Source organism: Chrysochloris asiatica, unplaced genomic scaffold (genome assembly GCF_000296735.1).
Source record: "Chrysochloris asiatica unplaced genomic scaffold, ChrAsi1.0 scaffold00037, whole genome shotgun sequence".
NCBI lineage: Eukaryota > Metazoa > Chordata > Mammalia > Afrosoricida > Chrysochloridae > Chrysochloris > Chrysochloris asiatica.
This window is the reverse complement of record NW_006408555.1, coordinates 4,293,918-4,365,582: the sequence shown is the minus strand read 5'-3', so window position 1 is coordinate 4,365,582 and position 71,665 is coordinate 4,293,918. Positions and strand designations below refer to the sequence as shown.

The 71,665-nt window shown below is 47.5% G+C and overlaps 1 protein-coding gene across 1 annotated transcript; it reads left to right on the top strand.

Moving 5' to 3' along the window:
- The first annotated feature begins 15,315 nt into the window (after window positions 1–15,315).
- CRISPLD2 (cysteine-rich secretory protein LCCL domain containing 2) lies at window positions 15,316–64,729 on the top strand. Its single transcript, XM_006860284.1, has 14 exons — window positions 15,316–15,555; window positions 17,346–17,464; window positions 22,383–22,515; window positions 23,382–23,497; window positions 26,646–26,746; window positions 33,614–33,754; window positions 34,744–34,804; window positions 40,041–40,107; window positions 40,577–40,707; window positions 42,721–42,764; window positions 44,791–44,863; window positions 48,159–48,234; window positions 52,986–53,119; window positions 64,675–64,729. Exons 1-14 carry the CDS (start codon window positions 15,316–15,318, stop codon window positions 64,727–64,729), a joined length of 1,491 nt encoding a protein of 496 aa, XP_006860346.1.
- The last annotated feature ends 6,936 nt before the right edge of the window (window positions 64,730–71,665 follow it).

Genomic DNA, 71,665 nt, shown 5'->3' with positions numbered 1-71,665 from the left:
GGACTGCTAACCGCAAGGTCAGCAGTTCTAAACTACCAGCTGTTCTGCGGGAGAAAGATGAGGCGTTCTGTTCCCATAAAGATTTACAGTCTTGGAAACCCTGTACAGGGTCACTATGAGTCGGAATCGACTCTGTGGCACATAACAACAACAACATTAGTAATTACAAATCGGGCTGCTAACCTCAAGGTTGGCAGTTTGAAATTACCAGCCGTTCCATGGGAGAAAGGTGAGGCTTTCTGCTCCTGTAAAGATTTGCAGCCTCCGAAGCCCTGTGCAGGGTCACTATGAGTGGGAACTGACTCCATGGTACTTAACAACAACAATGGGTTAATTCAGAGTCCTGGTGTGGCGCTGTGGGTTAATGCACCAGACTGCAGAGTCATTTGAATCGCAAGGTTGGTGGTTCAAGCTCACCAGTCACTCCTTGGAAACCCTAACAACAACATTTGACAATTGTTTGGTTGGCGCTGGACCAGGCAGTGTTTTGTTCTGTTGTGCATAGAGTTGCTATGAGTCGGTATCAACTCGATGACACCTAACAACAACAACAACAACAACAACAACAACAACAACAATTTGTTAATTCAGAGTCCAGGTGTGGCGCTGTAGGTTAATGCGCCAGACTGCAAAGCTGTTTGAACTGCAAGGTCAGTGGTTCAAGCTCACCAGCTGCTCCTTGGAAACCCTATACAGGGTCGCTATGATTTGAAACCAACTTTGGCAGCACTTAACAACAACAAAAATGTGTAGATTCATCAGTTGTTGGCTGTTTGGATGGTTTCTAACTATTGTGACTATTCTAACAACAGTGAACGTTCGTGTTAGGGTATTGTTTAAAATATAGATCTATTGAGGGGTCAAATTGTAGCTCCATGTTTAACCTGTAAAGGAATTCATCTTGTCTTTTCTTAACTCTCTTCTTGAAAAAGCATCAACTCAAGTCATCTCACCCCAAAGCCTGTTGAGGCCCCTAACCTTAGGCACAGGGCAATCTTGACATCTGGGTGTTTTTTTGGAGGTGTTGAATTCCACCCTTGGCCACACCAGCAACTGGTGGATGGTCATGTCTGGGACCCTGACCTGGGGGAGCTCCCCTTTGTACCCCATGCTGTATGAACTTTACGATGGCGGTAGTCTTGGGCAGACACTCCCCTTTCAGAAGGCCACAGGGCCACGAGGACAGGCAGTTTCTTGAGGTCCAGGGGAGGTTTATCTTCTTTGTCCCGAGCATTGCATCAGCTTAAACAAAAACCCCGGATTGAGGCGGGGAAGACAGGAAGTCCTAATAAGTTAGCACGCAGCTTCTGGCCCATCATTTCAAAACATGACAAATTACGAAATCTCACATTTTCAATTCAAATTTCTGGAATGTGGCCCACATTGACTGCTGAATGACCCCATTTTGCCTGTAGTCCAGCGGTCCTGGAACTGCCCCCGCTCGGATTTCTCTTGGGTTAGACGCTGGGTTTATTTAACTTCCATCTTCTGTGATGGGCATAAGACCCTGATAGCTTTCCAGAAAGAAGAGGAAGCATGTTACTGGCAGGAAAGGTGAGCGTGGGTGGGTGGGGTGTGCCAAGGGAGGGACCACGTACTCGTCTGTGCAAAGACCGGGAACACTTGTTAGAATGGCAAGAAGTTTGGGGCACTGGAGCCTCCAGGTCCAGTGAGGGGACAGTGAGAGTCTTCCCTATCAGTGTGATGGTAGAGCTGGGTGCTAGCCTTCTCACTAAGGCCAGCAGCGTTCCCCAACTCTGGGAGGTACATCCTGGTGCCCCCAAAGTGACTCAGTGTACACCTGGCTGTGAACCCTCTGAGCCCTAGACTCACTCCTTCAGTGCTCTGTTGTCCGTTAATAACGCTTCACACTCCAACCCTTTGCATAGTAGTGACCAGGCCTCAACAGCATAGTCCACTCTGGACATCTCCTGCTGCTGGTGAAAGTGACCGCACCTGCCAAGAATGGCAGTGACATAAAGTTTCCTTTTTAAATTCCTTCAAGTCAAAAACTAAGCAAGCGCATTTAAATAAAAGTGTGAGCTATGTGATGGTGAATCTTTGTCTCTTGTACTTAGTACATAGTATCAGGAGGAACCAGTCAATGGAGGACATTATGCTTGGTAAAGTGGAAGGGCTAAAAAAGAGGAAGACTCTAATGAGATGGATTGATACAGTGGGAGCAGCAGTGGGCTCAAACACAGCCGCTGTCAGGTGGTGCAGGGTGGGGCATTGTCTCAGTCTATTGTACTTAGGGTCCTGTGAGTCAGCACCTAACAATAAACAACAGGTAGGGAGAAATGTAGGAAGGTTGTACGCAAGAGTTTAAAGTGTGGCAAACTGAATTAAAGTCGGGCCTGAAGGAGGCTTGGGTGCCCATATCAGCAGCATGTGCACCCCACTTCTCAGGTCAGGCCCCAGCCGTGCCTCGGGCACTCTGGGAGCTGGGTACTGCCCTCTTCATTTCCACTTTCTAATGCCCTCTCAGGTGTGAGACTTACTGCTCTAGAAAGCTGAGGAAGGCTTGCTCCCACGCGACACACAGATGAGGTGGAAGGGGTCACCTGGCAAAGAGGGTACATACAAGAGGCTTAGGTAAAGTGAGCACCTCCCTCCGTAATCGAGGGGCTGCTGAGAGCAAGTCGTTCGCACGAGTCTTTCTTCCGGAAGAATGCTCAACTTGCTGACAAGGGCTGTGGTTCCGTTACCCTAGGGCCAGAGCACTGGACACGTGTCTGGAAGATTCTAGCACCTTCCTTCAGAATATGTTCAGTGTTCCTGTGTGCCCAAGAGCCTAGCATCAATTTATAGCCCCTGCCAGTGCCCTTTCAAAGAATGGACTGTTGCCTCAACTGCATTTAAATATATACATGAGTCGATGCCACCTCTTGCCTTCTCTCTCGCCCGCCCAAACCCACGCACCCAACACAGCCGGTCTGTTCTCCTTGGGTGGAATCCTTGCACTGTTGAAAACACTGTTTATCCTCCCCAGACACCCCAAGGCCGGGCTTCCCCAGAATGGCGGTGGTATTTTCAGATGGGCCTGGCCCGCCAAACAAAGTACACTCTTAACTGTGGATGAACTGAGCCCTGTCTGACAACCAGGGCACTGCTGGCGGGCGGTGGGGGGTGGGGCATCCAGGAAGGAGGGTGCAATTGGCTGGCAGGACCCTATCTCAGCTCCAACACATTTAAGTTCAAGTTCCCTTTGAAGGGTGTCTGAGACTAGGCTCCCTGGATCTATTTCACCTTTAAGACTCTTGGAGGAAAAAAAAAACCCTTAGGGGTTTCTCTCACAAAACAAAAACAAAAACAAAAACTTCTAAGCCACCTTTCAAACAGAAGCTGGAGTGATTCTAAATGCTTTATTACTGTTCTAGTCTTTACTGAAATTGAGTATTCTAGTACACCGTCCATCCCTGTTAACGTACCGGCGATGGATTTTCACATGACAGCCCTCCCCAGTTGTCCTCTCCTCCCCCCAGAAGGTAACTATTTCCAGACTTCTAATGTCCCGCTTCAGCCTTGCCTGGTTTTGAACCGTAGGAGTTCATAAGACAATGGCTCTTTGAATTCAGTATTATGTCTGGGAGACTTGTTTGTGCTATTGTACGCTAAAAGGTGGTTGGCACATAAATCAGAACATCAGACCCTTCCAGCATCCTGTGTAACTTTTCAGACTCCCCTTAGAGTCAATAAAGACTCCTTGGAATGGCCTTTGAAACCCCTACCACCTGGCCCTGTCTTCCTCTGTGACTGCTCTGAGCCATTGTCATAGCTCTTCCTGCTGCCCATGTTTTTTCTGTTCTCCCTGGGACCTTCTAACTGAACCCTGATGGTGTTAACCGCAAGGTCGACGGTTCAAACCCACCGGCTGTTCCGAGGGAGAAACTGTAGGACTTACAGTTTGGCCGTGAGTCAGAATCCATGGCAGTGGATGTAAATGTCTGTGGAACCTTCTTGGTCCCACTCCAGCTCCTGCCCCACCACTCACTATCCCATCTTTCTAGGCTGTTGCCACCAAGCTGCCTCTGGTCTCTAAGATCTGTATTAGCTGCAGTGTCCATTTCTCCTTGCCCCTTATGTGTCCCGACAAGTCCGTACTCCCCTAGGTTTGACCCTGGGGATGCTCACCCGTGGGGCTGAGCCTCGAGCTGCCCTGCATCTCTGGACTATGAGTCTCTGTGCTCTGTTCTAAAGCAGTGGCCATGACTCAGCCTTGTGGATACCACTGCAGACCATGAGTCACCCTTGCTGCCAAGGAGGCCACCCCCAAGCCCAGGGCAGAAGTGACCTGAGCCTCCCCAATGCGCCTGGAACAAACTGTCATGTTCACAAAACTCCGCCCAGCTCTGCGTAAACACTATATTCTGTAGTTTTCATAGACTACAATTGCCCTAGGGTTTTCTGGGCTGGCATCTTTAACGGAAATGAGCTGCCACCTCTTTCTCCTGCCGGGCAGCTGGTGGGTTTAAACTGCTGATCTTTTGGTTAGAGCCAGAGGCTTGCCCGTATGCATCACCAGAACTTCTTCCTAAGCCCTTGGGGAAAACCCAGGTCCTCACCGTACAGGGGAGTGTGCTCCTGAGAGCCCAGAGCTTTATGGCATGGAGGCAGGATTCAAACTCGACTCTGATCCCAGCGTCCTCGATGTTTCCTCTCCACTGCCTTCTGTTGATTGTTTTCCCCTTGAGATGGAGGCTCCGGACGTTCACTAATGCTTTACTAGGAACACAATTTCCAGGGAAATGTTCCAACATCTGCAAGCAGGGAGTGGCCCCAGGAGCTTTGAGCTGGGTGTTTTCAGAGCAGATTAATTTATCGTCCGGTCACTTTAAAGTGGCTTTGCTTTTCCACCATCTCACTTGGTGTTGGACAGACCTGGGATTCAATTATTTTTTGCACAGAAAAAGGAGTGACTTAGTGTCTGTTGAATGATTTTTTCTTCTCTCTGTGTTCAGGATTTTGTATATTTGGGGCAGTGTTATAAAAGAAACCAAATGAGTCTTATATATTGTATGCAGTGAAGCACTTAGAAGTATTGTTTCATAAACCCCATTGAATGCGGCTGGAAGAAGATGCCCTGGGTCAGAGCTGGTGGACTTGGTACCCTGGGTGATGCAGAACCGGAAACAGGACAGGTCTGGGTCCTTGCATGCCCCAGCCCTAATCCTGTGGAAGTGAAGTGAGTGGATTCATTGGAGGAGGGGTGCTGGGGCCCCCGCCATCTGGGGCTGCTTCTCCTCCAGCCACGGCTTCATTCCTGGAATTCTGAGCGGTTTGTGGTACACCTCTCATCAGTCCCTGGCCTCTTGCTCAATTTCTGAGTTTTCCTTTGTCCTTCTGAGGAAGAGCAGAGCCCAGGGAAGCCCCATTCCTTTTATGGGAGTTATAGTCACATGGTCAGTGATCCGCAGCTGAACAGGCTGGACCTACAAGGGAAGGCAGATCAGCTTGGCCAGCAGTCCGTGGGTACTGTCCACAAGCGTTCTACACCATGGAGCACAAGCTGCTGAGATTGTTTGGGCCTCAGTTTGTTCATCCGTCAAATGGAGCTATAATCTCAGTAACCCAGACTTTTTTGTTGTTGTTTGTGGAGTATAAAGTGATGGTTGTTGTTGTTGTTAGGTGTCATCGAGTCGGTTCCAACTCACAGCGACCCTATGCACAACAGAACAAAACACTGCCCATTCCTGGGCCAACCTCACAATTGTTGCCACGCTTGAGCCCATTCATGGTGCCACTTTGCCAATCCATCGAATTGAGAGTCTTCCTCTTTGTCTCTGACCCTCCACCTTACCAAACATGATATCCTTATGTCCGAAGTATGAGAGACAAAGTTTGGCCATCCTGGCCTCCAAGGAGCACTCTGGCTGCTCTTCTTCCAACACAGATCTATTGGTTCTTTTGGCAGTCCATGGCACTTTCAGTATTCTCCTCCAACACCATAACTCAAAGGCATCAATTCTTCTATGGTCTTCCTTATTCACTGTCCAGCTTTCGCATCCATATGAGGTTATTGAAAATACCATGATTTGGGTCAGGCGCACCTTAGTCCTCGAGCTGACATCTTTGCTCTTCAACACTTTAAAGGCAAGGTGATGGTAGTGCTAACCCAAAGGTCGGCAGTTCAAATCCACTAATTGCTCTGTGGGAGAAAGATGAGGAGTCTGTTGGCTTCCTAGTTTGCAGCCTTGGAAACTCTATATGGATGTTTTATATGTTCTGCAGGGTCGCTATAAGTAGGAATGAACTCCACAGCAAAAGGTTTGGGAGTAGAGCATACTGCAGGGTACCTGCCTTACACACCCTTCATGTATCAAGTATTGGCTGGGTTACTGGCAGTAAGTGTTTGCTGAGCAACTATGACATGCTGGAGGGAAAAGCTAAGTAAGACTCAAGGCCTGAGCCCGCCCATGCTAGTTCATGAAAGCCAATAGTTAAATTTTCAGAAATGTTGTAAGTCAGTTAAATACAATCTCATTAAACACTAAATGATGCAAACTCTACTGAAAATAAAGGTAGTACTCAAAACTTACCAGTTAACCATTTGCTGAAGACTCGATCCATGCGTGTCAGAGTAAAACTGTGTTCCACAGGACTTTTGGTGGCTGTGAATTTTCTAAGTAGATTGCTTTCTTCCAAGGTGCCTCTGGGTGGACTTGAACCACCAACGTTTCAGTGAGCAGCTAAACGTGTTAGCCATCTACACTCGGCAAAGATGCCACTCAAAAATTAACACTTCCTAAAGATTTCAGTGCAGTTTACTATTATCCACGCTCTTGAGAGGTTATTTATGTGCGTATCTGTTGTTGTTTGCTGGAAATAATAAATAAATAATACTGTGCTTTTGTAGATTTCAGGAGCCCTGGTAGAGTAGTGGGCTGCTAACCTCAAGGTCAGCAGCCGCTCCACCAGAGAAAAATGAGACTTACTTCTTCCATGAAGATTTGTTGCTGTTGTGTAGTGCCGTCAAGTCAATTCTGACCCATAGTGACCCTGTATAGGGTTTCCAAGGAGCAGCTGGTGAGCTTGAACCGCCCACCTTGCAGTTCAAACGGCTTTGCAGTCTGGCGCATTAACCCCCAGTGCTACACCGAAGATTTACAGCCTCAGAAACTCTGAACAGGGCTGCCATGAGTCAGAACTGACTCGACAGCACTTAACAACTTTGTGGGGTGCATGTTCAAGAGTGTCAGGTATCTTAGAGCTAACTGTGGCAGGAGTATTTATACTATGGAGATTGCCAAACACTGCAATTCAGGGCTCTTGGTTTATTGTTGCTTGAAAACTGGTTGTTAAACATTTGTCAGTGTACCACTGGTCCCAGCCCACAAGAAGCTGGTGGTCTAGCAAAAGAGAGACTAAATATGAGCCAACACAACCAGGGTGATGAGTTCTGGGTGCTGAAGGACACCCGTGTGGTTGACAACTCAGCTAGGATTCAGCTCTGGGAGAGGACGGAGCTTCATGACAGAAACGGCATCTAAACTGGGCCGTTGCCATCCGTGTGAAATATCGAGTACATTCATGTGAAGGACTTTTGGACTGATGGTTGGCATCAGCCCTCCAGACCTGATTCATGGCATTTTTTTCCCCCAAACTTTTTATTGTGAATTATGTGATAGTTTACATGGGAGAACATTAGCTTTACATTCGTCATACTTTATTTCATTTCATTGCAATGATTACAATCCCCTGCATGCATGCATCATCAAACAGCCAAAGGGTACACCCCGCAAGCCTGCCCTGTCAACATGCAGACCCTCTCCCTCCTAGATTCCAGAGTCCCCAGCCTCTCCATTTCTGCACATAATCATTTCTGCCTCCATCTCTGGCATCACTGCTTCTCTGGATAGGGTCCCACACTCCTCCGCTCTTCTTCCTTGATGGTTCCAGGGTCCTCCTCTCCTGGACTGAAAGCTCAGCCACTCCCCTCCTTTTTTTTTTTTTTTTTTTTTTTAAGGTTTTTATTGTGGATTGAGTGAAAGTTTTCAGGGCACATCATCAGTTTCACATTCAAACATTCATATACCTTGTTTCATTACATTGATTATAATCCCCTCCACATACCATCAGTTAACAGAGTTTCTCTCTATCCTCTTTAGCTTTTTTGGGGGGGTGGGGGGAACTTTGCCTTTTTGGAATTTACAGTCTCGGCTTTTAGGGAAGGTTTTTACATTTATCTGTGGGTATCCAGGGTTCATGTATGGAATTACTAACTAGCATAACTGAATAATCAGATAAGGGACATTTTGCTATGTCTGCTAGGTGGCTAAAGTCTGATCCTCAGAGCCTATGGTTTGGACCACTCCCCTCCTTTTGTTACAAAAGTTCTACCTTTACATTTGCAACACTCAACAATCAGTCCTGATAGCAATTATTCACTATTGAACCACAAGGGTCTTATCCCCAACTCCTTTCACCAGCCCTGTCCAGACAGGTTGGAAACCACTCGGTGAAGATTCTACCTCCCCCCCCCCCCCCCCCCCAGCCTCTGAAACAAGGTTCCCACTTCATGCCTTTGTAGCCGCCCCCAGATTCATGACATCTTGAAATGACTTCTTCAGAAAGCTGGGGAGAAGTGGCCAAGGTCAAGGCTCGTACTGAGCTGAAGTGTGTTTCAAATTTGGCAGGAGGTTGATTTTTTTTTTTTCTTCCTTAAAGAATAGACATTTAAACGTGTATTTTTTAAAAATTGGATTTTGCCTCAAGACAAGAAGTGGGGTTTTGAAATAATACAATAAAGAGAGATTATCCTCCTCCCTTTTGTGATTCTACTTTTGAATCCCCACCTTCTAAAAGTACTGCCGCTTGTAGGTGTCACAGTGTTTGTGGCATGTTGTGTTCTTTGTTTTAATTCTTTCTGGAAGACACAAGTCCTGTAGTTCCCTTCCACTTTACAAATGCAAAAACGGGGGCTCAGAGAAGCTAAAAGTGGCGTCCAAATCTACACAATTGTTGAGGGGTAGTGTCAGGAATTGACCCCAGACCTTTCCTTCGCCTAGAGCCCATGCAGATGTCCATAGAGAGGAAACTGAGATCAGACATCGACCTTATATGGTGCTTGTGTGTTGGGAGGAGGAGGAGGAGAGCTAGACATTCATTCAGTATTTGTCAGCAGTGAACAAGACCAGCAGGTCTGCAGGTATGATTAAACTCAAGGAGACTTCCAGAAAGTGGTTATCCTTGAGCTGAGTCTTAACCGATGAGTAGGAATTAATCTGCCTGGTGAGCAGGAATTAATCTGTTGGGGGCGGGGGTGGGGGTCAGGGACACGGGATGAGCTGTAGGAACATCATGTGCAAAAGCTGAGTGCTTGACACATTCCCGGGCTGGCGGTTGACAGGCTGAGCCCTAAGATTCATCTTTCTGGCAGACTTTCCCAAACACAAGACAGATGCAGCCCAGGCAAGATGACGCAATGAACTTGAAGTTGAACCATGCTCCCTTGAATTTGGTGGCAGCATCATCCAGGAGATAACCATCTAGGACACCCCTTGCTAAGCTGGGGACACATCTGACTCCCTAAGTATTCACAGTGTCCCGGCCAAGGTGAGCAGCAGTGGTCAAATCGCTGATAGTACAGAGGGAGAATGTTGAAAGTTTCCCAGAGCTTTCAGAAAGTTTGATCTGAAATCCTGGGCCCACCTCAGACTAATGATGCCGCGTCAGAAATACCACCTGGCTGTCTGCCAGACTCAACTTGATTTCTTGTAAAATAGGGTCGAAAGCAGCTATCTCACTGACTGAATCAAAATGCATGTGAAAACTCCAGGCGATACCACAGAAACTCGGCTCCTGAGACTTCGGTCTGGCCATTGGCTTTGGCACGGTCGTGCTTTGCTGTTTCTCTCCCCACCTCCCTGGAGACCTACTGTCTGGTGTGTTCTCATGAGATCTGGAAACTCTTTTATCTTTTTTTGTGGCTTGGTTTTGCAACCCCAGTGGAGGAAAACAAGGTCTTCCAGAGCATTTCTGCTGTACTGTACAGATGACCACAGCGGGTGTGTCCAGTTACTGGAAAGAAGCCAGAGACAGCAGAAGGTCAGAAAGCTTCAATAGAAATGAAGCCGGCACATACACAGAGCTAGGGGGTCCCTGGAGGCCTCACTCTAGGACACTGAAATGCGTTGGGTTGACCCTTCTGAGATGTTGGTCCTAGTAGCTACAGACAGCACTGTCATGCTCGATTCCAGGTGCATCAGCAGATGGAGGCTGGGTGGGTGCCAAGTGTTGATGATGTGGGCATGTTTTGGTGGAATGACACTTCTTCCCCTGAGGGGCGAGGTGATGCATCTGTGTGTTTTCACTGACCAAGTTGGCTGCTGCCTCAGGAAGCTATTGCCTCAACTCCAGGCATAAAAGGATTTTGGTGTGAGGTTTGGTTGTTTGTCTGGTGGAGCCCTTCCTCTGCCAGGACAGTGTTAGCTCCTGGTGATTTTTAAGTCCTGGGGAAAGGCAGATTTCTGCTTGTCAGTCATATGATACATAGACAGGCTCCTAAAACTCTGTGTGAGCCTCAGTCACTTCATCTGAGAAATGGGAGGAATAAAACCCAAACTTACGGAAAATCAGAGGTGATGGGGGAAGTGGGTCTTCTTGGTGTCACTGTTTGCCCCTGGTCAGGGCATGGTTTGTGGTGGTCAGTCCCAGGCAGCCTGGGACAGGGTACTGGGTATCATTTTCGGAGAGAGGTTGTTTGGGTTGCAAACAGAAAAGGGGAAGATGTGCTCCAAGTTCTGAAAGTTTCTGTTGTGATTCAGTGCTGTTAAGTCAGTTTCAACTCATAGTGACCCTGTGTGGGATATCCAAGGAGTGGCTGGTGGGTTTGAACAGCCGAACCTGTGGTGAGCAGTCCAATGTATAGTCTACAGTACCATACTTACCAGGACACCTAGCAGTGGTAGAATGGTTCGCAAATGCCAGCGTGCTAGGTCTGACCCAGGGAAGTGGGTTCGGCCAGTTGGCTTGTCCCATGGTATAGCACTAACTATCTCTGTCTAACCACCGAGACCCGTGCCTGGCCTCCTTACATGCATCCTTCCATACGGGTAATCAGAAACACACTCCTGTTCATCCGTTTCCTTCCTGACCTGACACTACCTCTGGACCATGCACCGCACTGGGCTCCACAAGCAATAAACGGATTCTGTTGGCCTTATGTTTCTGATTGGAATCTCCAGGTTCAAACGTAGAGCCACCAAGATCAGGGCTCTGTCCCTTCTCCGGCTTTGTCCAGTCAGGCCCAGTAGTTCTTTGGACATACCCACCAGCTAAAGATCTTGATTGTCTCCACCAAGGCAGGTCTGGATGTCCCAGGCGTGTGGACAAACCACTCCTCTCCTTCACTCTTCTCATCCAATGTGGAGGTTGGACTAACCTCCATGGTTCTTCCACCCAAAGCTATACAAATACTTGATGGAACCTTCTAGAAATAGTCTAAAAGCTGAGGAATGGAGAAGTCCCGTTAACATTCAGAATAAAGGCGGTGTGTAATGTCTTTAAGTTCACCTTTCATACTTGGTATTTTGTTTATTAATTGTTGTTGGAAGTTGCTGTCCAGTCAGTGCCGTCTCATTGTGATCCTGTTTAGGGTTTCCAAGGCTGTTTTTGCAGGAGCAGAAAGTCTCATGTTTCTCCCACAGAGCAGCTGGTGGATTTGAACTACTGACCTTGTGGTTCACAGTCCAGTGTTTATCCTACAGAGCCACTGTGCTCCCTGATTTATTAATACTCGGGAAATCTGTTTTGTTTTAGAATAGACAAGTGCTAAGGATAATAAACACCCATCAGTTAAAGCGAAAAGACGTTGGCCTCTGTTCCTATAGCTCTGTCATAAATCAGTTCTGACGTTAAATCGAGTGCCTCTCTTGTTTTTTCGTATTTTCATTATTATTACCTTTTATTATCAGTATCCATACAAATCCTATTGCTTATTTTTGGTGATTGTAAACATTACATCTAAACTTACAAGCATGATGACATCAGCAAATTACACACTGCGACACTGTATGGAGCACATACTACTAACAATACGATTTATGTTGTTGTTGTTAAGTGCCGTCGAGTCAGTTCTGACTCATAGCAACCCTGTATAAGTGTTTACAAGGAGAAGCTAGTGAGCTTGAACTACCGACCTTGCAGTTCAAACCAACCTTGCAGTCCAGCGCATTTACCTACAGCACCACACCAGGACTCCTACAATAAGATGTATGTGTATATATATGTTGTTGTTGTTGTTGTCAAGTGCCACCAAGTCGCTTCCGACCTATGATGATCCTGTATAGGGTTTCCAAGGAGCAGCTGGTAAGCTTGAACCACCAACCTTGTGGTTCAAGCTGATTTTGCAGTCCAGCGCATCTGGTAGTGTAGTGGTTACGAACTGGGCTGCGAACCACAAGATCAGCAGTTCGAAAATATCAGCTGCTCCGTGGGAGAAAGATGAGGCGTTCTGCTCCCGTCAAGATTTACAGCCTCGGAAACCCTGTGCAGGGCCCCTATGAGTCAGAACTGACTCCATGGCATACAGCCATAATAGTGTAGTGGTTACGAATCGGGCTACAAACCTCAAGGTCAGCAGTTCAAAACTACCAGCTGTTCTGTGGGAGAAAGAGGAGGTTTTCTGCTCCCATAAAGATTTACAGCCTCAGAAACCCTGTACAGGGTCGCTATGAGTCAGAACTGACTCCATGGCATACCACCACCATATATATATATACACACACACATATATAAGGAGCTCTGGTAGCATGGTTGTTACGAGTTGGGCTGCTAACCTCAAGGTCAGCAGTTCAAAACTACCAGCCATTCCATGGTAGAAAGATGAGGCTTTCTGCTCCTGTAAAGATTTATAGCCTTGGAAATTCTATGCAGGGTCGTTATGAGTCAGACATGGCACATAACCACCACCCCAAATCCTTCCTGAAGTCCTCCAAATCTTTCTTTTCCCTACCCCAGAGTCAACGACACCCTGAAGTTAGTCTGTGTATGTACACTCTTGGTTTTTATCCTTTCATTATAAACAAAATCCAAACCCACTGCCACCAAGTTAGTTTCTACCTTGTGTAGGGTTTTGGAAACTGTAAATCTTTATAGAAGCCGAAATCCCCATCCGTCTTTCTCTGAGCAGCTGGTGGGTTTGAACTGCTGACCATTTGGTTAACAGTCCAGAGCTTGTTTTATAGATCCACCAGTAATCCTTTACTGTACAAGGGGGCTTCAGAAGGTATGTGGACAAAGGGAATGAAAAGATAATGGAATTTTTCCATGCATTTTTTTGAAGCCTTCTTATACCAATGCGTGTATCTGTATTGTATACATATCTAGCCATAAACTGCAGAGTATAGACTAGACAGTGTGAAATTTACATGAAATTTACATACATCAAGAATGGTTCCCAGGGGATGCAGCTGAGCATTTGCATACCAACCAAAGGTCTCCAGGGGAGGAAAACTTGGAGATCTGCTTCCATAAAAATGATGACCGGAAACCCTGAAGGACAGTCCTTCCCTGCCACAGGGGGTTGCTGTGAATTGAAAACAATCAACAGTAACAATCTTATTAGAATATATTCTAGGATTTGGTTTTTAAGCTCAAATTAAAGCTGTATTTGGGATCTGTTTATGCCCACATGTGTATCTGTTCATTCCTTTTGCCTGCTGTATGATAGTCCACCACAAACAATCCAGTTACCTTCCCCCACTCCATCTGATGACCTTGTGCCCATCAGCGATTTCACCCAACTTTCTCTCTAGGTGGACCCAGTAGAGTCGTCCAAGTAAGTCATGTTTCCTGCTGGTGGAGTGCGCTGCCCCCACACTGTGTAAGTGTAGAATGACGCAGGGTGGACCCCTGACTCACTTCATAGCGCAAATCGCAGTCCAGCGTCAGCATCTTTGGTCATCTCTGCTTTGATCTGGCCTTCACTGCTGAAATATTCTCAAATATGGTGGTGTGACAAACCCAGAACAGGAACTGAGGGCCCAGAGGAGTTCTGGTTGGATTCCCAGTGGGCCAGTGAGCTTACAGAAGGCCTGGCCCCGTGCCTGGGGGGCTCTGGTCCTAGGGGACCATCTTTAGAGGCCTCCAAGGCTGGTCTGCCAGAGAGAGCCACGCCTTCTCTCTGCTCTGGGCAGAGACTATTTTTATCTCAAAGGCAGTCTTGGTCAGGACACTGCACAGTTGCCAGGGGGGGTTGGAGATGAGAATGGGAGCTTTCCCAGAGCTTCCTGACTCCCTCCTCCACCACCCAGCCCAGTGCCAGCTTCTCTTCTGGCTGCCCGCCCCCCCACCTCTTCATATGTGAGAAGGGGGTATACAAGCCCTTGGTACTTTATCCCTCTAAACACTGCTGTTTTCTTTAAGGATCAAACCAGATAGTGAAGATTACCCCTCGGAACATAAGACTGGGTTTTGGGAAACAGGGTTGTTATTGGTAGCTGCCGTCGAGTCAGCGCCGATTCATGGTGAACCTGTACACAATGAAGCAAAACACTGCCTTGTGTTGCTGCACCATCCTTGTGATGAGTTGTGGATCGGACCTATGTGATCCATGTCTTTCACTGGCTGGTTTCATAAGTTGGTTGCCAGGTCTTTCTTCCTAGTCTTTCTTAGTCTGGAAGCTCCATTGAAGCCAGTTTGCTCCAGATCATAGTAACACATAAGCCTCCACTGACAGGAGGTGGTAGTTGTACATGAGGTGCATTGGCTGGGAATCTAACCCAAGTCTCCCACATGGAAAGCAGGAATTCTATCTCACAACTATGATGTAGTATATGACAAAGGTCCGGGATTGATGGAACCTTGTTTTGTTCAATGACAGAAGAGCTACCTATCAATCACTTTCAGTGGTTGAGTCTTTATTTGAAGGGACCGGAAAGTTTGCTGTTAATGTTGGTTCAGGGTGAACGCTTGTCTTTTGGGGGTATGAGACAGAACCGAGTTCCTGCCGTAGTCCCACCTGAGTCCTGAATGAGTAGGATTGCTGACACAGACTTAGCAAATATGGTCACAGGAGAACTTGAGTCTGCCCAGACGTCTGCTGTGGAGTCAGGTAGCTTGCCCTCTGGAAATTCTTGGTTTGTATCCTAGCTCTACCACTTCCTGCCTGTGCTGGGATGATACTTAGCTTCTGTGAGCCTCAGGTCCACATCGGAAAAATGGGGAGAATAATGCATGCTCCCTTTGCTTTTCCAGCAACACTGTAGTTTGTCTAATACTTACTCGCCTTCTTCCAATGCCCCCTTTCCCTTTCAGAGCTCTCAAGCGTCCAGATCTGCCCCGTCACCCAGTTGCTGCCATTGGTATTGAGCCATGAGTGGAGTCTGGCGAGGTATCATCCCTGTGGGACTGGTGTGGCTGGTGTGTGGAGCCCAAGGGTTCCTGCTGCCGAATGCCACCCAGCTTGAAAAACTGCTGAGCAAATACCAGCAGGATGGGTCTCATGCCCGCGCCCGGAGGGCCATTCCCAGGGCAGACAAGGAGGAGATCCTCATGCTACACAACAAACTGCGGGGCCAGGTGTACCCCACGGCCTCCAACATGGAGTACATGGTGAGCCCCAGCCTCAACTGGCCGCTGTGTTGCTGTGTCCATGGTCTGTGGGCGAGTGGCAAGAAAGGGTCCCCAGGCTCTGTTTTGGACACTCTGCCAAGACCACGCCGCTGCAGCTCTCCATCCCAAGACTGTCTCCCTGCCAACCTCTTCCTCCTGGTCTTTGTAGTTCAGCCCTGACACCCTGCTAACAGGGCCCCCTCAGGCAGATCAAGGCTTTGGAGAATGGAGTCCTGGCCTTGCCTCCCTCTAACTATGACTTCAGCATTTCCTTCACCATTTGAGAACCTCAGCCTAAACCTAGGTTCCTGGTGTGATGCTATAGAATAAACACTGGGCTGCTAATCACAAGGTCAGCAGTTCAAACCCATGAGCCGCTTCTCGGAAACCCTATACAGCAGGGTTGGGAAATGTCCAACCTGTAGGCCATATGAAGCCCACGAAATCATTTGATCTAGTCCTGCCAAGTCAACCACACTTCAAGCTATCACATTACAACAGGCTAATCTTTAAATTGATCATTTTGTATACCCTGCGGATGATGTTATAAATATCTAATGGTCCTTGGCAGAAAAAAAGTCCCCCACCCCTGCTGTACAGGGTTGCTATGAGTTGGAACTGACTCAACTGCTCTTAGCAACAACACCCAGACCTACGTGGGAATCCCGGAGTGGTGTAAATAGTGAAAACACTTTGCTGCCAACTGAAAGGTTGGAGGTTCAAGTCTAGCCAGAAGCACCTCGGAAGAAAGGCCTGGTGAGCTACTGTGAAAAATTCAGCCACTGAAAACCCTATGGAGCATACATATGCTCCATTCACGTGCAGTTTCTGTGAGTCAGAATGAACTCTGCACAAACTGGTTTTTTGTTGCCTTGTGTATTTTTTCCTTTGTTCAGGGCATGGTGCTAATGCTGCACTAATGATCCTTGAGCAGGGTGAGAGGTGGGGAGGTTCTGGGAGGCCCAGCCAAGCCCGGCCACTTCCTGCAGCCCGCAGGGCAAGGATTCCTGTGTGTTCAGTTGACAACCTGGCACCATGCAGTTCTGTGCCCACTTGGCCACTTCCCACTGGCTAACGTGGGACCTCACCCACAGTGTGCACAGGTAGAAACTGGAGACCTACCTACAGGTCTATCTGGGGCACATACGAGGAGGTGTTGCTATGATTTTGTTTTTCTGGCTCTGCCTCTGCTTCTACGTCCCTGGTTCTGACCCAGTGCCTCTTCCTCCCCCCACATCCCTGGTCCTGACACAGTACCTCCTCCCCCCACCCAATTCCTGGTCCTCACCTGGTACCTCCCCATTTAACATCTCTGGTCCTCACCTAGTGCCTCCTCCTCCCCCAGCATCCCTGGACCTGACCCAGTGCATCCTTCCACTACATCTGTGGTCCTGACCCCGTGTTTCTTCCTCCCACATCCCTGGTCCTGACCCAGTGCCTCCTTCTCTCCCAGCATTCCTGGTCCTCACCTGGTATCTCCCCCTCTAACATCCCTGGTCCTCACCCAGTGCCTCCTCCCCCCACATCCCTGGTCCTCACCTGGTGCCTTCTCCTCCTCAGCATCCCTGGTCCTGAGCCAGTGCCTCCTCCTCCCCCAGCATCCCTGGACCTAACCCAGCTCTTCCTCCTTCCCTAGCATCCCTCGTCCTCACCTGATGCATTCTCCTTCCCTCAATCCCTGGTCCTGGCTCGGTGCTCCCTCCTCCCCTTGCAGTTCTGGTCCTGATCTGGTATTTTCTTCTCCCCCCACATCCCTGGTCCTCATCTGATTCTTTCTACTTCCTCTGCAGACCTGGGATGAGGAGCTGGAGAAGTCAGCCACAGCCTGGGCCCAGGAGTGCATATGGGAGCACGGGCCCACCAGTCTGCTAGTGTCCATCGGCCAGAACCTGGCTGTCCACTGGGGCAGGTAAGACCACCTGCTGTGTGCCTGGCTCAGTGCTGCCCACCCACTAAAAGGGACACCACCCACCATAGTCCCCTGTGACACCATGACTAGTGGATGGCTCTAAGAACAGAATTCAGCGCTCTGAGGTTCTGGATACCAGACCCCAAATGTAGGGTATCAGCAGGACCACTTTTTCTCTGTGGGCTCTGTGGGAAGGTGCTTCCTGGCCTCGTTCTGCATCTGAAGACAGCCCCTCATTGTGTGTCTTCCATTTTTCTAAGACACCACTAAGAAAGAACCAAGACCATTCTGACTCCAGTATGATCCCCTTTGACCCAACTGATCACAAGGAGAGTGTTCGTTTCCTCTCACATTGTCACATTCACAGGTATAGGTGTCAGCACGTCACTTTCCAGGATAGCATTCAGCCTGTAATACCACCCATCCCATTGACACATGGGGAAACTGAGGCTCAGGGTCCCTTATGAGTCAATAGCAGAACTGGCATTTTAGCTTATAACTTAAAAATCCACTGCAGTGGAGTTGATTCTGACTCACAACACCTAATGGACAGAGAAGAACTGTCCTATAGAGTTTCAAAGGCTACCATCTTTACAGAAGCAGATTGCCATCTCTTTCTTCCTCGGTGCAACAGGTGGGTTTGAACTGCCAACTTTTTGGTTAGCAGTTGTACTTTTAGCCACTGTGCCACCAGGCCTCCTTCGGGGACTTATAGAACTTGAGTTTTCCATTTTGACTCCTGTAGAGAAAACGTTGAGTCCTAGTGGCTGCTGCCAGGAAGTATGTGGTTGGGTCGGCTGGAAAGATGAGAACATTTCCTCTTCTAGCTTTGAGTCACTAGGGACACATATGGGTCCCCTCAGCTTGCCTCCTTGCCCAGCCAGACGGACTGCACAACTCCTTTGAGCTTCTGAGTCTTCCAGAGTGGCAGCTGCTCTGCCTCTCACCCATGCTGTGAGCTGCTAAATGTTGCCACTGACTTCCTCGAGTAAACCTGCCCTTGTCTTCTGGATACAACCCTTGGGTGAATACAGTCAGGTTGGCAATTCAAGTTTCACTAGAAGTAGCACATAAGAAAGGGCTGGTGATCCGCTGATAAATCAGTTCTACTCTGCTGCTTTAGTCTTTTGTATGCAGCCTGGGGTCGGTTTCTTTTGGGGGATGTGAACAAGAGTCTTTGGACCACAGCTGAGAGAATGATTGATTGGCCAGTTAAGACTCAGTGACCAACCACCACAAGATTAAAGCCAATGTCCCTGAGAGCGCAGACCCAGGTTCCCAGATCCTCGGCTCTGCGGGTGTTCTACCCCAGGCAGCACAAAGCTGGACTGAATTTCACGTATCCGCTCAAGACCTAGGCGAGGGTTTGCTTTGAATTCAAGCCCAGATACTTCCTCGCCTTTGGACGTCCGGAGTTTTACTTGGCCACAAACAGCTATACCTTTGTTGCTTGTGGGTGCCGTTGAGTCGATTCTGACTCATAGAGACCCCATGTTGTGTTACAGAGTAGAGCGGCCCCATAGGATTTCTTAGGCTGTCGTCTTTACGTAAGTACATTGCCAGGTTTTTCTCCTGCACTGCCTCCGAGTGGGTTCAAACTGCCAATGTTTTGGTTAGCAGGTGAGCACTTAACCATTGTACTACCCCGGACAAAACCAGGGTTGTTGTTGTTGTTGTTATGTGCCGTGGAGTTGGTTCCAACCCATAGCGGCCCTATACAGGGTTTCCAAGGCTGTAAATCTTTATGGGAGCAGAAAGCCTCATCTTTCTCCCGTGGAACAGCTGGTAGTTTCGAACTGCTGGCCCTGAAGCAGCCCTATTCGTAACCATTATGCTACCAGAGCTTAAAACCAGGGTTGTTGTTGTTGTTATGTGCCGTTGAGTCAGTTCCGACCCATAGCGACCCTGTATAGGGTTTCCAAGGAGCAGCTGGTGAACTTGAACCACCAACCTTGTAGTTCAAACGGCTTTACAGTCTGGTGCTTTAACCCACAGTGCTACATGTTACAAATTCACTTTGTGGAATCAAATCACTGTGGCGTGTTTGCTCTGGTGAATTTTGCTTGTTATAAAAATAGCCTTACGATAATATTAAAAGCAAATGCCTAAAGGGAACAAAATATCCATAATTCCTTAATCTGGGCTCCCTTCTTTTCTTTCTGCTGGCTTTTATGTAGCATTTGGCTTTATGCTGCCATATTTTTTGCTTAGCTGTAGCACAGTCCTGGGACTATTAATTCTAGTCCGTCTTTCCTTCTCACACAGTATCAGTGTTGCTATTACATAGTTGTCATGATTATCATTTTATAAAGGATGAAAAATATAGCCATTCTGTACTTGTAGCTTTTTGTTGTTGTCTCATTTGAATTATTTCATCAGGATAATTTATGAGGAGTAGAATCAATGGTCCAGAGAGTACAAGATTTTTCTTCCTCTTGATATGTATGGGGAACCCTCAGTCATGCTAACAGTTAACGTGCTTGGCTGCTAACCAAAAGGGCAGCATTTCAAGTCTGCCCATAAGTTCCAGAAGAAAGTCCTGGCTATCAGTTAGTGGAAACCCTACAGAGTTCTACTCTGACACACACAGGGTCAGTTGGTTGTATATTGTTAACTTGCCTTCCCAACGAACTCCACATTTTTGCGCTGTCCTGGTGGCCTCTGAGTATCCATAGCCCCACAGACGCACCGGGACTTGACCACACGTCCATGGGTGGATGGTCTTGGTGGTAAGCCTCTTTTGGGCCACAGCTCTGAGCCATGTGCATCTCCTTCCCCACACTGGCCCCACAAAGAGACGGCACTGTCCCAAACATGTCTCCAGTCATTACTGTCCACCCCAGGTCTAAGCAGTAATTGTTACAAGACCTCTAATGGTCGCACCAACCACATCTCTCTTTAGCAGGATCACTGACCCTTTGTGTGAGCTCTCTTTCTGGAAACCGCTTTGTCTGCACTTGCTGGTTACAACATCATGACCTGCAATTTACAGCCAGCTCATTTTCTTTCTTGTAAAACCAACAATAGCAACAAACAGTGCCAACCTGGCAGAGGGTCCCGGAGTGAGGGTGGTGGTCAGCGATCAGTGATGTCTTTACTAAGGGAGGGCTCCAGAGGATAAGATCCGAATCAATAAACAACAACTTAGAGTAGACCTGCCCTAGAAGGTCTCCCAGGCTGTCATCTGTATGGAGGGAGGCTGCCTTTTCTTCCTCCCATGGAGTGGCTGGTGGGTTTGAAGCAATGGCCATCTGGTTAGCAGTCAAGTGCTTAACACTGTGCCACCAGGGCTCCTTTTAAGATCCTAATAGGAAGCTTTTTTTCCTAGTGTGGTGCTGCAGTATAATGCGCTGCACCACAAGGTCGGTTTGAACGACAAAGTCAGCAGTTCAAACTCACCAGCCGCTCCTTGGAAACCCTTTACAGGGTCGCTAGGTGTCAGAACTGACTCAAAGGCACTTAACAACAATGAAAGTGTCTGACTTGTTTTTGGTGGCAACGAACATCCGTCTATTCACAGTTTGTACACGCACCAACAATTCAGCGGCACTAGTTACATGTGTCATGTGTGCCACCATTCTGTTCCTACCCATACTGCTTCATCACCATTGAGCGACGCTCTCTGTCCCTTAAAGTTCCATCTGTGCTTTATTATTACTTTAAAAAGTAATACCCTATTGTGTTTGGGGGCAAACGTTTGCATGGTGAAAGGTTTGGTTTCCATTTAACAATTGCTGCACAAAGTGGTAAGCACTGGTGGGACTGTAGGGTAAGCACTGGATTGCTAACCACAAGGTCGGAAGTTCAAATCCACCAACTGCTCTGTGGGGGGAAAAATGAGGCTTTTTGCTCCCTTAAAGATTGACAGCCTTGGAAACCCTGTGTTGTTAAATGTTGTCAAGCTGCTTCCAAGTCATAGTGACCCTGTGCAGGGTTTCCGAGGGGCAGCTGGTGAGTTTGAACTGCTGATCTTGGAGTTCAAACCGACCTTATAGTCCAGTGCTTTATCCCACTGTGCCACACCAAGACTCCCTATACGAGGTCGCTATGAGTCAGAACCGACTCAACGGCACTCAACAACAGCACACAGAGTCTTCAGTGATATGAGTTCCATTTTTCATAATGTGTCAGCCTTCTCTTTCCTTGCATTCTGGTTGTTCTGTTGCCATTGCTCTAGTTTCCCTGCCCCAGTCTCTTCTCATCTCTGCTTTAGAGTCATTGCTGACCTTCATCTGTGTTCTAGATGGACTGTCCTCAGTTTACACTCCATATTGTTGTTGTTAAATGCTGTCAAGTGGGTTCCGACTCATAACAACCAGGTGTGGGGTTTCCGAGGAGTGGCTGGTGAGCTTGAACCACTGAACTTGTAGTTCAAGCCAATCTGTAGTTCAAGTGCAGCACATTAACTCACAGTGCCACACCAGGAGTCCTTGCATTCCATAGATAATTCTTTGCAAGAGCTCTGTGGTTGAAGCAAACTTGGCACTGAAGCCAGATACCACCATAGAGAAACGTGACCCGATACCCACCTTCTTTGTGGGGTCACAGCAGTAGTTTCCCTGTTTTCAGACTCTCCCCAACACATCCAGTGTCCTCACTACATGCTACCTGTCCAGATACCCACACAATATGTCCTCTAACCTGTCCGGTTAGGCATATTTCCTGTAATATGGGATTCATGTCCATGAAAACAAGTCATGATTATAATGACCTGTTTAATAATCAAGCTGAGTGAGTTCCTGCACATTGGGAGGCACTGTGGACCCCGAGTAACATCCCTGCCATTCCTGGTGGTAAGCACCTTCAGCAGGTGGAAACTGGGGTTACCTTAGGGTGGTGATAGGCCAAGCTGGGGTCTCCACCTGTTGTAGGTTCAACAGGAGGTGCACAACAGGCTGATTCCAGTTCCTTCCTACAGGTACCGCTCTCCAGGCTTCCACGTGCAGTCCTGGTACGATGAGGTGAAGGATTACACTTACCCCTACCCCCACGAATGTAACCCCTGGTGTCCTGAGAGGTGTTCCGGAGCCATGTGTACTCATTATACACAGGTAAGGTTCAAGGGACGGGTGCCCCCTGGCCCAGCACCCCATATCCAGCCACCCAACTCCCTTGGAGACTGTGGATGGCTCTGCAGAACGTGGGCTGCTGTTTCCCTCGCTGGTTTTCTTGCAGTTGGTGATGCTCAGTGCATGGCCCCTTCCCCTGTTTGTCCAGCTTCCTCCCCATTTCCTTGTATCATGAGCTACCTCTAGGAAGTGTCCACTGTGTGCCCAGCAGCGTGTCCTGGTGGCTTTATCGAATTCCGTGTACAGCAGCCCTGCAGGACAAGAATGACTGGCCCACACTCATATTTATCTGTGTGCAGCCGCCCTGTAGGGCGAGCAGCACTGTCCTCTGCTTGGGGGATGAGGGGACTAGGAAGTGAGTAACAAATAAGAACCCCCTTCCAGGCCCCCACCCCATTCAATCCAGGTCTGTCTGGAGGTAGTCGCTTTCCCAGCATGCTTACCTGTGTGCTCAGGAAAGTTGACATGGCAGGAGGTGAGTCTGTTAGTACCTCAGAGTTTTTGGAACTGGGACAATTTTCTGCAACAACCTGCCCAGTTTTCAGCTCCATGGGGGAGTGACTTGGCCCATGCAGCACAGTGAGTTAGCGGAGCAAACAGGACTAGAAAGGGTCCTCTTGAGTCCCACTCCAGTGCTAATACCCCCTAAGGGACGTGTGTGATTTGAACCCAGTGGAAGGGCTATAATGGTAGGATTTCTAGCAGGTGGTGGGTGATGTTGCAGAGAAGACAGGGACAGATGGTACCCCATTCAACCTCTGCAAGGACGTGTTCCCTCAATGCTAGCGCCTTACAGAGCAAGGTCAGATAACAATCCCCAACAACGACACGCGGTGTTATCTTTTCAGATAGTCTGGGCCACTACCACCAAAGTCGGCTGTGCCGTGCACACCTGCAGGAGCATGAACGTCTGGGGAGATATCTGGGAGAACGCAGTCTATCTCGTCTGCAACTATTCTCCAAAGTAAGAACAAGCTGAGACAGGCGTAAGGGTCGGCACTGTTGCCCGATGCAGATTACCTGGTGGAAACTGGCTTGAAGAGTGAAGTCTCTACTACTGTACACGACAGGGCGTCTAGAGGGAGATGCTTCCAGGTTAGACAGTCCTCTTCTCATGGCCCCAAGGTGGCTGCAGAGCTCCGGACATCATGTCCTCTATCTGAACCTGGGTTCTAGAGAAGCAAAACCAGTGTGTGTGTATCAAAAAACAAACCCAGTGACAGGTAAGACGGAGGAATTCGCACTGACCGCCTAAGACAGGCAGCGTACCTTAAACAAATAATAAATAAGGGGGAAACTGATGCAGACCGTGCAGACCCGGCCAGGAGTTCAAGGCCCTGTGGGCCCAAGCGTTGCAGACAGTCCAAACCATAGGCTCTGAGGATCAGACTTTAGCCACCTAGCAGACATAGCAAACTGTCGCTCATCTGATTATTCATGTATGCTTGTTAGTAATCGCATACACGAGCCCTGGATATCCACAGATAAATGTAAAAACCTTCCCTAAAAACCGATACTGTAAGTTCCAAAAAGGCAAAGTTTCCCCCCCGACCCCCACCCCAAAAGACAAAAGCTAAAGAGGATAGAGAGAAACACTGTTAACTGATGATGTATGGAGGGGATTATAATCAATGTAATGAAACAAGTCATATGAATGGTTGAATGTGAAGCTGATGATATGCCCTGTAAACTTTCACTCAATCCACAATAAAAACCTTAAAAAAAAAACCAAACCCAGTGCCATGGAAGCTGGCAAATCCCCAAGTTGGCAGCTCATATGATAGACTGCAAGCTGCTGACTCAATCCTAAGAATCCAGGTCAGATGACGGTGAGGTAAATGGAAGGGAGAGCCTGGCCAAAGCATTCCTGTGTGTATATATAGTAGATGCAGGTCACACCCCCAGGAAAACTCCCTTTACATCAGAGTAAGGGTGTGACTTGAGTAAGAGTGGAATTTAAATATGAGTGTGACTTGAGTAACGGTTCGATTTGAGTAAGGGTGTGACTTGAGGTGTGACTTGAGTAAGGGTGTGACTTGAGGTGTGACTTGAGTAAGGGTGTGACTTGAGTAGGGGTGGAACTTGAATAAAGCATAGAATTTAAATAAGAGTGTGACTTGAGTAAAGGTGTGACTTGTGTAAGGATGGTAACTAGTAAGAATGTGACTTGAATATGAGTGTGACTTTAGTAAGGGTGGTAGCTTAAGTAAGGCTGTGAGTTGAGTAACGGTGTGACTTGAGTAAGTGTGTGACTGGAATAGGATGGAGCTTGAGTCACCCCCTCTTGTAAGATACAAGCCACACCACACACTCAAGATACACCACCCCCGAATTCTGCCTCATTCAAACACATTAGGTTAGGATTCACAATACATAAAATGGGGGATAATCACATCAGATTATGAAATAGAGGGCTGCCCCATAATACTGGCAATCAGGCCTAAACAAGATGACACAGAGCTTTAACCATCACATCCTCCCAAGCAGAAGAGAGAGACAATAGCAGACCAGACTCTCTCCTCAGGCCTTTCTCACTTTCTCACTTTCTCCTTATGTCATCAGCCGGTACTATACCAACCATGGAAAAGGGGAGACTGCCCCAGCTGCTTTCCAAGTCATCATCTGGAGCCTCTAAGCAAAGTCAGAAAAAATAACAGTTCTTGATGGGACATTAGGTGGATCTGTCTAGCAGGGTGTTTTTTTTCTCTGAAAACGATCAGCAGGTAGTATCTTACAAGTATTTCACACTAAACTTTGTTCTTGGGGCTCCGTATTTCCTTCCACAACTAGAACCACAAATCCCTTCTTCCTCCTGACGTCACCCTGTAACATGTTGTTCATCCCACACTTGCTCACCTCTATCGCACACCAAACAAATGCTGCCTGTGGTTTGCTGGGCTGGCCACTGGGCCTGCTCTCAGGCTTGTGTGTTTGAGCGCCCCTGGACGATGGGATGGCAGTGACCTCACTTATTTGGTTTGGGTCAGAAATGACCGTGAGAAGGATGAGTGAAGGGGGACTCACAGGGGTTGGGAGGGAAGCAAGGCTGTCTGCTCTCCCACTTGTCTGGGGCACAAATGATGGCATGGTGTCAGTGCTGGGGACCCTGTGGGAAAATGCTGATGGTAGTGGGGTTCCTGGCAGACTGGCAGGTGGGGTAAGGAGTGAATAGATTTGACTCTTGATACTAAAATAGACCCCAGAAATCTGAGCATTCCCTAGTCCCCATCCCTTTCCTTAGAAAGAAGTAATATACATAAAGCGCCACGTGCCACTCCTAAAGGTGAGGCTTGACAAGTCCTCACAGGTGAACCTCACATTGTTGCACTTTGCGGATACTGCGGTTTTGTTTGTTTTTTAAACAAATTGAAGGTTTGTGGTGACATTTTGTTGAGCAAGTCTGTGGGTACTATTGTCCCACAGCCTGAGCTTTATGTCTCCATCTCATTTTGGTCTTTTTTGAAATATTTCAAGTTTTTTCCTGATGCCTTTTGCACACTTGAGAGACTCCAGTTTAGTGTAAATGTAACTTTTGAAGCCCTGGGAAACCAAAACATTCGTGGAACTCTCACGCTACTGTACTCCTGGCTTTCTTGCTCTGGCTGTGTGACATTGGACAAGCTCCTGATCCCCTCTGTGCCTCAGCGTCCTCTGTAACAGAGGACAGAGTCCCGGCATCTCCCACTGCCGGCACACTTGTGTGTGGTTTGCGTGTAGTAAACACTGTTGCTCTCACTGCCCCAGTCACAGTCTGGAAACCCCTGCAGTTCTGCTCATTGCAGAAATAGCTCAAATGAACAATCCTGTCCACTTCAGTGCAAAGGTGCTGGAGCTCTGGGGAGGGGGTGTCTGGCCGTGCTAAGAGCTTCAAGTGGGGAGCACTACTGGCCGAGGGAGTCTGACAGTGCATACGCCATCACAGGACAGAAGTGCCGGATGGAGGTGCCCAGGCCTCACTAGAATCTACTAGAATTCTCCAATCTGTGGGCATAGGGGGCCTGGACAGTTGTCCTTACCCTCACCCAGCCCACACCTTCCTGTTTCCCGACCAGGAGGGGATCCAGGAGAGATGGGGTGGGCTGATCCTGACTGTGTCTTTGGTCTGTCTCTAGGGGCAACTGGATTGGAGAAGCCCCCTACAAAAACGGGCGGCCCTGTTCGGAGTGCCCTCCTAGCTACGGAGGTAGCTGCAAGGACAACCTGTGTTACCGAGGTAGGGGCTGGCTTAGAAGACCACTTCTTTCTCTCCTTGTTTTTATTTTATTTATTTAATTAACTTTTTATTGTGAATTGAGTGAAGGTTAACAGACAACACCATTAGCTTTACTCTCAACCAGTCGTATGTTTTGCCTCATTCCTTGATTACAATCCCCTCCCTGCAACGACGGTGAGCCTGCTTCTTTCCTGTGGTTTTCCTTTTACATCTTTTATTTTTTAACTTTTTACTGTGATTTTTTTTGTTTTTTACTTTTTATTGTGCATTGAGTAAAAGTTCACAGAGCAGATCATCAGTTTTACATTCAAACAGATCATATACTTTGCTTCATTATATGGTTGCAGTCTCCTACTTTTTATTGTGATTTGAGGGAAAGTGTACAAAGCAAATGGGTTTTCCATTCAACACCTCGGACACATTTTGTTTTGTGATAATGACTGTGGAGTAACAAGACTCTTGCCACTTCCTCCCAGTTTCCCGTTTCCATTCTTCCTTCTTCCCTATCCCTTCCTGCCTTTCTGATCTCACATGGTTGCTCATCGTAAGGGGTGTGTACCTCCCTGGTGTGATTCTTCACCTTATAGGCCTCCCTACTGTTTGGCTGAAAGTTGAGCCTTTGGGGGTGAGTTCAGTTCCAGACCTGAAGCATGACTAAGAGCCATAATCTTGGGGGATTACAACAGACTTACCCTCCAGACTCTAAGTTGTAGAATGATACCACTTAAAAAGAGGAAATTTAGCAATAATGTCAAAATTGTTGAGCTCTGAAGGAGGAGGAGGAGGAGGAAGAAGAAGCCAAGTGCTGAGAGCAGGGAAAGGTATTTCTGGCAGGAGAAACAATCTGTGCAAAGGCCAGGAGACATGAGGCCATGTGGTTATGAGAGTGGACCATAGAAAGCCCCACACACATGCGCAGCCCTGTCTCTGACCCTCCTGAAGGTGTCTGCCATGTGCCAGGGTGTTTTTTAACCGGAGCTGTGCTCAATCACTGTCTGGCAACATCTCTTCTTCCCTTTTGACAGCTGCATGCTGTCTTGAATGCAGTCCCCCTGTCCTCCTGATTCCTGGATTTGAGGGATAAGCATGAGAGTAGAGTCCAGCCCTCTGACTTTAAAACTTAACCCTGTCTTTTCCAGTAATGGGACCCTGGGCAGGTCACTTCAGCTCTCCAAGCCTTGGTCTTCCCATCTGAAAATGGGGTTGCAATGCCCACCTGGAGTTGGTGGGGGGCTAAAGAGAATTCAGGTTGAGGTTGACCTTCTATGCCTGCCAGACCCCTCCCTGTATTCCTACTCAGGCAGGTCCTTGTAGCCATTGTGGGGTCACCTGGGGGGTCAGATCCTGTGCGCAGGTAAGGGCCAATGCCCTTTGAAACTTCTGCTGGGTATCCTAGGGTTCTGTGTTCAAATCTAATCCCATCACAGGGTTAAAGCACCTCTATACCAGGCTCCAGGCTGTCTGCCCTCTCTGTGAGTCTCAGTTTCCCCATCACAGCTCACCATGGTGGACACGCTGGGAAGGTGCAAAGCCCCTTACACGGAGCTCTATGCACATGCTCGCTAACCCCTGGCAGAAGCAGGGGGGCACGGCTGCACTTGCCACCCTACAAAGGGGAGCCCCTCACCTGGTGGAAAGTGCCATTCACCTTCCAGCCTGGAGGACCCTAATCTACCCTAGGAATCTGACAGAATCACACCTCCTCCAGGAAGCCTTCCTGACTTGCAGAAACACAGAGCACCTCCCTCCGGGTCTGATTGCACCGGGCACTGCCCTGGAGCCACGCACACCGCAGTCCATGCCAGGGCCTCCGGGCCCACAGCTGGTGTACTGTGCTCACTGTCTGAATAAATGCAGGCAGACCTCAGAGATCTTGTGGGTTCGGATCCAGACCACCACAATAAAGCAAGTCACACACACTTGTTAATTTCTCGGTGCTTATACAAGTGATGTTGATACTAGACTATGGCCTGTGAAGTGTGTAATGTTGTTGTTGTTATGTGCCATGGAGTCGGTTCCGACTCATAGTTACCCCGCACAGGGTTTCCGAGGCTGTAAATCTTAACGGGAGCAGAAAGCCTCATCTTTCTCCCGTGGAACAGCTGGTAGTTTCGAACTGCTGACCTTGTGGTTTGCAGCCCGATTTGTAACCACTACGCTACCAGAGCTCCTTGAAGTATGTAATAGCAGGATTTAAAAGTTCAAAATATTGTGAGATTGACCAACACAGACCCAGAGACATGAAGTGTGAGCACAGGTTATTTGTTAAAATGGCATTGATTGAAAAAAGAGTCGGGGTTTTCATGATAAAAGAAACAATCTATGATGGTTTGGGGGGAGGAAATGATACTTGTGCTAGAGGGTGGACACGCATTGACACGGGTGACAGGGCAGGCAACATCCATCCATCCGGAGGGAGGTGGCAGAGGACAGATCGGGATGAACACAGTGGTTAAAGTGAATCGAGGTCAATGCTGTTAACTGTTGGTGCATGGAGGGGATCACAACCATATAATGAAGCAAAGTAGATGATTTGTTGAATGTAAAACTGATGATCTGCTTTGTAAACCTTCACTCAATTCCAATAAAAAGTTAAAAAAAAAAAAAAGAAGAAGAAAGTGGCATGGATAGACCTGATGCAGGGTGGCAGTATCTGCAACACGCAGTAAAGCGAGATCTGCCTGCATGCTCTGATATCTGCAGAAGCCTCTCCAAAGCGTCCACACACCTGGGGTGCCTGACCCACCCACTGAAGCCTCCTGCGGTAACTCCTTTATTTTTGGTGGAAAATACCCAATTTCACTTGGCTGCCTTCCCACGTCTCTAAGCTCACTGGGCAGAAAATCTCCTCAGAAGCAGCTTATCTGCATAAACCACTTAATAGCGTTTATTGAGGGCGCCTGGAGAGGCCATGACCTCTAATGGAGATGGAGTAGAGATTGGGGGAACGGAACAGACCCGTTTCTTTACCTCCAGCTCTTCCCCGTGTGGCACTAAAGGGTGTGGGCCATCTAACTGTAGAGCTCAGCATGTCACCTAGCCTCTGGTGCCTTGACTGTCCCCAGCTGTGAAGTGGGGGCCAGTCCTGCCTCTGAGGATCCCTGGAGGAAGAGAGTGCTGGGCAGGCACTTAGCTGGCAGGTTGGCAGTGAGTTCTGTAGCAGGTGGGGACCCCTGGGTGGTGGTAGCTACCTTGTAGTGAACTAAACATCGCGCCATTTCTGTGGCTACTGGTAAGCTTACATCCAGTGTTTTGGCTGCTGTGTATTTCAAGTGTCTTCTGGCATGGGACGAGACCTGGTGGCACAGTGCTTAAGCATTCGGCAATTAACCCAAAAGTCAGCAGTTCAAACCCACCAGCTGCTCTTTGGGAGAAAGATGAGGCAGTCTGCTTCTGTAAAGATTTATAGCCTGGAATTCTCCATGGACCAGCTCTGCTCTGGCCTCCAGGGTGGCTGTGAGTTGGAATGAACTCCACAGCAGTGTGTTAGAAATGAATTCCGATGTCACACAAAAGACACTTGGTGAGACTAAATGACCTTGGGAAAGCAAAATTTCCTCCTGCAAGAGGGTGCGTGCGCATAGCCGTACATACAGGAACAGGCCAGCGAGCACACCGAGTGGACAGTCCACTGGGTTTTTAATCCCTGACGCGAGTCTTAAGGCTGTGGCTCACCCCATTGGCTAGGGGTTTGACTGTGTAATCTTTTCTCTTACCCAGTTGGCTAGTTCAGATTTCTAAGGCACGCATTCCTATTTTAGGAAAGGAAAAAGAAAGATTGTAAAGTTTCTGCTTTCTTCAGGAAGTTGTTGTTAGGTGCCATCGAGTCGGTACCAGCCCATAGTGACCTTATGCACAGCAGAATGAAACACTGCCCGATCCTGGTCAAAGAAAAAGAGAGATCATAAGGTCTTTACTCACTTCAGGAAGTAGTCAAAGAAAGAGAGAGAGATCTTAAAGTCATTTCTTCAGGAAGCAAAGAAAAAAAGAAAGGTTCCCCGAATACAGTAAACAGGATTATAATATATATATATATATATATATATATTCACACACACACACACACACAAGTGGGCTTGGATTTGTTTACTTTTATATACCTGTTTGGCAAAGGTGATTGCTAGGGTTGGGTTCAGTTCCAGACGTGTGAGTGTCAAAGGGACGTGATCTTGGTTGGAGGTTCCTCCAGTCTCTGTCCAACCAGGAAGTCTGGCCTTTTCTGTGATTTTAAATATTGTTCAATGTTTTTCTCCCACTCTGTTCAGGACTTTCTGTGGTCCTAATTCAAGCAGTCAGTTGTCGTGGCCGGGTGCCATCTCGGTCCTCTGGTCCATCATGGAGGCTGTAGTTCAAGGGGTCCATTGGTCCTTTGGAGAACTTATTTTTTGGTGGTTCAGCTTTGAATTGCTGAATGATCTTTCTCATAGCTGGTGATAGAAACTTTGGTGGTGATCAGAATGTGGCTCCTAGGGCACAGGACCTGCCCACCATACCCAGATACACCTCTGCCCTCAAGGCCACAGTTCCAAGCTAGCTGTGCCACAGTGCAGACATTTTCGGGAGCAGGGGGTACAGTGGGAACAGGGCCCCGCAGAAAGCAATGGGGAACAGCGGTTTTCTCTGCTTTGGCTAGAATTCATGGTCTGGCATCCTGGTGTCTGAGGGCAGACCCTGGCATGCTGTTAACAATTACCTTTCAGAATGAAAGCTGAAAGGTTAATGAATTAGTGCTTAATGGGGTCATCTGTTGACAACTTAAAATATTCTAAACCATGAGGGCTGTGGTTGTTGGGTGGGAGAAAGTTTGGGGTTTGGTGAACTCATTTTCTTTCCCCCCGTTAAAATGAATATCACCTGTTTCCTTCCTTTCACTTTTAAATATAGTCACTATTTTTGAGAGCAGCCTCATGTTTGTAGAAAAGTTGTGTAGGCCCCTCCCCATGTACACAGTGTCCCCAATTCATAGCATTGATGTGGCCCATGTGTTTCAATGGACAAACTAACATGGATGCACACTATTAACTAACCATCAACACTCACGGAAGCAGCTGTCATGAAATCAAATGACGTATTGCATTAGGTAAATATGCCACATAAGACCTCTTTAAAGTGTTGAAGAGCAAAGATGTCAGTATGAGGACTAAAGTGTGCCTGATCCAAGCCATGATATTTTCAATAACCTCATATACCTGTGAAAGTTGGACAATGAATAAAGAAGACCATAGAAGAACTGATGCATTTGAGTTATGGTGTTGAGGGAGAATATTGAAAGTTCCATGGACTGCCAAAAGTACAAACCAATCGGTGTTGGACGAAGTACAACTAGAAGACTCCTTAGAAGCCAGATTTCATCTCTCATGCTTTGGACATATTATCAGGATTAGCCCCTGGAGAAGGACATCATGCTTGGTAAAGTGGAGGGTCAGGGGGAAGAAGGAAGCTCCCAGAAGAGATGAGTTAGCATCGTGGCAGCAGCAGAGGGTTCAATCTTAGCAATGATTGTGAGATCGGCACAAGATTGGGCAGTGTTACATTCTGTTTTGCGTGGGTATCAACGTGACGGCACCTAACAACAACATTAACTAAAGCCCATAGCTTACACTGGGGTTCACTCCTAGTCATATGCATTATGTCACGTGTGTGCCGGTACAGTGTCATACAGAATCATGCGTGTAATGACCATGAAGATGGTGCGGGACCAGGCAGTTTCTTCTTCCTTTGTTTATTCGATCACCATGGACTGGAACAGTCACAGCAATAAAACAACAACAGAGCCCATGTTCCACCTACTCATCACTCCATCTGCCCCCTGGACTCCAACCCCCACTGATCTTGTCTGTCCTTACAGTATAAGGTCACTGTGAGTCAGACTTGAAATGATGGCACACAACAACAACACACTTTTGCCTTTCCAGGCTGTGGTGTGGTTAGAATCACACACGATGTAGCCCTTTTCAGACTGGCTTCCTTCACTTTGTGGTCTGCACTTACGGTGCTTTAGCATCTTTCCATAGCTTGATAGTTCACGCAATACCCACCGCTGTCGAGTCGATTCTGTCTCATAGCAGCCCTAATGGACAGATTAGAACTGCCCCACGGGGTCCCAGGGGCTGTAAATCTTTATAGAAGCACACTGCCACATCTTTCTACCACAGAGCGGCTAGTAGGTTTGAGTCTCCTGGCTAGAAGTCTAGCGCTATAACCACAGCACCACCAGGGCTTCTGATAACCCACAATGACTAACCTTTTTCTAAATCAGGAGTTGAGGTCTGGAGAGAGAGACATGAGGTACCAGCGTGACCGGGCAGTAGAACCCCGGGGCTGAGAACTGAACTGAGTTGGCTAAATGGGCCTGGCTCTAAGGGGGGACAGAAAGGGGCAGGACTTGGGTCTGGGTACATCTCAGGGGTCTCAGAGCATGCACATGTGTCCTTGTGATTCCCCCCCCCACACACACACACCCATGATGGGTAGATACAGAAGGAAGCCTGGACCCCCCAGTGAACACCTGGAGATAGAGGGACCTTGGGAGTCAGAGATGAGACAGTTTTATGAGACTGTTTCCTGGGGCAGGTCAGGGAACAGGAAGCCAATAGATGTGGGGCCGACCCTCTTGCCCTGGGTCAACCAAGCTCCTAGCAGGTCCAAAGCAAACAGGGCAAGCCACGAGTAGATCCAGGTCCTCCCCACTGGTAGAATTCCGCCGAGCCAGTGACTGAAATGATTCTTTGTGAAACCAAACCTCAAACAATTTCATTTTCAACTAACTTTTTTTCCTTAAGTATATTTCTGTTAAATCTCACCGGGTTTTTTGTTTTGTTTTGTTTTTCTTTCTCTCTCTCTCTTTCCTTCTTCACAATGAAAAAGAGACCTACAACCAAAAATCTGAGACAGATGAAATGAACGAGGTGGAGACTGCTCCGCTTCCAGAAGAGAAACACGTGTGGATCCAGCCGAGGGTGGCCAGGCCCACGAAGCCCAGTAGAAGCGCTGTGGTCAGCTACATGGGTGGGTCCCTGCCTTCTGTGTGCCGACAAACCCCCAGCCTCCTCTGGGGAACAGAGGAGGAAAACTGCTGGATTGAGAGGGCAGGGTATGGCATAAGAAAAGCACAGCCCTAAGACATTTTTAAAAGAATGATATTTTACAGTCATTTAAAAAAACAAGCATTATAGGAGCTGCACTTTACAGCTTTATTTATTTATTTTTTTTCTAAACCCAAGCAGATATTTTAAGGTTAGAGAGTCCCTGGTCCTTTCTTAGGGGAACTGGGTTGGAACTGGGTTCATCTGGCAACCCTACTTTTCCCACGGGAGTGTATGCACTATGGAGCTGGATCCATCGAGCCCCAGCCTGCCTTCACCATGCTCTGCTCTGTGCTAGGCTGCTGGCCCCATCCATGGACTCGGTTTGACCATCCATGAAGTGGGGCTAACAGCACCTCTGTCAGAACTGCTATGACAGAGGGGAACCAATGCCGCAGGGGAACAGTGTTCCAGGGGAATCACTGCTGCAGGGGACCAGTGCTCTAGGGGGACTAGTGATCCAGGTGAACCAGTACTGCAGGGGACTAGTGCTCCAGTGGAACCAATGCTGCAGGGGGACCAGTGCTCCAGGGGGACTAGTGCTACAGGGGGACCAATGCTGCAGGGGATCAGTATTCCAGGAGAACCAGTGCTGCAGCGGACCAGTGCTTCAGGGAAATGAAGGGTATGCAGGCACCTCTTCAAAGTTTAATCTTTAGAGTCACATGTCCTCACAAAGCCCTTTGAGTGGATACTGTCAGTATCCCATTATTCATATGTGGAAACAAGTGTTGGACCTGGGATTCCAGTCTCACCATGGAAGCCCACAGCCATTATGCAACACGCCTGCCGTCGTTGTGACATGGGTCCAAGTGTGCTCCTCAGAACAGGATGGGCAGGGGTCTTCTAGCCCAAACTCCTCCTGCTGGTTTCTTGCTTTGTTTGACCTATTTCTCCTCCTTCCTTTCCCAGCCCAGGTTGTCCGGTGTGACACCAAGATGAAGGACAAATGCAAGGGTTCCACGTGCAACAGGTAACGTCTTGGCTTTGTCCCTGTCTCATGGTCCCGGAGGCACTGGCTGTGTTCTCATGGGTCATGCCATGATTTGTTCTGTTGCTTCATTGCAGACCAGGCTGGGCAGAAACACAGGCAAACGGTGCTCACGACTTTGAGCATAGACGGCAGCCAGACTGGGTGGGAAGCTGACTTGGTTTGCGTCATGCTAGAGGTTAGACTGACCGTGACGTCTCAGAGTCCCCTGTGTCTTCCTCCACATTTGTCTCTCCTAACGACATGGGTCCCTCAGCCTCAGCGCTGCTGAACTTGGGGCCAGCTCATTCTTAGGGGTGGAGACTGTGCTGTGCACTGTAAGATGTTTAGTGGCATCCTTGGCCTCTACTCACTCACCAGATGCCTATAGCATTTCCATGTGACAACCAGATATGGCCAGCCATCCCCGGGAGGTAAAATTGTCCCCGCTCTAGAACCACTAACCTAGAAGATTGACCCAACTTCTGGGTCTCCTTGCCTCCCCCTCCCCGATTTGCATCCTGGTTAAGTGTTTTGTCTTTACAACCTCCACTCGCTGCACTGAGTGGATTCCGACTCACAGGGACCCTGTAGGATAGAATCAATCTTTATGGAAGCAGATTGCTTCACCTTCTTCCCACAGAGCATCTGGTGGATTCAAACAGCCAACTTTGTGGCTGGCAGTCCAGTGCTTCATTCAGTGCACTACCAGGGCTCCTTTTGTCCCCTTAGGTCACCATGAAATGCATTTTGGGGGAATGGTGAGCATCCATAGTGTGCGTCTGGTAAATTAGCACTCAAAAACAACAACAAATGATTGGTAGCAGAAATGCCCATTGGTGTCAAGCTCCTGATGACCCTGAATCTGAGATGAGCTGCTCTCAAACTAGGGCGAGCTGCCTCCAGCACATCCAACTCTAAGTTAGAATCATCTGTGAGGGGCCTTTAAAAAAACACTCCAGAGCCCTCCGCTCAGAGAGTCGGATTTCATTACCCTGGGAAGGGACCCAACATCACCTCTCCAGGTAATTCCAGTGTACAGCAGGGCAGTGAGTCTTAGGACAGAGTGTGTTTTCAGTCTGTGTGGTGAGCAAATGATCTGAGAAGCTGGACTCTATGAAACAGAATGTGACATCAGGATTGGAGGAAGACTCGTTATCAACCTGAAATATGCAGATGATACGCCCTTGTTTGCTGGAAATGAAGAGGACTTCAATACCTACTGATGAAGACCAAAGACTACAGTCTTCAGTATGGATTGCACCTCAATGTAAAGAAAACAAAAATCCTCACAACTGGACCAGTAAGCAATGTTATGATAAACAGAGAAAAGATTGAAGTTGGCAAGGATTTCATTTTACTTGGATCCCAAATCAGTGCCCATGGGAGCAGCAGTCAAGAAATCCAAGATTGTATTGCACTGGGCCTGGTGTGGCGCTGTAGCTTAATGCAAAGCCATTTGAACTGCAGGTCAGCGGTCCAAGCTCACCAGCTGCGCCTCAGAAACCCTATACAGGGTCGCTATGAGTCGGAACCGACTCGATGGTACTTAACAGCAACAACATTGCATTGGGCAAATCTTTAAAGTGTTAAAAAACAAAGATGTCACCCTGGGGACTAGGGTGTGCCTAAGTCACGGTAGTTTCAATCACCTTGTGATTGTGAAATGTGAAAACTGAACAATGAATAAGAAAGACTGGACAAGAATTGAGGCATTTGAATTAGGGTGTTGGTGAAGAATATTGAAAACGCCATGGTGTTGCCCAGATAGTCTCCATTCCATGTGTGGGAAACAGCGGTCACAGGGAGCCTGCATTCTTTGCCATGGTGGGCAGAAGAGAGGATTCTGGGATGTCTGTGTTGGCTCAGGGCAGTGGCTATTGACAGGTGTGTCAGGATTGCTGTAAACAGGAAGGCTGCTTCTCACTGTTCCTGCCAACTGACGGAGCTGCCAGCCATCTTCCCCAGCAGCTGAATGGATTCCTGTTTGATGGAGTCAGTTGACATTGTCCGCTGAGATGTTGGCTCGCATCTGCCAAGAAGAGCAGGTGGTTTTGGCAGCACAAGTGAGGGGCTGCTCATTCTGGCGGTAAATAGCCGGCAGGTGCAGATGCTCAGGCTCACGGAGGGAAGATGTGTCATTGGACTGGACATCAACATCCTCCTGTGAACCTGGCCTCTGCTCATCTGATGCTGAGTCCCATTGCCTAAAGCGAAGAGGTGGCAGATCTAGGAGTCACCACAGGGCCCTGGGCTGTGGGTGGTGTGAGAACACTTCAATCAGGTGGCATATGTACGTGTTAAGAAAGGAACTTTGTACAATCTGGGATGTCTGTTCAATGGGCCCATACACCGTCCCACGCAAAGCTGGCATGGGTCTGCAAATACCACAGTAACTTGTCTCGGATGACCAGCGGTGGAATGTCGTCGTTGGGTGCCAACAAGTCAGTTCTGACTCACAGCAAAACATTGCCCAGTTCTGTGCCTTTCTCACAATTTTCGGTATGAGGGGGCATAAAAAATTTTGTTGAAAATGGAGTGGAAAGTATGGTGTAGTGAGTTATCTAATGTCTCTTCTAGTCACGGTCCACAAAACAAGGCTTCTGTCCTGCTGGGTCTGACTAAGAGAGGGTGGGAGAGGATACTGATACGATGACAAGACTCATCTGTGGATGTTAGCAGAGTTCACTGTAATTGTAAAAACTTGAAACTAGCATGGGTCTAAAATGAGTTGTCTCAGAAGCAGAAGGGAGGATCTCACTACCATCAAAGAAAGAGCCAGGAGTGGAGCATGTCGTTTAGACCCCGAGATCCCTGTCCACTGAACCTTCTGGATCCAGGGACAGAAAGTTGTGGCACTGAAGGAGTGGTAGAGAAGCACCCACAGCAGAATCAAGAGCCAGAGCACGAGACAGAGCGCTGGACTTCCCAGGCCACAGAACAAGGAAATCTGAGTGATTTGGGCCAGAAGTTTGCTTGTAGCATGGGATGCTTCCAGGCACTTAAATGGGGGAGCTGGTGTGTCCTGTGGGCTGATGGTGGAGCGGTGTGTCCTGTGGGCAAGTTTCAGCCCCTGATGGGAACAATTGTGCCCTGAGCATTTCTGACCCCAAATTTTAACCCATTAACATGCCTAATAACACCCCTAACTGTGAGTCTGGTGTCTGGGTTCTGTGTGGCCACTGCAATGGATTACTGAACCCAGCTGAGTACAGAGGATTGTGGGAGGAATGGTTGGTGCTTCATTTTTTGCAGAACAAGAATGGAATTTTTCCACCAACTTTTTGAAGCCCCCTCCTCTATAAATGTTCACTGTTTTTTCTTTCTATCTTTCTTTCTGTCTTTCTTCCTTTCTTTTAATATTTTAAAAGGTATTCACATTCATTGTAAAGAATTCAGGGGGAAAATTAACATAAAAAGAGATCATGAAATATGTCACATAATCTTACCAATATTTGGTTGTAACTTCATATTTCTTGCCAGTCTTTTTTCTGTGCATCGATGAGGTCAGTTGTGCAAGTTGATAGGCTATCGGTTTCACTTCATATTTTCCGACGTCAGTATACTCTGACATGTGTCCCAACTCAAGTGTGTGTAGCCATTCCTGGATACCTGGAAACTCACCTCCCCTCCAACCTTTCACAGTTAGAACCAGCTGGGATACACATGCATGTATGTCTGTGTGTACCTATATCCATCCTCAGGTGGGCTTGGTACAGAAAGGCACACTGCTACAGAAAGAAAGCCTTCAAACTTGCCAAAAATTATCTGAAAGGAGGTGTTGATCTGCGTTTTGACTTGAGATATTTAACTGCAAAGGAAATTCAAGAGTCGATTTTTATGAATTTTTAACAATGAGTATATATATATATATAGTTAAAAATTCATAAACATTGGTTCTAAACTCATTGTTTCATTGCCATGATTACAATCCCCTCTGCACCTCGTCATTCAACAGTATTTGCTTCTATTCCCTCTGTTTTTTTTTTGTTTTTGATGTACACAGAAACACTCAGCATAATATAATAATTTAAACCACCAAGGGTACATTCTGCTAGCCTGCCTCCTGGCTGCAAGCACACAGCCTTTCTCTTTCCATGAGTTTGGAATCCTCAGCTATTCTATTTCTCTATGTCCTCATCTCTGCCTCCATCTCTAGTGTCGCTGCCTCTCTGGATAGGGTCCCACATTCCACCTGTGCTCTTCTCCCTGGATGGTCCTAGGGTCCTCTGTTTCAGGACTGTAAGATTAAGTACTCACCCCTTTTTGTTATAAAACCTCTACCTTTACAATTGTGACAGTCGCAATTAGTCATGATAACAATTACTCACTATTGAATTGTAAGAATCTTATCAGCAATGGGTATATTTTTAAAGGCTTTCTGTAAAGGTTAGTAAAAATAATTTATCCCCCACATGCTGTATGCAGGACTGTATTTCCTTACATGAACACCCACTGTTTTATCTGCTTTTAAAACAAATGCTGCAATTTGATGCATGGGACATTTTGGCTCTGTTGTGTTTCTAACTGTGTTCATGTGGCTGTAAGACTTCAGATTGAACCTGGGTAAATTATGACCTGTTCAGAAATCATAGATTAAAAATGAATGAAGCTTTAATAAAAATAAAATAAAATCGATGGATATTTAATAACAGAGCCATGATGTTTTCAATGACCTCATATGCATGCGAAAGTTAGACAGCAAATAAGGAAGACTGAAGAGGAACTGATGCCTTTGAATGATGGCGTTGGCGAAGCAATCCTGAATATACCACGGACCGTCAGAAGCACCAACACATCTGCCTTGAAAGAAGCACAGCCAGAATGCTCCTTAGAAGCCAGGATGGCGAGACTTCGTCTCTTGTACTTTGAATATGTTATGAGAGTCCAGTCCCTGGAGAAGGATATCATGCTTGATCAAGTAGAGGGTCAGTGACAACGTGGAAGACCCTCAATGAGATGGATTAACTCAGTGGCTGAGACAGTGAGTTTCAGCACAGGAATGAAGATGAGGACGGTGCGGGGTTGAGGAGTGTTTCCCTCTGGTGTACACAGGGTCACTACGCATTGGAACCAACTCAGCTGTCCCTAACAACGTGCAAGCAGAGGTACAAAAGTCATTATTTTAAATGAGATTAATAGCAATAATAACAATTGTGATAATACTAATACCAATCGAATGTGTTGTGAGATACCATCCACATTTCCCTCTGAAGCTCATTGTAGATCTTCCCTCCAGGTATCAGTGTCCGGCAGGCTGCTTGAAGAACAAGGCAAAGCTTTTTGGAACAGTCTTTTACGAAAGCGTAAGTGGGGCCAATGTTTCCTTAAATGGCTTGTGGGTTTTAAAACAAGGATTTAATAGGAAAAACGTTTCTTTCCCCTCACAAGTAAAACCTCAAGTTAGAGCAGTGCATCTGCATAGCCTCCGGGGTTCAGACGTGTGAGGCCACTTTCGGAAGCCAGGGCTGACCCCCAGGCAGAGCTGTCTCCACTTCAGAATGTGGGTTAATATGCTCGACTGGAGGGAGAGAAAGGACTGTTTGTCACTGTTCTTAGATTGTCAGGCGACTCAGATGTGCTTTTTCAGATAAGCAACCGCAGGAACAAAGAGGTGGTTATAGAGTGAGGGAAGGGTCGGAAGAGGGGTGAGCTTTAGCCTGTCTTTTTGGCTTTTAGTGGGTGAGGACAAATGCCTTAGGTGTTTCTGAAAAAGACCTGTTGACAAAGGTTAATTCAGAGGATATTTGTGGTCTCGTCTCCCCCGCCCTCCAGTCGTCTAGCATCTGCCGCGCGGCAATCCACTCCGGAGTCATCGATGACCAGGGAGGCCTGGTAGATGTCACCAGGAACGGAAAGGTCCCTTTTTTCGTCAAGTCGGACAGGCACGGCGTGGAGTCTTTGAGGTGACTGTTAAAACCAAACCAAGCCAGTACTCGTCAAATGGGCTCCATCTGAGTCGTGGGGACCCCGTGTGCACCAGAGTAGAACTGTGCTCCCCAGGGTCTTCAATGGCTGAGCTCTTTCAGAAGTAGACCACCAACCCTTTCTCCTGAGGCCCCTCTGAGTGGATTGAAATTCTCAGCCTTTCGGTTAGCAGCCAAGTACGTTAACCGTTTGCACCACCCAGGGAATCCCAATCTGTGACCCCAAGACTCGCTCCCGTTGAGTCCATTCAGATACACAACGACCCTGTAGGGCAGAGTTGAACTGTTCCTTAGGATAGCTGAAGCTGCAGATCTTTACAGAATCAGACTGCTTCATCTAGCTCCCGTGGAGTGGCTGGTGGATTCGAACTGTCACGCTTGTAATTAGCAGCTCAGTTCTTAGCCCACAGCACCACGAGGGCTCCTGACTCTGTGGCCAGGGTTCCTTAAAACTTTTCTTTCCTGGTTATGAGCCTATTGACGAAATGTTGAAAAATTATGACAAATAGAAATAAGCCAGGAAAAAAACTGAGGTGAACTTGATCCCTACCTTGGAAATCACCATGATGGACAGTTTAGCATATTCTATTCCTGCAGGATTTTTTATGTATGTATTTGAAATTCAGTTGAGTTTGAATCCTGCCTTTTCTACTTGCCCAGATACCGAGAACTCTAGATACACCGTTGTGACAATCACTGATACCTGTTGATATGTAGGATGATTCTTTATTAGTAATTTTTCTTACTCCATAGAGAACGATGCTTTTCATTACACTTTAAATATACTTCCTTTTCTTCCAAGACAATGTTTTCCGCAGAAGGTACATAGTGGACAACGGAAAGACCATCCTGGTGAATCTGACTATTGGGTGGTAGAGGGAGAAGTCAGAACTCCTGGGTGTTGGGGTCTTGGTTGCATGTGGGATCAGAGACATAGGGGGTGCCCTGGAGCCAGGAGAACTCAGCAGTATACAGCAGGGGCTCTGGGGCAGACAGATCTGCTTTGTGAACTTAAGGAAGAGAGGAGGTAAACATACTAAGAGCAGCGGTTCCAAATCAAAGCAATGGAAATGTCCACGGAACTATTGCTGTGTGGCTGCAACACCAGCCGTAATGCAACAGAGTACAGGCAGAACCGCTCTTTAGCTTGGAAAGGACTCAGTGCCTGCACTGGATAGAACCTTTATCCTGGAGAGATGTCTGCACTGGGTGGAACTTTTATCCTCCAGGGATGGCTGCGTTGGGTGCACTCTCAACCCTTGAGCATGCTTAGGCCCTAGCCTTTATGCTGGAGGGATGTCTGTGTTGGGTGGAACCTTTATGCTGGAGGGATGTCTGTGTTGGGTGGAATATTTATCCTGGAGGGATGTCTTGTCCCTTCCACTGGCCAATTTTGAATACAGGGTTGAAATTCTTCACATTTTAAAATTCAGATGTTCTGTGAACGTCAATGCAAAGAAAACAACAGCTTTATTTCCACCAACCTCTCCATGAAATGTATTTCCTTCCATTATGTATATTGTCTACAAACCAGAGTGACATTGGCAGGTGACACTCCCTCACGGAAATCCAGGTGCTGCTCATTCCCACCTGGAAATGGCAGCTGTGATTGGACCCACACCTGGGATTTGTTATTATTTGTTGTATTACCAAAGAAACACAGAACATAAACTTTTCTCCAGACCTTGATGATGACATTAATATTGGGTAACTCGTTTCTTTGTCATCTTCTGAATATATTTTATGCATGGGCAAGACCATTTATCTGGAAAGGGTTCCACAGACTTCACCAGTGTACCAATGGAGGGGTCTCCACAGTGCAAAACCGGGCTAAGACGCCCTGCTATAGAGGGTCCTGAGAGCTTTCAGGCTGGTGGGAAACAGCTAGGAGAACGTAGTCAAGACTGTAAAAAATATATATATATATAGGTGCCAATGTGTGTTTTGAGAAGCAATTCTGTGTTTACCATTCCTTAATGTTTTGTTTTGCAGTAAATACAAGGCTTCCAGTTCATTCATGGTTTCAAAAGTGAAAGGTAAGTGGACCAGCCTTTTTATGTGACCCTAATCCACAGGTTTACTTGGGTTTCCCTGGAAATTTCATTCCCATTAGTTATTGGTTTAATGGTCAGTGTATCTGCTAACATTGCCATCCTCAGCATAGGCCCACTGCCTGGTTTTGTAAATAAAGTTTTATTGGAATACAGCCAGGCCCATTCATTTACACACTGCCTACAGCTGCTTCCTGCTGCATCATCAGAGTAGTTGTGACAAGAGCTTCCAACCAGTTCCAAAAGGCTCAGTAATTACCCTCATAAACAAGGGCTGCATGCGTGTTGCACTGCAGCCAAATTTGTTCCTCATGTAGTTTCAAACTGTGCCCTGCTCAAAGATGGCGGCCCGCCACGCCATATTGAGTGTGTGTTGCTCTCCAGGGTCCTGCCAATAATTCAATCTCCATTATCAAGCTCCTGAAACTTCGCAGAGGACCACTGGAGAACAACATTTTTGGAGGAAGACTCATTAGCAGCCTGCAATGTGCAGATGATACAGCCTTGCTTGCTGAAAACAAAGAGGACTTAAAATACTGATGAAAATGGAAAAACCATGGCCTTCAGTATGGGCTGCATCTCAATGTAAAGAAAAGACAACAAAAATCCTCACCACTGGACCAATAACTAGCATCATGATAAATGGAGAAAAGATTGAAGTTGTTAAAGATTTCATTTTGCTTGGGTCCACTATCAACACTCATGGAAGCAGCAGTCAAGAAATCAAGCGACATATTGCATTAGGCAAATCTGCCCCTCAAGACTTCTTTAAAGCGTTCAAGAGTAAAGATGTCAGTTTTAGAACTAAGGAATGCCTGACCCAAGCCATGATATTTTCGATAGCCTCATATGCCTTTGAAAGTTGGTCTGTGAATAAGGAAGAACACAGAAGAATTGATGCATTTGAGTTATGGTGTTAGAAAAGAATATTGGTATACCATGAAGAATAGTATTAAAAGTATCATGAACCAACAAATCAGTGTTGGAAGAAATACAGCCAGAATGCCCCTTAGAACCCCAGATGGTGAGACTTCATCTTCCATATTTCAGGCATGTTATCAGGAGGGACCTGACCCTGGAGAAAGACTATCATACTTGGTAAAGTGGAGGGTCATTGAAAAAAAGGAAGACCCCCCAACAAGATGAATTAGCACAGTGGCAGCAGCTTAATGATTGTGAGGATGGTGTTTCATTCTGTTGGCGTAAGGTTGCTATGAGTCAGAACTGACTTGATGGCATCTAACAGCAACAGTAATAATCATTGGCAGGACACCGGAGAGCAGCACACACTGAAAACAGAGGAGTTGGCTGCCATCTTTGAGTAGGGCATGCTTGTTTGTTTCCTACTCAAATCGAAGCAATGTGGGCACCAGAGCTGATTGTTATACAACACAGACCCAGCCCCTGTTTACCAAGCAATTACAGAGCTGCTTTAAAACTCTGGTTGCAGCCAAGACCTTTTAGACCACAATGCTGAATTCACTTACCATCTGGCCCTTTGAGGAAGAGTTCGCTGACCCCTGAACTGCACAAGGAAATGCTCTCAGAGATCACAAGTAGCCAATATGTTACCGATGTTTGCTGTGAGACATACTATATTGTCTCCAGGAGGGGAGTCAGCAGCCACACAGGGATCAGACACAGTGGGGGAGGGCCTTGGTGCCATGGATGGAATCTAACCTGGGGCTCAGAACACTACCTTTCACTGTGGTCTGTGAGGATGCCACAGTTCCTAGTACATGTGACCGGGGTCACAGCTCTCACCCAAATCACATGGGCCAAAGTAGAGGAAGGTCGTCCCATGGGCGAGTATTCTTCAGATGAGAAAGACTATTAAGGGGGAATCGCCCTTCACTGTGAGCATGCTCAGATCCTAAGTGAGGATCTTGGCACCTCCTGGGTTCCAACACAAACGATGAAAGTGACCATGGCAGCAGCCTGGTCCACAGGCTGGTAGCCCCAGTCCAGTTTGCTGAGACCTAACCCTTTCCTGGTGTGTTGCTATCCACAGTGCAGGACCTGGACTGCTACACCACGGTTGCTCAACTCTGTCCATTTGAGAAGCCAACCACTCACTGCCCAAGGTAAGGCCTACAGGTGGAAAGGAGACAGAGCTGGTGGGGCTTGGGCACCTCAGGGGCAGGGGCACTACTTCCTTTCCCTCTGGGCCTCACTGTGGGGTCGGGGGCTAAGAGAAGATGCCACCACGCTGGGCGGGGAGTCACCGCCTGGTAGAAAAGCACAGGTGTTCTAGATGTGCCCTTTACATCCCACCTGGAAGACCCTCAGTCACACTCAGGCAGGAGCTCCCCACAGCTCCCTCAGACCAGCGCTTCTCCACTGTGGCTCCCCCGGGAACATTAAGCATTTTTGGAGGACTTCACCCCTAGTCTTTGGGGTAGGGCCCAGGCAGACCTCGGAAATACCTCAGGATGGGTTCCAGGCCACCGCAATAGAGCAAATATCACAATTGAGAGAGTCCCACACATGCTCTGGTTTTCACAATGCTTAGAAAAATGATGTTGACACTCTCTCTTGTCTATGAAATATGTAACAGCATGATGAAAACATGTGAGATACATGAGAGTGACCAACACGTGACACACACCAAGTGAGCGCAAGCTGTTTGGAAAGATGGTGCGGCTAGACTTGCCCAGAACAGTGTAGCCACAGCCCTTCTATTCGTAAAATATGCTATATCTGCAAGGCGCAATAAAGCGTGTTGCTGTGTTCGCTAAAAGCGTCCTGGATGATGCAAGTCTGCTCCCAGGCCCGAGAAACCCAGAAAGACCCCATAGAACATCAGTGAGCCGATGCATTTGTTCCACTTGATATTGCCACAAGTCACTTGAGAGAATAGTTTCACTGATACAGCTGACTTCACCTGCCCCTAACCTCGTTCCCACCCTGCTCAGACCTCAGGTTTGCCATTCTTGGTTTCTTGAGCAGTGTTAAAGAAGCGCTGGGTTGGACATCACCATTTCCCATGATCTGTAATGTTTTCTGTGCGCCCTTTTTGAAATTGCTTTTTAAAAAAGCTTTATTGAGGTGTAACTCACACAGAATAAAATGCACCTGTGATAAGGATGTGATTTAATGTGTGCTGAGAGGTGTATACAGTCCTGTGGCCACCTCCACAGTGGAATATGGACCATTTCCCCCAGAAGTCCCTTGCCATCAATCCCTGTCCTCCTACCCGCAGACACTGACAACCACACATCTTTTTTGTGTCACTGTAATACCCATGAAGCCGTCCCACATGTAGACGGCTGTGTCTGGCTGCTTTAGCTCAGCAGCACGTGTGTGAGATACAGTTACATGCTGAGTATTACAAACACTGTGCATGTGCTGTGACTGTTATCCCAGGGCAAGGCTTGATGTCTCTCTGCTCAGACCTCAAACAACCGGCTGTTGGAAGATGCTACGTTTTAACATAAAACTAAGGATGTCCTAGCAGTGTTTCTCCCTAAAGTCCTAGTAGATAATCTTGGGAAGGGGAAACAGATTCCCTTTATTGGAACTGACAGAGGAACATCCTTTGACTGAACAGGTTGTAAGTTTTTTTGGATTTATTCATGATCATGCAAAAATTTCTGGGCCCTCAGCATATATACAGGGAGGCAAAACTGTCTTTCAAAGAAGCCTCCTGACTTAGCCCCGCTGTGAAGGTGGAGATGCAGTGGGAGGGCCCAGTCTATACTTAGATAGAAAGTTCTGAGGATAGAGACAACCAGCTCTGGGACTGAATGATGTCATAGTTCACAAGCCCTTGTCTTGGATTTGGAGACTTCTGCATGCCTATGGGGAGTGATTAACTTTGTAAACAGTGGAGACCCTGAGGTCGGAGCAGGAAGGAAGGAGGTTAGGGAGCAGAGGCCAGTGGGGCCCCCGACTCATCCCTTTTGTTACTTGCCTCCCCTTGGGGCTTTCTCAAGGCCCCACTGCCACCCAACACCATGCTGATGCCCTTGAATGTTCAACTGGGGAAACAACCTTTTAGTAGATTTCTCTGAGTATTTAAGAGAAGCAGAGGGAAATTGTGTCAGAGTATACATTCAGGAGCTCTGGTAGCGTCGTGGTTACGAATCGGGCTGTTAACCTCAAGGTCAGCAGTTCGAAACTACCAGCTGTTCCACAGGAGAAAGATGAGGCTTTCTGCTCCCGTAAAGATTTACAGCCTCGGAAACCCTGTACAGGGTCGCTATGGGTCGGAACCAACTTGACAGCACATAACAACAACAACAATATACATTCAGAAGCGCTTGTCAGAATGGTGGTGATGGTGGTGTGCCTTGGAGTCGGTTCCCACTCAGCGACCCCACACAGGGTTTCCGAGGCTCTAAATCTTAATGGAGCTGAGAGCCTCATCTTTCTCCTGTGGAACAGCTGGTGTTTTTTAACTGCTGACCTTGATATTATCACACCGACTCATAACCATTACGCTACCAGAGGCTCCTTCTTGTCAGAGTGTGAGTAACCAAAGAAGAAAATTCTGGCCTAGCAAAACCCAAACCCAAAGCTACTGCCATCGAGTTGCTTAGAACTCATGGTGGGTTTCCAGGACTTAAATCCTTATGGGAATAGAGAGCCTTATCTTTCTGCTGTGGAGTGGTCAGCACCACCAGCCAAAAGAAGTAGGACAGAACATTCCTAGACTTTCAAATACACACACATCTAACATTTTTTCCTCTCTCTGCCCTCCTCTTTTTGCTCAGAACTGTTAAAATGTCTCAACCCCTTTGTCTGGCTTTCTTCCCTCCATAAATGCCTGTCTCAGGGCCAGATGACTTCCGCCACCATTTTGGTTTCTTGGCCCCTGAGCTCCAGTCTATAATGGATGGTTCCAGATAAACACAAAAGACCCTTTCTTAAGTAGAGCTCACCCTCCTTCCTGGTTTGGATCTCTCAAACCCTCAGGGCTCATGCATTTCCAATTCAAGGAGCTCTTCTCAGCCCCTTTGTGGTTGGCAGAGCTCTGGTGTCTGACAGAGCAGGGACCTAACCCTTTCTGTCTCAGGTTATCATTGCCTGAAATATTTTGTGACTCACTGAGATAAGTCCCCTCCACCCTTTCCTCCTCAACACCGGGAGGTGAGGAATGGGAGGCAGGATCCCTCACAATTAGATATTTACTCCATTTACCTTTTGGTTCATGTCTTTCTTAATTCTATACGCACTAATGAAAAAGAGGGAAAATATCTTTGTCGTTGCTAGCGTGGGAGGCTTTTTTTTTTTTTTCTTCTTCTTCTTCTTTAAGGATAAAATGGTAAGGTCATTTCCTTTCATCTAAATAAAAGACCTAGAATTAAAAAGCCAATTGCCTCTCAAGAGTGTTTCTGTGCTGATGGTAACCAACCCATAAATCCTTCTCATTGGCAGAGTCCACTGCCCTGCACACTGCCAAGACCAGCCATCGTACTGGGCTCCTGTGTTCGGAACCAACATCTATGCAGATGTGAGTATGTTGACATTTTGAATGACCCCATCTCAGGGCCTGTTAAGACCTCAGAAACCACATTTCAAGGTCTGGATACCAGAAACTTGATGTGTTCATTTCTTGAGGCTGCAAACCAGGTGAATTCTGTTGAAAACAACAGAAATTTATCCTCCTGCTGTCTGAGAGACTAGAAGGCCTCTAAAGGCCCTGGAAAAGAATCCTTCCTTGTCTCTTCTTGATTTCTGGTAGTTGCCAGCTATCCTTGGCACAACTTGATTTGTGGCTGTATCTCCCCAACCTCTGCCTCCACGATCACATGGCCACCTTCTCTGTGTCTCCATGAGCCTTTGCCAGTACAACCTCACCTGGCCACGTTGCATTTGCAAAGACCCTGTTTCCAAAAGAGGTCACAGTCTGAGGTTCCAGGTAGATGTGGAGTTTAGGAGGACACGATTGACCCCAGTACAGCTGAGCCCTCATTCCAACGTTTCTAGCTAAGTGTGGGTTCCTCGTTTCTGCCATCAGTGCCCTTGTGAACCCATTTGTAGAAATACTTGTACTCCCATCCACCTGTGCTTAATGCAGGTGCGTACACAACTCATCTTACCCAACCATTTTCAGAGGTTTATAGTGTTTGCAAATCAGTCATTTCCATAGTATTGAATTCTGCTTCCTTGTTGATATTTATGGATAATTTTGACATTTATTGATAATACTTCATTCTCTCGGACATTTAATAATCTCCCCACCTCTCCTGATGCAAACATACTGCTCCAGTCTGCCAACTGCCTTCACTGGGTCATCTATACACGTAGCCAACGGCACAGAGACTAAAGAGCAGATGATCCCGGATTCTGTGTCCATCAACAACCCCTCGTATTTCCTGGCATTGGTTCTGCCGTTTTTTCTTCCCAACTTTAGCAGGGAAGTTTTGGTCTGACTCTTTTCTCAAGTGGACCCTCCAAGACCTGGTCCTTCCCCTCCAGGTGCCTAGAGTCTTGGATCCTGGTGACTCTGGAGATGAGTGTTACCACAGCTCTGCCCCCGTCAGGCCTTCACCTCTCTCTCTGTAGAATGGTGGAGAGCTGGATGATATAGTCAGGGAAACTTCTAGATCAGCATCAATCATCCACAGCTGACATTTTACCCAGCTTTTACTCATCTTCTCTCGTATGGCTCTCACCCACCCACTGCCACCACCTTTGGCCCTATCTCCTTGCATTTTTTCCCATGTTTCCTATAAACACAGTCCACAGAGTCTCTGAGTTGTGTAGTTTCAAAGCAACCGGTGTCGTTAGCTCCCCTCTGCCCCCTCCCACACACATAGCTTTTGCTTTCCATTTTTAATGAGTTATTCAGTCTCCTTGAAAGCTGTTGAGTCAAAATTGAATTATCAATGTTTACGGAGGAGGAAAATAGTATCTATGAATTGTTACGCTACATGTTTGAACCATATCCTGCTATTAAAGGACAGAGGAAAATAAAGAGATGGGCAAAGCAAGTCCAGCCAAATATGAGCACAAACAGTGAAGAGCTGGCATGCTAATGTTATTATCTGATCAAGTAGAAGTTAAAGTTACTCAGTGAGAAAGATCCCTTCATTATGCAATGGCATAAAACGGGAAATATATATGTATATACTATTAATCCCAAACATACCAAACAGTGTAGCAACTAAATACATAAAGCAAAAAAAAAAAAAAAAAAGTTAAAACAACATGCTGAAAAGTCACAATAGAAAGCTACCACTGATTCAACACCTGCTCTGGTCTAGGTTCTTTAAAAGCACCATCTCTAGGCACCAGTGTCCCATTTTACAGAGCAGGAAACTGAGGCTCAGAGTAACCTGCCCCAAATCTCATGCTAGTTTGTGGCAGAGGTGAGGGTCAGTGAAGATTCAGCCTGACTTGGGCTCTGGGAGGGGGAGGGGCTGGGGAGACGAGAGGTGAGGTTAGCACGCACCTGCACAGTGTCACACTGATGTGGACCCGTGGATGGTGAACACCTGTGTGCAGTCTGCACCTGACTCACTCACTCGGGTTTGAGCTTCGGAAGCCACGGGGCTCGGGACACAGCTCGGGCGCAGTCATCGTCCACTCAGTGTGTGCTGAGGTAACAGTGAAGCCACTACAGAGCGTAGTTAGTGCCTGAGCAACTCCTCCGAAGAGAAGCTAGTGGGGGAGAGGAGGAAAGAGGGCGTAATAAAGGAGAGTAAGAAAGAAAAAGAGAAGGAGAGAAAAAATAAGAACAAGAGAGAAAGGGCGAGCGAGAAGAGGTGAGGAGGCGGCTCTCGGCCTCAGAGCCCCTTCTCTGGTCCTGGTTTCTGGGTCACTCTGTACTCTGGGCGATGGTGAGGCTCCTGGAAAATGTCTGTTTAGCTGAGTTATTTTGGGAAAGTCGGCTCCAGACTCTGAAGGGTCTAATAGTGCCCGCAGTTCTGCCTGTTCCCCTGGAGTCCATGGCTTGGCACACCCTCATTTTGGAGAGAGAAAGCAGGGACCCTGCTTGTCAGCCACAGGCAGGAGGAGCATTGGGGTGAAGCATCGGGGTGTGGCTGAAGGACAAAGCCTGGACCACAAGTCCTGGTCTCCACCCCAGCCATGCTGCCCAGCAGTTAGGGGATGTCCGACACACCTTTCTCCATCTCCAGCTCACCTCTCCTATCTACCCTGTTTCTCTCTGCCTCTCTCACGCAGCTGGATGAGTTCTCATACAGTGGAGGCTCTTCACACAGATATCCATTCTGCCTCCCCCCTCACCCCCCCACACCCCCAGCCCCACATCCACTCCAGTGTCTGTGATTCAGCAGATCTGGGATGGGGTCTGAGAGAGTGTGTTTCTCACAAGCTCTCGGGAGATGGAGGTGTGACTGGTCCTGGACCCTGCTTTGAGGACCCCTGGGCTTGAGATAAAAGACCCTGGGAAATTGTTGGCAGTGAGGGTCATGGTGTTGCCTTACCAGCTAGCATTACTGAGTAATTACTGTGCATCAGTCCGCACTAAGCCCTGTTTAGTCTCTCTGTGGACCCTTGCAGGGCTTCATTCTTATTACCCAGTACAAAGGGGTGTACAGATTGCAGACTCTAGAGCAGGTGGTCCTGTCATCTTCAGGCACTCGTCAGTTAGACAACCTGAGCCTCAGTTTGCTCATCTGTTGTTGTTAAGTGCCGTTGAGTCCGTTCCGACCCATAGTGACCCTGTACAGGGTTTCCAAGGGTGTAAATCTTTACGGGAGTAGAAAGCCTCATCTTTCTCCCGCGGAGCGGCTGGTAGTTTCGAACCGTTGACCTTAAGGTTCGCAGCCCGATTCATAACCACTATGCTACCAGAGCTCTTTTGTTAGAAGGGAATAATACTTGTCTTCTTAACTTTCTGGGGTATTACCATGTCAGTGGGACAAATGGTTAAGCACTGGCCTGCCAATCAAGAGGCTGGAGATTCAAGTCCACTCAGAGGAGCCTTGGAAGAAAGGCCTGGTCATTGACTTCTGAAAAGTCGGTCACTGAGAACTGTGAAGGACAGTTATGCTCTGTGGCATCACTGAGGCCAGATCCTGGCCCCCCCCCCCCCCCCCATTGCTCTTGTTGACATCGGGTGTTAGTAAACCCCACAGGAAGTGTGGCAGGAAGAGAGGTGTGGGCAGAAGGAAGAGGGAAAGAGGAAGACACTGACTTGTACCGGGTGTGTGGTGCACACTGACAACCGGCTACAGTGGGGTTCTCAGACTCACAGCCCACAGCCCAAGGTTATCATGGGTACCCCTGCTTCACTGGTGTCCAGGGACCCCTCAGGGGGAGGGGAGGACTGTCATAGAGGCACAAGACCATACACTCCTCCATCAGCCCCATCTTCGTGCCTCTTTACAGCATTCCCCGCGCTTTGCAGTCTGGGAGGCTTCCCTCTCGGACGCAAAGCCACTGCTCCTTAACCTTCTGGGAACACAAACCCCCTTGAGAGTTGGAAAGGCATGATGTTGCTCCAAAAAGAGATCTCATGGTGACCAGGGACTGAGGGCGTCCCCATCAAGGCTTCCAGGACTAAGATCAGGAAAGTCCACACAGAACCGGAACACACATACACAGTTCCCCCCGCAGCCCCGGGCCAAGGACCCCTCCTTCATATGCTGGCTAGTGAGGACGCCTGGTGGAGCGTGTGGTGTGTCCATGCGTCAGGGAAGCAGGCCCCTGCAATTCCACTTCCTGTCAAATTTCAGTTGCTATCAGGTCACGAACTCGGACTCATGGTACAAGCAATCTTCAAAAAGTTCTTCTATCAACTTTTAATTCCATTTCTCCACAAACTCTTTGCAGCCCCTTTTTATGTCACAGCAGGTTTTTCAGCGACCTAATTTTCTTGAGGGTGGTGGGGAGGGGATTCTATTTCCAGGCCTTTCTCCCAAGGCTTCTCTGAGTGGACTCAAGCTTTAGCAGCCAAGAGCATTAACCATTTGCAGTGCCCAGAGGTTCCCATCAAACTTGGTCTAAGTCAGGATGGCTGCAGTCTCGGTCCCCATCTTCCTATGGTCTTCCGCCCTGTGTCTCTGTCTCAAGCCTCCCTTCTCTTCTCTCTGAGAAGAGCCCCACTTCGGGGACTTAGCCCCTGATTCCGATTATCTAGTTTATATCCTAACCTTAGTCACATCTGCAAATCCAAATCCAGTCACAGCTGTAGGCATCAGGGTTGAGGACACAATGCAGTCCACCCCAGGGGCTGGCATGGGCCACACCGTCCACCCAGGCGACACTGATCACAGCTCCTCCTGTCCTCAGACCTCCAGCATCTGCCGGACAGCAGTACATGCAGGCGTCATCAGGAACGACAGCGGGGGCTATGTGGATCTGATGCCCATCGACAAGAAGAAGAGCTATGTGGGTTCGCTCAAGAACGGAGTTCAGTCAGAAAGGTAGGGCGGGGTCTGGCTCTGGACGCTCACAGCAGCGGCTGTTGGCCACTCAGGAGACCTAGTGTCTGTGCAGTAGAACTGGGTTGAATCACATTGGTCCTTTCCAGGACACTCAGGGCAAGCCTGCTGTTTTCTCTACTCTGACATTTTTCCTTCAAAATGGGAACATTTTCCTTTTCTGTGACACATGCATGTTTCTTGTACAAAACTGAGAAGCGGCATCCAAGCACAAACAAAAGTTATCATCCATAACCTTGCTCAAGAGAAATGCTCTCAAAGTTTAGGTGTGAATTCTTCCGGTCCTCTGTGTGTGTGTGTGTGTGTGTGTGTGTGTGCACGTGCGCACGCACTTAAAAAAATTTTTTTTTACAAAAACAGAGGATCAAATTATAGTGACTACAGAAATAAAAGCGGAGTCAGGAGACCTGGACCGTGCTCCTTACAAGTTTTGGGGCAAGTTATCACATGGCTCCAAGCCTCAGTGTTCTCATCTGTGGTATGGGTATACTAACCACCCCTACTTGGTAGGATTATTGGGTGGGTTCACTGAGATTTTGCATCTCCTGGTGACTAACAGAGGTGAATACCAGAAAGAAACACAGCCAGAGCACTCCATAGAAACAAGGATGGCGACACTTCATCTCACATACTGGGGTCATGTCATCAGGAGGGACCAGTCCCTGGAGGTCAAAGTGGAGGGTCAACAAGGAAAGGAAGACCCCCCTGCTCCCCTAATGAGGTGGACTGGCACAGTGGCTACAGTGGTCTCAGACACGGTGACAATTGTGAGGATGTGCAGGTGGGGCAGGCTCAGGCAGAGCTGTGTTCTGCTGTGCACAGGGTTGCTGTGAGCTGAAACTGATTCAGCACTAACTCGTGATAACAAATGAGGACTATGTTCATTACTCAATGTGTTTACTTACAGATCTCAGAGATTCCCCCTTTGCTCTCACAACTGACTTCCATTCTTAGTGCATGGAATTGCATCGAATAAAGGCAGGGCTCTTCACAGAATGCTGGCCCATTGGGTAGAGTAGTCATCGAGATGATAGTCTTGTAGGTGAATGTCTGTTCACACCTACGGCTGTTTGCTTACATCCCAGGAATGATATTTCTGCATGGAGGTCTGGGTCAACTTCTAGGGCTTTGAGGATGCCTTTCCAGAATGTTCTTCAGAAAGCTCCCAGCCCTGCTTCAGGCTGCCATCCAATCTTGGCACAGATTCTCACAGATATCACTGTGGGTCTGTGGTCAAACAAGGCACCACTTTCCCAAGTCTCAGTTCCTTTATCTGTACAATGGGTGTGGTTATCACCCCAGGCCTGGTCAGGCCTAGGTCTGGGAGGGCCTGAAGAGTTTTTGACTTTAGTGATCCTTTTTAGAAAACCAAAACCCACTGCCATCGAGCTGATTCCAACTCACAGCGACCCTGGGTAGGGGTTCCGAGGCTCTAAATCTTTACGAGAGTTGGAAGTTTCATCCTTCTCCCTTGGAGCAGCTGGTGGGTTTGAACTGAAGACTTGCAGTTAGCGGTCCAGCGCTTCGTCTACAGCACCACTAGGGCTCCTCTTTAGAAACAAAAGTGAAAAGAGCACACTTGTTCATGTTGTTCGAGGCTCCTGAAGACGCAGCCTGAATGGCTTTGTGGGGACACCCCTGGTCCTGCCTTCCCAGCCCCTGGGGCCAATTCTGTGTGTCTGCAGAACTCTTGGCTTGAAGATGCTGCAGAGGCAAATGCACAAACTGCATTTATTGCTTCCCGGGGCTTCCTGCCCAACAGCTCTGTACCAGCCTCCAACAGCTTGAGCAAAAGCTTGTGTACTTTTCTCTCCAGTGCTTGCAACCTTTGTTTGGGAAAAGATTAATGAAGGGAAATTCCATTGATTTAAAGGGAGGGAAGCGAAGCAGCTGATTTGGTGGAATTTCCTGGCCAGGCTGGAAAGAAATCCCTAGATGCCCATTTGGGGAGCTCTCTCTACCCCTTGTGAGAGAAAAGCCAGCTTCCTGAGAAGGGTTGGGCTGGCCTTTGTTCTCCTGGCCATGTTATCCTGGAGAACATCACCATGGCCTCCCTGAGGGCCGAAGGACAGTGACCTCACTGTGCGGGGCCTCGGGTGGCTGCTGGGAGGACCAGGATCCCAAGGGATCCCCCGCAACCTAGGCTATTTCTTTCCAACTCTCAGCCCACCCAAGACCTGTCCTTCATTCCCTGTCTTTCTGTGGTACCCAGGTCACCTGTGTGATGACCCTGTCTCCAGACAGCTCCCCTTAGGGCAAACCCAGGTGCCTCGGAGTGAAGCTGCTCCTCAGGCTTGTTGATGACGGATTTTCCCGAAGTAGATCGACAGCCAGGCCTTTCTTCCAAGGCTCCTTTGGGTGGACCCCCAGTTGCCATCTTGTGGGTTAGCAGCTGAGCACACCCACCATGTGCAGGTCACCCAGGCGTTCCCTGTCCCTGAGGTTGGTTGTGTCACTGAGAAAAGATCTCTGTGATTCTTTACAGCACCCCGCCCCTTCAAGACTCGGCTTCCCTTCCTTCTCCGGCTCACTCTTCCTGGGTTTGGGGTGTGGGCTCCATGATGGAACTGAGACAGGGAGTCACCCTTTCTGTGCCTCAGTGCCCTCATCAGGAAGAGAGAAAAGACACGGGCTGTCGTACAGGGTGGTAGCAGGGCAGTGCTTCTCAAAGTGGGGGCCCTGGATCAGCAATGCTGATTCTCAGGCCCCACCCCAGACCTACAGAACCAGGCATTCTGGGGCTGGGTCCAGCCATCTGGGTTTCATACGACCTCCAGTGGTCCTGACTGAGAGCTGCTCTTTTAAGGGCGTTGTAAGGATAACCGCAGTGCTACGCATGCCTGATGCTTAGTTACTCAGAGCCATGTGTTTGCCAGCTGTTTGTTAGGCATCTGTGGTGTCCCAGGACCTGCGGGTGCAGAGAGGCCAAGTCCAAAGAACAGAGGTCAAGTCCTTTGTATGCATAAGGGGGGAAGACAACACAGAACCTGGTGGCACTTGGGACCCTGTTCTGTGGTTTGTCAGATAGGTGACCTTGGGCCAGCAAAGTCTCCTTGAGACCCATTGTAAAATGGGTTGCTGTGGGCCTGGACTGAGGTGGCTCTTGGTAAGCATCTGATAAAGTGTTGGGGCCTTTGGCCCATAATTTGTGAGATCTGCTATCACCTTCAGAAAGCTGTGCTTTTCACAGAGGACCACATGCATGGAGCATAATAAATTACCTAAATGGATTCACTTTTGGGATGAGAGAAAATGTGCCTTATAGGAATTTATTCTTTCATCTTTGCACTCATCCTCTAACCCTCACTCATCCATCCATCCACCCATTCATCTTCCAACTGTCTGTCCATACCATCTATCTGTCCATCATCCATCTACTCATCATCCATTTATCCATGCATCCACCCAGCCGTCCATCCATTTCCATCCATCATCTGTCCATCCAGCCTCCAGCCTGTACTCACTCATCCATCTATCCACATCCATCCATCTATCTACATCCATCCATCCATCCATCCATCCAACCATCCATCCATCTATCTCTATCCATCCATCATTCATCCACCTATTTATTTCTATCCATCCATCATCCATATTCTATCCATTTGTACATCCATGTCCATTTATCTATCCATCTCCATCCATCCATCCATCCATCCATGGATCCATGCATCTATCATCAAACCCACTCTCATCTATCCATCCATCCATGTCCATCCATGTATCCATGTCCATCCATGTCCATCAATGTCCATCCATGTGACCTCTGTGGCATGCCAGGCACCAGATGCAGCAGAAATCCAACATCTAGACTCTGTCTTCATGGGGCTTGCCAGCCAGTGGGGACAGACAGTAATGACAGCAGGACACAGGACACTAAGAGCATATCCAGCAGGGCACCACCTCCCTGGACAGAAGAGACTCCAATAGAGCAGTCAGGAGGGAGGCCTTGGACATGGCCAAAGGCTTTGACACATCTCCCTCTCTGCTGAGAAAGTTCCCTGGAATCTGTCCCCATTAGGAGACTGTGGGAACATGGCTCTGGTGTCAGAAGGTGGCTCTGTTCCAAATGACTCCTGGGGCCCTGATTGGACACTGACTTCCCCAACGGGAGATGTGGGCATTTGGCTCACTGTGACTGGTTCCCTGAAAACTGGGTTTTAATTTTAGGGACTCCTTCAAACTGGGTTTTAATTTAAAAGTCCTCCTGGGCAGAGTTCTCTGGCATATAATGCCAAAGGTTGGTCCTGCTTTCACAGTGGCTTCAGTTTAGGGTTTCCTGAAAGTGCTGGAAGGTTGCCATGCAGAATTGGGACAACAGACAAGGGTGGGCTCCTTCTCTCATCTTTCTACCTGAGGGAGAGCCCTCGGGGGACTGGAGTCCCTCAAAACATTCTCAGGAAGTAGCTGAACAGCTGACTGAGCATCAGGTCATATGGTTTCTAAGACCAGACCCATTTTTAAAGACAGATTTTATAAGCAGGTTGGGAACTACACCAATCGTGATAGAACATCCTTGGTTACTTGGGTTTAAAAATATGCCTCTATATGGAATTCTATGCGGGCAGACTTTTGTCTGAATAGTGAACTCAGTAAACTAACATTTATGTGGCATCTCCTGTGTGCCAGCACTGAGCTCCCGCCCAGTGCCACGGTGCAGGACCGTGGTGAGGTGAGTCCCGTCGGCACACTGTGCTGACCTAGAGGGCAACTGGGGCAAATTGCATCATCCCATCCACCTTGGTTCCTCAGCTGTACAAGCTACACAAACTCAGGCCCCACTGTAGGGTAGTGAGTGAGTGCTGGCAGGATTGCTATGCCTGGACAGGTTGAGCACCATCGGAAGGGTGGACCTGATGGACCAGGGCTGGCATGGGCACTCCGCCTGAGTAATGGAAATGGTCATTTCCCAGATCACCTTCCTCAGCTCACACAGATGAGTGTTGGGACTGAGCCAGCTGAAGGGGGCGGGGACTCCCACGGCAGCTCAGTCCTTTCCCCTGGAGTACAAGTGAGGTTTCCTGACGGGCATGCTTGCTTCCTCCCTCCCTTTCTCCTCTTCCCTTCCCCCTCCCTCCCTCTCCTTCCTTCTTTCTTCCTTCTCTTCCTCCCTTCCTCTACTTAGTTCCTTCCTTTTCCCCTCCCCCTCTTCCGTCTCCTCCCTTCCTGTGTTTCTTTCCTTAGAATAAGTTGGAGAAGACACAAAACAGGTCCCAGCAGGACTTGCCCACCACCACGTAGCGACACATGGTGTTCTGTGGCTATGGTCCTCCCAGACTGTTCATTTGGGCGGTATATCCAGGGAAATCTTGCAGCCCGAGGCCTGAGGAGAACCTTGGAATGGGGCTTTCCAGAACCAGCAAGGCATCAGAGACAACTTCAGCCCTGGGCAGCCTCTCTCTTCCCCTTCTTGGCCCTAGAGAGCCCCTCCCTCCTCAGTGACTGCACCTTTTGCTTATGTGTTGGCTCTTGGCTTTTCTTCCCAGCTCCAGCTCCCTGTATGCTCCCATCTGATACACATTTCCAAAGTTCAACTCCAGGGTAGCCAAGAGCGCACAGCTGCCACAGGGAACCAGGGAAAACAAGCAGGAATTCAAGCAGTCTGTCTCAAGATTAAGGAGTTCAGGGAGCAGACCAGAGGGCCAGGACCCGGAGAGGAAGCTGTGCCTGAAAGACTAGGTGGGACTGCAGCACTGACTCTGCATGGGAGACAGGCACACTGAGCCCTAACAGCATCTCCCCTCTACCTTGGATTGGCTGAGAACAAAAGCTAAGTCAGCCAGAGCCAGCTAGCCCTGGGAAGGTAGCGTGTCTAAGTGCATAACCTTTCCTGTTTTTTCATGAACTTTTTATTGTGAATTGGGTGAGGTTTACAGAGCAGTTCCACTTTCCATTCAGTGATCCATCTCATTGATTGCAGTTCCCACAATGAAGTGTCTCTTGTCCCACTTTCTCCCTGTGCAGTCCTTCTCCATTCCTTCTCTTGTCCTAACCCTTCTGAACTGCTGTCCTTGGGGAAGTTAAGGTGTTCTTACCCCCCCTAGTGTTAATGTTCCCCTTATTGACCTGTCTATTGTTTGGCTGAAAAGAGAACCACAGTAGCTAAGAGCTAGGGAGAATCCAATTCCAATTCCAGGCCTGAAGAGTGACTAAGGGCCGTGGGGGGGCGCTTTCCACCAGTTTCTATGCAACCAGTGAGCCAGGTGTGTTTTTTATGATTTTTAGAATTGGTATAACCTTTATGGAGAGCAGTTTGAAAGCTGTCACAATCACAAATGTGTATGCCCTTTGACCCATCAGTGCCACTCCTAGGAACTGTTCTGCAAGTCCACCCATGCAGACACAGACATACAGATGCCAGGAGGGCCTCAGGCAAGGTTGTTTTCTGTAGCATTGTTTGCAAAAGTAATAGATTAGGAGCAACTAAATGTCTATCAATAGGGAGCCAGTTAAAGAAATGAGGGCTTGTTTTAGCCTCCTAGGAATGGTTTCACAGAACACCACAAAGTGGGTGGTTCTAGAGATCAGATGTGCTGCTCACAGTGGTGGAGGCCACAGTTCAGCTCAGGGTGGAGGCCATGTTGACTCCTTCAAGATGGCTGACGGTGAGCGATTCCCTTCCACACCTCACTCGGCAATCCTCAGTGTGCCTCAGCTTGCGTCTGCTTCCTTCTGCACATGGCCATCCTTTCTGTGTCCGTCTCTCCATTGAGCTGTTCTCCTCTTTTATAAGACACTATTTGGATGAGGTCAGAACCCACCTTAACTCCACTGTGACTTCCTACTAACTGATAGCATCTTCAAAGGATGCTGTTTTCAAACTGCCAGAGACCTGCTTTGGGGGCACAGGGAACTTTAGTAGAATGTGGCCAAATGCAAAGGCTGAGCAGGCTCTTTATATGCTGACAAGAAATACATTCTAAGATACATTATTAAACTGGAGTAAAATGTGGGGTAGTATGTATGTAGTGTTGTTGCTGTGTGCCGTCAAGTCAATTCTGACTCATAGCGACCCTGTATAGGGTTTCTGAGGTTATAAATCTTTGTACTGCATCTTTCTCCTGTGGGGTAGCTGGTGGGATGGAGCCACTGACCTTGTGGTATGTAGTGCAGTGCTTATCCTACAGAGTCACAGCATTCCCCATGTAATAGTATTTGTGTGAAATGGTGGGAGGAGCATCATATGTAATTGTTTACACACATGGAGAGGAGGAGGGGGCTCTGATGAGGAAAGAGGGAGTCTACAGCATTTCCCCTGGAATGTGTCCCTCTCTCCCACCCACTGCAGCTCCATTGGCTGCCAGCTCAATCAGGGCAGGACAAGCTGTGAAAACCAGCAGCTAGCTTGACTGGGAGGAAGGCATGGGGGTGTTGGGGGACATCCCATTTCTGGACATTGTGAGAAACCATGGTGACATCAGTGGTGAATGAATGGGGGAAACCCATCACAAGATGAAGGCTGTGATTGGGCCATGGCTGGGCCAATCAGCAAATTGAAAGGCTAGTCAGAAACTTCACAGAGAGGTCCAGAGAATGGTTAGTCATCGCAGAGTGAGCTACATCCTCCCATTTCCCGTGCAGTCAGGAAGACGATACACATACAACAGCACAAGGAACAAAAATGGAGGACTTGCTCTCTCAATTTCAAAACTTACTGTGGTGGTTGTGGTTAGGCATCACGGTGACCCTATGAACAACTGAAGGCAACACTGCCTAGCCCTGCACCATCCAGCCTTCCTATATTTGAGTCCACTGTTAGACACTGTGCCAATCCAGCTCATGGAGGGCTCCTCCTCTTTTGCTGACCAAGGGCTTTGCCTAGCGTAATGTCCTTCTCCAGCAGCTGGTCCCTCCTGATAATAACTGGTCCAAAGTACAGGAGATGCAGTCTCTCCATCATCACTTGTAAGGAGCATCCTGGCTCTACTTTGTCCAAGACGGATGTGTTCGTTTTCGTGGTGGTCTGTGGTGTGTTCAACATTCCTCTCCAACACCATCATTGAAATGCATCAATTCTTCTAGGGCCTTCCTTATTCATTGTCTAGCTTTCCCATGCATATGAGGCAACTGAAAATACCATGGCCTGAATGACACTCACCTTAGCCTAGTGTGGCGCTGTAGGAGAAGTACTGGAATCACAAGGTCTGCGGTTCAAACTCACCAGCCACTCCTCAAAAACCCTTTATAGAGTCGCTGTGAGTCAGAAGCGACTCAGTGGCACTTAGCAAGTCCTCAAAGTGACATCTGTGCTTTTTAACACCTTAACGATGTCTTTTGCAGCAGATTTGCCCAATGAAATATGTCATTTGGTATGTCTTTCTTGCCAAGATAAATGTATTAAAAGTATTCAAAGACCAACATCAGTATTAGCTGCCTTCAAAACAGTTTTCTGCACTCTTGATGGTCACTCATTCCATTTCACAAGGAACCTAACAATTCAAATATAGACTGTTTCGGTGTGAACTGAGACACTAGTACAATGATATGTAGCCATTAGAATGTTAGCACCCTTGCATACAGTAAACATTTTAATGTTACATGGTACTAAAAAATGAAAACTAAAACCACTCTGTGGTAACATGGACTGATTTCAGGAAAGACGTTCAGCCGGTTAGCTAAGGCCGCACAATCCCAGAACTTTTTATTTAAATACTTCTGGACTGTTAGCATTACAGTGTATCTTTCCGGTCACATCCCGGCTTTTTCAGCGTAAGAAAGACCACATCCGGACCAGGATTTCCTCCCTGTGCCTTCAGTGCACTGATGGGCAGCATCTTGATACAAGCTTCTCCTATGTACTTACTGGCTTTCTGAGTCACTATCCAACTTGGAATCCGTTATTATGAGTGATGCTTCCAGAACATTCCAGCTGAATTCAAGGTCAGTCTTAGGGTTACTTGACCGGTCACAGCCTTACATCATTTGATTTCTTGACTGCTGCTTCCATGGGAGTAACTGTGGATCCAAGTGCAATGAAATCTTTGGCAACTTCAGTCTTTTCTCCATTTGTCATGATGTTGTTTATTGGTCCAGTTGTGGGGATTTTCATTTTATTTGCATTGAGGTGTAATCCATACCAAGTCTTTGATGTTCACCAGTAAGGGCTTCAAGTTCCTCTTTGCTTTCAGCAAGTAAGGTTGTGTCATCTGTATATCACAGGTTGTTAATGAGTCTTCCTTCAATACTGATGCCACATTCTTCTTATAGTCCAGTTTCTCAGATTATTTGCTCAATATGCAGATTGAATAAATATGGTGAAAGGATCCAACCCAATGCATACCTTTCTTGATTTTAAACCATGAAGTACCCCCTTGTTCTGATACAGCAGTCATCTCTTGGTCTGTGTACATCTCTGCACACACACAATTTTATGTTCTGGAATTTCCATTCGTAGTAATATTGTCTGTTATTTGTTATGACCCACACAGTCAAATGCCTTAGCATAGTCAGTAAAACACAAGTAAATATCTTCTGTTATTCTCTAGTTTCAGTGAAGACCCAGCTCATATCAGTTCTGATAACCCTTGCCTCATGTCACATGTCTTTGCTTAGCATTAAAGGTAAACATCTTTCTGGTATTCTCTACTTTCAGCCAAGACCCATCTGACATCAGCAATTATATCCCTCATTCCATGTCCTCTTACACAATGCAGCTTGAATTTCTGGCGGTTCCCTGCCGATATACTGCTGGAATTGTTTTTTAAATCATCTTCAGCAAAATTTGATTTTCATGTGATATTAATGATGTTGTTAGAAATTTCCGCAAGATGTTGGATCATCTCTCTTTGGAAGGGACACAAATATGGATCTCTTCCAGTCAGTTGGTCTTCCAAATTTCTTGGCATGAGTGAGTGCATACTTCCAGTGTTGCATCTGTTTGTTGAAATATCTCAGTTGATAGTCCAGCAATTCCTGGAGCCCTGCTTCTCGCCAATGCTTTCAATGCAGCGAGGACCTCTTCCTTCGGTACCATCGGTTCTAGATCAGATGTTTCCTCCCCAAATAGTTGAACACCGACCAATTCTTTTTGGTATAACGACTCTGTGTGTTCTTTCCATCTGCTTTTGAAGTTTCCTGAGTCATTCAATATTTTGCCCATTGAAATCCTTCAGTATTTCAATATGAGGCTTGGATTTTAAATTCAGTTCTTTCAGCTTGAGATACGCCAAGCAAATTCTTCCCTTTTGGTTTTTTAACACTAGGTCTTTGCAGACTTCATCATGGTTCTTTACTTTGTCTTCTCAAGCCAACCTTTGAAATCTTCTGTTCCGCTCTCTTACGTCATCATTTCTTTCATTCTCTTTGGTTACTCTGTGTTCAAGAACAAATTTCACAGTGTTTTCTCACATCCATATTAGTCTGTTCTTGCTCACCTGTCTTATGGATGACTTGTTGCTTTCTTCAAGTATGATGCCTTGATGTTATCCTACAACTCATCAGACCCTTTGTCATTAGGGTTCAAGATATCAAATCTATTCTGTTGATGGTCTCTAAATTCAGGTGGGTAGATATGTTGACCTACTATGGTGGTTGTTGGTGGTTGGGTACCACCAAGTCAGTTCCAACTCACAGCAAACCTGCGTAGGGTTTTCTAGTCTGTAAATCTTTACAGAAGCAGAAAGCCTCATCTTTCTCCCTCAGAGCAGCTGATAGATTTGAACTGTTGACCTTGCGGTTAACAGCCTAACTCATAAATCACTAGGGTACCAGTGCTCCTCTGGTTTACTATAAAGGTACAGTAATCAAGACAGTTGTACTGGAATGTTGTTGTTGTTGTTGTTAAGTGCCATCGAGTTGGTTCAGACCCACTGTGACCCTGTATAAGGTTTCCAAGGAGTGGCTCCTGGTTTTGAACTGCTGACCTTGCAGTTAGCAGTCCAGTGATTATCCTTCAGCACCACGATCTAGGATAACAGCAGAGCCCCCTTCAGGAAGAAGGTGGAAATACACATGCAGCAGTCAGCTGTGTTCCCTTGGTAACTTCAGTAGCAGCAGCCAGTAAGCGACATCGTTACACAAGACCTATTAGCGTCGGTTTCTGACTCGTGGCAGCCCCAGAGAACAGAATAAACCTGTCCCATAGGGTTTCCAAGGAAGCAAACTGGCTGGTGGGTTCCAGCCACCGATCTTCCCATCAGTAGTGCTTAACCCAGTGTACCACCAGGACAGCTTATCGTCATTTCCAACACCACCCTGTGAATCTGGCCACCAGATGGCCCCTGTTTGGGTTGACAGGTGGTAGCAAAATCCAGGGAAAAGTCATAAAGGGTGGGTCCAATTCAGACAGACTGGGGCCAGTAAATCCCCTAGGTAACAGAAAATATCTTAATGGCCCTGGCCTAGACTCACACCGAGGCATGTTGGCAGAGAAAATGACATTTGCCAGTTGCTCCAGACTCAGCAGCTGGGAGAAGAGTCCCCTGACCTCGTTGGTCCATGGCCAAGGGACCACCGGGCCTCCCCCTGCTCCCCACAGGACAGTTTCTGTAGAAGGCCTTTCTCATCTTTCCATAACGCCCCCTCTCCTTCTTTCTCAGCTTGCGGACCCCTCGAGACGGAAAGGCCTTCCGGATCTTCGCGGTCCGGGAGTAGATCTCCAGCAAGCAGGGACATCCTCACATCCTCACAAGGGCTTCGGGGTTTTGCTTTTTATGTTGTCATTCGGGGGTGGGGAGGGTGGGGTTGGAGAGTTGGGAAGTGGTCCTCTCCTTGGTCTTCAGCGTGGGTGATGTCTCATCTCTTATGCCTGAAGGGAAACAGCATCCTTAGTGTGTGTGTTGGCTAGACAAGAGCGGATAGTTCTGCTGAGGTTGAAGACCACCCCTTAGCCTGGGTCTACAATCTCTTAAAGGAACCACCACCCAAGATGGTCCTGGCCAAGAGAGCCAGGGGTTTGGGGCTCTAAAGCATGATGTTTTCACAGGCGTGCAACGGGACACACTGAGGAACTCGAGGGAGAGTTTCAGGAATGTGGTTATTTAAAAAAAAAAAAAAAAAAAAATCCAATCCGTCCCTACCAATGGAGAAAAATGGGCTTTGTGTTTGCTGGTCAGACAAACGGCAGGAACAAGAGGGCTGGGGGAGCGAGACTTGGACTCCTGCCCCAACACGTGTCCCTGCTGGGGCCCCCTGGGACCATGGCAGGTCATTATATATTCAGCAGTGCTGGTTAATGTAGAGTTCAGCAGTAATTCAGAGATTTATCTTGTCCACGCGTCCCCTTTGTTCACACAGCCCGTACATTTGCTGCCTTGACCTTCGGTCTCCTAGAGGACTGAGGAGCTCTGGGATCCTTTTTTGCCCTCTCCCTTTTGTGGCTCACCACCCCCACCCTGCCTCCACCAAATGTGCACATCCATGTCCTATTTCCCACCCAGGACTTGGCCTTGTGAGTGGCTCCTTTGAGAGCCTTCTTTTGCTTAACTCCCACTCTGGTGGATCTGCGAGAAGAGCCTTGAAGAAGGGCTGCTTTGTTGCTGCCTTTTACAAATGAAGGTGAGCCTTGGAGCCTGTCACTGCAGAGGGTGACCTGGTCTTTAGAGAGAATGGGTCCTTTGGAGCCTTCCTCAGTGAAGCTAGTGGTTTTGGGAGGAGGAACAGCTGCGGTTGTGAAACCAGCTGTGGTGTGCTGAGGACAACGGGTTAGCACCAAAGAAGAACTCCTCTTCCTGTTTTTGTGGGGCAGCATTTGCCAAGTGTTCCTGGGAACCGAGGAGTACAGCACAGGCTGGCCCCCGTCACTTTATAAACGTTCTCTGCTAGCCCAGATGGAAAGGCTGCAGTGAAATGAAATACCCTTTTGTCAACAGCGTATCTGGGCAGAAGGTAAAATTCCATCCTTCCAACATCACACTGGCCAATGTGCCCCTTCTGTGAAAGCCCAGGTTCAAATTGGATTTCACTTCCCATCAAAATATTTCTAAGGCAGAAAGCACAAAAATCTAAGGGGCTCTGGACAAAGGTGCTCTATTCTATCCGGGGGCTAACGCAAGGGTCTTTCACCGCATTCCTAATTAATACAGAATCTGAAGGCAAGTAGCTTTTTTTTATATCTATAAAAAGCAATTAAACCCTTAGCTAGCTTCACTGAAGCTAAAACATATTTTGCTTAGTTCACTATGGGTAAGACTGCAACCTCAGAGGTTAGGTTGAAAGACTTTGGTCAACCTGGCAGATACTGGTCTCGTTAACACTAAGCGTCTGAATATACAGAAACGTCTGGGTGCTGATGTGGTACTATTGAACACTTTGTTTGGTCACTCGTCTGTTACGGTGGTGGCTGGGTTGAGACAACAACGAAAATCAGATTCTGTGGTTGGAGTCCTGGTGTGGCGCTGTAGGGTCAGCATCGGACTGCTAATCACAAGGTCGGTGATTCAAACCCACCAGCCGCTCCTTGGAAATCCTATACGGGGTCACTGTGAGTCAGAACCAACTCAATGGCACTTAACAACAACAGTAGCAGTTGAGTTTTTAATGATTAGATCCAAGAAATTTGCCTAGGTTTGCCTCTGAGGCACCTCACCAGAAGAACTTCCATTAGCTAACCCCCATCATTTGAAAATAAACTTCCTGGTTCCTCAAAGCAGTTGCTGTCTGGAAGACTGCCAGCTAGCAGTCGGACTGTGCTCTGAAGAGTTTCCAGGGGCTGATTTTTCCAGAAGTACATCTCCAGGTCTTTCTTCTGAGGTATCCCGGTTAGGCTCAAACCTCCAGCGTTTCGGAGAGCAGCCCACTGTGCCAACTGACTTCCCAGGTTCCTTACTGTACAACGAACCCGGCCCTTCTAACGAATGTTTAGAAAGGGTTTGGAACTGGATCTTATTGGCTTTCTCATCATTTTGATATTGGATCAATTTTAATAGCAATAAGATGGCCAACAATAAGCCCTCTCCAGAGGGACTGCCCTGCCTCTGGTTTGCATCTGACAGGCCCATTGCATAAGTAGCAGGGACCATGTGTGTCCACTGCCCCCAAAGTGAAGCCTTCTGTGCGCTTTCCACTCTTTGCCGTGTGCTCAAGCGTGTGCCGATTGTCACATTGTCTGTAGGCTCGTACAGCCCGCAGCTTACGTGTGTGCTTTTTTTCTATGAAAAATGATGTATTTTACTACTTCCTACGTACAAACGTTATTGTAAATGTTTATTTGTGTGTGTGCTTGGTGTGAACAGGGGCCATGTTGTTGCTGTTGTTTAAATAAAAATGGTTTGATTTCTAAAATGTCTCTGGAACGTATCTTTTATGAACAAGTCTGAACAGCCTGTGAAAAGCTTGTGACACCTCGTCATGGGCTCTCTGAGACTTTGTTTATGCCACTTCTACCTGGAAAGTCATGTCTGTCATTTCCTGGAACCTTCCAGAAACAAGTGGTAACATTGTTGTCTGCTGGCCTCTTCACCTCTTGACCCTACAGATGGAATACTGCCAATACTGTAATGCAGAGAACTGGACCGTTATGATCTATAGGATTTACTTTGATTTTTTTTTTTTAGGATTGCCAGGTCTTTCTTCCTGGGTCTATCTTAGTTTGTACGCTCTACTGAAACCTGCTCAGCATCATAGCATCAGGTGGTTGTGTGTGCAGTTCACTGGCTGGTCTCTCACATAAAAACAAACCCACTTGTCCTTAAGTCCAATCGACTATTCTCATAGCAATCTTACAGGGCAGAGCAGAACTACCCCATAGGGTTTCTAACGCTAGAAACGCTTGAAGCCTTTCATCAGACTGCCTCAGTTTTCTCCTGCGGAGCGCCCGGTGGATTTTCTGCACAAATCCCCCAATGTTCTCTTGTCGTCTGTGAAAAGTAGGTAATGATAGTGTCCACTCCGTCGGCTGATTAGAAGGGTTCAGTGAGATGGAACATGAGAAATAGTGCATGGTACGCACTCAACAGCTGCCACACATGCTTCTTATCCCTGGAGTCCTATCACTGCTTGGTATTTTGTAGAATTCATCCCAGTGGGTGCAATAAAGAGCTTCCTAGCAGACAGAACTGCCCAAAGATGGAATGGCCTATATAAAGAGGGAGTGAGCTCCCCATCACTAGGAGAATACAAGTATTTAGATAGTGACAGAATAGACATATTCTCAGGTTGGCTTCCTTTGGGCTAGATTGACTTTGAATCCGCCTTCCCTCATTATACATAATCCTGGTGCAACACTGTAGAATAAACACTAGACTCTGAACCATAAGGTCAGTGGTTCAAACCCATCAGCTGCTCTTCAGAAATCCTGTACAGGGTCGCTATGAGTTGGAATCAACTTGACAGCATTTAGCAACAATAACAACCCCTCATTATGACTCTCAGACCCTCTTTCCCCTTTCCTCCCCCACCCAGAGTAGGGACCTAGTGAGGGGTGACCTGAAGCTACCCATGGATCATGAAACCATGGCACTTCACTCTAGAAATGAACAAATAACTCTGCAGCCATGTCGACGGTCCTAAAGCTCTTAAGTTTTCTTGTTTATCTACCTTCCTTCAAATTTTTCATGCCAAACCAAAACCTGTCCTAGACTGCTACTAGGGTTGAAAAAAATATCTTAGACCCTTAAAAAACAGTAATAAATGTGGAGCAGAAGGCACCGGTTTTGAGAGTGTCATGGAATTTCTTTTACCCTTTCATCTTGGCTAGCTGAACTCGTGCCAGGATTCATCCAAGACCCAGGGAGACAGGTCCTCAACCAGCTTGCTCTGGCAGCTGCTGGTCTGGCTCCAAGGTGGAGGAAGACCTCCTTGTGTGCCCCTGGCTGCCGCCATGCTGGAGGGAAGCGGGTTAGCTGGTCTGGAAGTTGTGGCTAGAGCCAATGCCACCTCTGCCTGATACAGTAACGTAGCAAAGGAATCTACTGTGCCAAGTGCCACCATGTACCAGGAACTGTCTAGGAGCTGAGCATATGCTATCTCATTTGATGGGCACAAACTTCTCTCTATTGCTTACAGGTCCTCAGATTCTAATTCAATGAATATTTAGCAAAGTATCCGTTAGGAATGCATTTGGCCGCATATAACAGAAAGCCAACCACAGTGGCATACTTTTCTTGCACAAGAAATTCGAGGGGTACAGTGCCAGGGGGAGTCTTCAGTGGCCTGCCTCCTTATCACCTCTTGCTCTGCTACCTTCAGCAAGCAGCATCTGTGGTATTTGCCTAGTGGTTTCAGGATGCCTGCTTCTCTTCCATTCTGGGAAGAAGGAAGGGTAATGGTAATTGGCAGATATGGTTGTTAAACTAATGTAAAGGGGATCCTGGTGTGGCACTGTAGGATAAACACTGGACTGCTAATCATAAGGTTGGTGGTTCAAACCCACCAGCCTCCTTGGAAACGCTATGAGTCGGAAGTGACTTGAAATTACATAATGGACAATTTTCTGTCAACAGCCCAATTAAAAAAAAAAAAAGTGGGCAAAGGACTTGAACATATTTCAACAAAGAAGACATCAAATGTTTAACAAGCCTGTGAAAAAGATGCTTAGCATCATTAGACACTATGGAAATGCAAATCGAAACCACAACAAAATCCCAATGCAGCCTCATTAGAAGGCCAAGGATTTAAACAAAACGGAAAACAACAGGTGTTGATGAGTATGTGGAGAAATTGGAACATTCACTCATTGCTGGTGGGAATGTAAAATGGTACCACTGCTAAGGGAAACAGTTTGGCAGTTCCTCAAAAAAAATGTTCACACGGAAATTCACCATATGACCCAGTGATTCCAATCATAAGTGTCTACCTAGAAGAAGTGAAGGCAGGAACGCAAACAGAAATCTATACACCACTGTACGCTAAGTAGTTCTCATAACAGCCAACAGTCATGGAAACAACCAACCAATCCACAGATGAAATCCAATGTGGTCCATGCACATGATGGAACACGACTCAGCCAGTAAGAGCAACAGAGTCCTGATGTGCACCGCCACACGGATGACCTCTGAAACCATCGTGCTGAGGGAAATAAGTCCATCACAGAGGGACAAATACTGTATGATTTCATTTATATGAGAAAAGTAAATATATAGAACCCAAAGATGATTAGTGGGAAGTAGGGGACAAGGGGGGATTTTTGCTGAGGGGATGTGAAACTTATGCTGATGCTGTTGGAATGACTTGGAAAAAAGTACGGAGAATGTTGGCACGATATGAAGAATGTAATCAATGTCACTGAAGTTTAGGATATGCTAGCTGAGCCTGTCCCTTTTATTTCAGGTCCTGTATTTTTCGGTTCTACAATTTCCATCTTGTTATTTTCCTAATTCTCAGTGAGGTTTCCCACCTGTTTGTTTATGTTGAGCATATTCTCCTGTATGACCTTGGCATCAAAGTCATCTTGAGACCTTCATCTCATTACATCTGCAAAGACCCTATTTCCAAATAGAGGACACTCTGAGGTTCCAGGTGGACATGAACTGGGGCTAGGGAGCACTAACCCTCTGTAACAGGTAAACACTCTGCAAGTTGAACAATGGAGATGTTTTCCCACATAATGCCTCCCCTCCCAGCACTGACCTTGGTGGATGTCCGTTCTTTGTGTCCACGCTCTGGTCACTTCACAATTCTCAGGACGAAGGGCCATCAGAATTGGTGCCTAAAGTGGCTCCCCTCTCTAACTTGTGCCCCATCCTATCTTTCCTATTCAGCCCCTTGTGGTTTGAAATTTAGAAATCTTTCCAATACGACATCCTTGAGAGGGGCAGAAGAGGAATCCAGGAGCCAGTAGAGTAGGCCTGGATTCAAACCCTGGTTGTACCACTTAGTATATATATACTATGAGACCTTGGAGGATTTACTCAACCTCTCTCTGCCTCAGTTTTCTCATATTTAAAATGGGACAACACAGCATCTACTTCACAGGATGGTTATGAGTATTGAAAAAGTCAATCGAGTTTTTAAAGAAGCGTTTGGAAGACCAGCTGTTGTTGCTGTTACGTGCCGTTTAGTCATTTCCGAGTCCTAGTGACCCTGTATAGGGTTTCTGAGGAGGGGCTAGTGGGTTGGCATCCAGTGCTTATCCTATAGCTCCACACCAGGACTGCAGAAGACCTTCTGGCACACAGTATTACATACATGCACATTCCTGCTGCTGCCAGCGTCAGGGTTTTAACCAATGTGTTCTACTCAACCGGGAGGCTTCATTTCCCTCCAAAACCCTTCCCCAATTCTTCTGAAAGGGAGGCTACAGTCTTGAACAGCTCAAAGAAAAAGATTCCCCCATTATCCCCACCTCCCACCAATCAACTTTGAATTCTATATATTTACCTCTCTCATATAAATGATTTCTAAGCAGATTTTTTTAAAACCAAAAAAGCACCACCTTAATTTTATCCTAGTTTTAGACTTGTAGGCAAGTTGCAAAATAATACAATGAACCCCTATATACCTTCCATCCAGATTTCCCAGATATTAACATTTACCACGTTTACTTTATCAGATTACTTAACAATAAACCACAGGATTTAACTCTTTGCGCGAGCAGAAAGCCTCATCTTTCTTCCATGGAGCGGCTAGTGGACTCGAACCACCACCTTGTGG

Bases quoted from the DNA above. Each gene is read 5' to 3' on its own strand.
- CRISPLD2 (XM_006860284.1), top strand. From the start codon at position 15,316: ATGAGTGGAGTCTGGCGAGGTATCATCCCTGTGGGACTGGTGTGGCTG. The intron at 23,498-26,645 runs GTAAGAACAAGC...GTCTGTCTCTAG, and splicing joins GTCTGCAACTATTCTCCAAA to GGGCAACTGGATTGGAGAAG. The intron at 42,765-44,790 runs GTAAGTGGACCA...TGCTATCCACAG, and splicing joins CATGGTTTCAAAAGTGAAAG to TGCAGGACCTGGACTGCTAC.